This window comes from Rhipicephalus sanguineus, chromosome 9 (assembly GCF_013339695.2).
Source record: "Rhipicephalus sanguineus isolate Rsan-2018 chromosome 9, BIME_Rsan_1.4, whole genome shotgun sequence".
Lineage (NCBI taxonomy): Eukaryota > Metazoa > Arthropoda > Arachnida > Ixodida > Ixodidae > Rhipicephalus > Rhipicephalus sanguineus.
In genome coordinates, this window is record NC_051184.2 from 135,268,905 (window position 1) to 135,340,993 (window position 72,089).

Below are 72,089 nucleotides of genomic sequence, written 5' to 3' on the forward strand. Positions count from 1 at the left end.
CCCTAGACGCGTTGAACCTGTCGCAGCTTCTTTGTTCTTCCTTGTTGTTGTTTCCCAACCATGCCGCCGTCACTGATATTACACTAAACGCGCAGCCGATGTGGTACAGCGATGTCCTACAAGTGTCATTTCCCATTCTTGACCCTCCGCCATCTTGCGCAAACTGACTTTCAATAAGTGCATCGCGTGGTCGATGAATTCGCCCTCGCACTACCGATTCCTCATTAGCTCAGTTGGTTGGGCGGCCGTCCCGGAAAGGTGTTGGTCCGCGGTTTCATCCCCGGACCAGGACAAATTTTCGGTAACTGCGAGGCTTTCTTTCTGAGAAATTTGTATGGATTTCCTTGTGGTTTCGTGCAACAAACAGGTGGTTGTCAATTTCCCTTTCTTGATCATTCCTCCATAAGCACACATATGGCGGTGAAACTTCATTTTGATAAACGGAAGAAGATATGCCGTTTGCATTTTATTCATGAATACGTGACACGCATCACACATGTGCAGGGAAAGAAAGGAATGCGACATGTCGCGGACAAAAATGAAGCGCGTGGTGGTGGCGGCGAAAAAGAAAATGAAAGAAGCCGGGAGCTGGGAATTTCCCTATTTTATTTTTAAAGAAGAAATCACGTTTCCTTCTACCCGGTATAGGCCTTAATTTTTCATTTACAATAACCGCCGGCTTCTTGGCCAATCCTCCGTAGTGGGCAAGAGCCAGTACAAAGGTACAAGCAAGCAAGCAAGCACTGGTCAGGGATGCACAGTGTTCGAGAGGCCACGTTCGCGTGGACTTTCCGGAACAACCGCTGGGCAGCCGCCTGATGGGTCGCGCTCTTGCAGGCACTATTGACCAAGACGTCCGAGCTGGTTACTGAGCGGTTCGGTTCCCGCCTGGTTCCTGTGCTGTCTGGTTCCTGCCTGCCTGCCTGAACATTTGTCCTGCCACCACTTGCCCTGCTGCTCGTCAAGCCGCGCCACTACGTGCCACCGATCTGCTGAGACGATCAACCGTCGGCCTGCTGTGCTGCAGACGTTTGCGAGGACGTGAGCAAGACGTGAAGGAACGTGAGCCGCATTAGGACATTGCACGTCCATTGAACTTTTAATTTAAAGTGTATCTTCTTAAACTCTGTCGGCTCTGCGCGTATTGTCTTGGAAGGTTGTTTAAGCGTGAGTATATATGTTGTTTACCAGCCTCACCGTGCACGGCTCCTTCCTTCACCGCACCGCACATGAATAAAAGGGACGGTCCGCACATCACCCATTACAAGCGTCTCTCAGCGTACTGCGGGCCACTCGCATCGTCGATGAAAATAAAGAAATAATAAAAAACTTCGGTGTGAGTGTCGACATATTTGCATAACGCCAAATGAACGAGGACAGATGAGAATATGCAACACAGGCGCTGAATTGAACTAAAGCGAAAACGCTAGAGATATGTAGACAAGATATCAACATGACAGCAGCACACATCAGTGTAATCGCACAACTTTCTGCATCACAGCCAGATAAGCAATTTCCTTTTTTCTGTGAGGGCAACATTGAGCATGCGTACACAGGGGCCACCCAGCTGTTTCATTTTATTAGCTTCCATGACTTCACGTGTGAGCTACTCACGAAGCTTCGCGACAACGGTGCACTTTTTAAATGCCGAGATGAGCTTGAACGGCTGTGTTAACATGATAATAATGCTTCTTTAAACGATTGTTCAAGCATCTGCCCGCTCGTGAGACATACTTCTTACCGCTATCAATGGGTGCCCGTAAGGAAACCCCACTGCGCATGCTACAAACTGCCTCCTACGTTTTGTTTTGCAATTTCTCCATCGTGTGGTTTCAGCACTCACGCGCTTACAGAGCACAGATAGTTTTTCCGGGGCAGAGAACACAACCTTGACGTCTACTTTGTCCCCTATCTTTTTCAAGCTATGCGAAATCTTATGTAACTAAGAGAGCACCCCAACTCGTGTATTATCACTGGCTGCACAGCTTGCTGATCCTTCGCCTCCCTGTTTAAACAACAGAGAAGCACCAACAAGTCCTGCCGCCAGTGATAACAAGGGAGCTGCGGTGTTCCCTTTACTTACATGTGTGCTTAACAACTGGCAGTGTGTTCCACACTTGCCGCCTGGGCTACGAGTGGCGCTGTCTGTTACTCCCAGGTATTAAGCACAAATAAATACCCTAGAAAAAAAAAACGGACGGGGCAGCGCCCTCCGTCGTAGTCCAAACGGAAGAGCACCGGACGCGTAATTCGAAGGTCGTGGGTTCGGATCCCACCGAAGAAAAGGCTGATTTCTCGTTCACTTTAATTCCTTACAATTTACGCGAGAATCATTGCACTACAGTTAAGAAATCGCAAATAATGTCCCCCATGCTTTCGTTCGCTTAATTGTCTGTCGTCTTCATTATTTGTGTACAACAGCAGGAAAACAAAAGCCCCTTGGACAATTCTCCTTCTTTGGTAAAAAATCTTTAAAGTTCACATCAACCACTTTCTCAAAACGAACTGCGGTTTAAATCCTGCTTCGATGCTTCCATGAAAACCTCTTTTCGGAAACGAACGTTGTTTATTGGCAGGTGAATCGCTGAGCCCGCAAGCTACGCCATATCGCTGTGTACTACGACGTATCGCTAGCCAGCTTGCGGACGCGGATTCAATTCCTGTACATGAGGGCCGAATTTCGATGGAGGTGAAGGCTGCCACGACCCTGTACTTAACTTTAGGTGCTGCTTAAAGAATTTCAAATGGTCCAAATAAATCCAGAGTCCCTTCCCTACCCCACCGTGTTGCCTTATGATCACATCGTTGTACTGGCACGTACAATATCAGAATTTCGTTTTTAATTAGTACACTCTGCTTGTTAAGGCCGGTTTCTTTAGCAACGTACACGAAATAATAACACAGCTTTAGGACAACCGCTGCGGCTTTCTAGTGGTTACGGTGCTTGACTGCTGACCCAAACGTTGCTCGATCCATTCCCGGCGGGGGCGGCCTTGTTTCGATGGAGTTAAAATGCTAGGGGTCCTTGTGCTTAAGTTTAGATGCTTGTTAGAAAACCCCAGGTGGTCGAAAATTTTGGAACCCTAAACTACGGCATCTCTCACAATCATATCATGATTTCGGGACGCGAAACCCCAACAACAATTATTATTTCATTTTAGGGACGAGAACTGGTAAAAAAGCTATTTCCTTCAACAGCGATCATGATGTTAACTGCTTCAACAGAGGCCGTTTTTTGTTTGTTTTGAGCGCCTAATTGATAGGAGAAAAGTAACTCAACACCATGCGTAAGCTGCTAGAAGTGCCTCCGAGTCCACATTATTTCAGCTTGGACATAGCAGAGCGGTTACCGTGAGTTCTCTTATTGACCAGCACACAGCCACCTGCCTCTTTCCCACGAACTGTTTTTGCGGCAAAAGAGAGCCGTGCGAAGGTCCCTTGTACGAATGCGATTACCGACGAGGAGTATAGTGATGTTTGTGTTGTCGAGAATGGCATGCTTGCAATGGCATATTCGCGGGGGGGGGGGGGGGGGCGACGACAAAAATAATTACCGTCTTTTGCAGGAGCTGCAGAAGCGGGCATTCGCACGCGTCGGCGTCATTTATTCAGTGAAGTTTTTCGTGGCATAACTTTGTTGTAACCCTAGATCCTATACTCCCTACGTGTGCACATTGCTGTATTTCGACATGTGTGTGGAGAATACGCTGAACACTATAACAAAAAAGAGCCAGTCAAGACAGGGGAGTCGCTACATTTTTTATGCCAATCAACGGGCCTCGCTAGCAACTGCATTAGAAATGTGTCTATGTAAGTCGCTTCAGTGGTACAGTGGTTAAAGTGATTGGCTGCTGCGGTGATTACACGCGGGCTTGATCCTGCAGCCGCGGTCGCATTTCGATAGAGGCGAAATGCTAGAGGCCCGTGTATTTAGACTTAGGTGCACGTTAAAAAACACCGGATGGTTGTAACTTCCAGAGCCCTCCATTACGACACGTAAAACCCCATATATTATTATTATTATTGTTATTATTATTATTATTATTATTATTATAAAATGTACATCTGTCGCTCTCTCTCTCCATATATATATATATCTATATATATATATACATATATATATATATATATTGTTACGTGAGTGCGAGAGGTACGGGGATCGATACCCCGCACCTCCACCAAATATGTTACGTGAGTGACAGTCGCTTTTACAAGTCGCTATTCACAAGATATATTTTCAAGAACGGCTGCAGCGCTGAGCAATCCGGCTCCGAGCTCGAGCAGCTAACGACCTTCGTCCTCTTCGTCGGGCGCACACGTGCGTCGACAATATGGATTCCGGCAGCCTACATGTAGCAATATATATATATATATATATGGATTGTAGGAATACATATTGCCATAGGGACCACGCCGTACCACTGGGTTGCCTTTCGGCAATATTATCTTGCGCTCAGGTTACAAAACGCCAGACTCACTTCCAAAAACGTGATAGAAAATGTAAGCCAGACGAGTGGCAAGGAACGAAAAACATTTATTCAGCAACGCAGCCGAGTATGTGGAAACACATTATCAAACAAAACGGCTAATCAGAAGCGATATTTAGCGCAATGTAACTCGTGGGACCAGAAGGGAAGACGCAACAGTTGAGCTGTCCTCCCTTCTCCTCCTCGAGTTATATTGCGCTAAATACTGCTTCGTGTCTTACCAAAAAGGCCGAATTTCTCCCCTTGGGCGAATCTGAGTTTAGACAGCGCGGCATGCTCCTCGAGACAGTGATCACGCAGGAGTGGTTTGGGGCCTAATTGGACTTTGTCAGCTGCTATTAGGAATATACTGGACAAGGGTGTCAACGCAGGATAGTTGGTATTTCAATATGAACCTGCTATTATGAACATGCGTTGAAGGCCTATGGTTTTTAAGTACGCAAGGACATAGCGCTGGCAATATTATTCCATGAAGATAACGGTTTAAACTCACAAGAACAGCTCAACCTGGAAGTCGGCCCAGGCTCGAGATCTCCTTGAAGCCGTTCTTGTGGAAGTAGACTCAACGTGAAACCCAGCGATGATAACATACATGTGAATAATGGGAATCACTAGAACAGCTTCGGGGTTTATGCAGAATTCATCGCTTCGTGTTGGAATGGTTAAGAAAATCAGATAAACACACATGTAAATGCTCAGTTTCCTTTCGGTATGGAATCTGTACATTCAGTAGTACAACACAGGAATGGAGCGCCTAATGACACCCCTCTCAGTTTTTTAAATGTGTGGCATGCTTTGAGAAACGGGTTACGACAGGAAATTACGAAGAGGTAGTGCTTGTGATTAGGTGCAGAAACTACTTCTTGTGTGTGTGTGTGTGTGTGTGTGTGTGTGTGTGTGTTTGTGTGTGTGTGTTTGTGTGTGTGTGTGTTTGTGTGTTTGTGTGTGTGTGTTTGTGTGTGTGCGTGCGTGCGTGCGTGTGTGTGTGTCTGTGTGTGTCTGTGTGTGCCGCGGCGTTTTCGTGAAAGCGGTGTGCAATCCAACTTGCGAATAAACAAGCACCCTCCATCCCCTGCACTTCCTTTACTAATGTCACCTCCTCACACACTGTTGCTTCAGCAAACTTTCAGCCCCAAAAATGTAACGTTTGTCTCTTTGCCATTAAAAGACTTTTTTTCTTTTCATTGTGGAACTGATACCTGCCCGCTCAGCTGTATTGTGAAGCGAAGGCGCTTCCTTCTTTGAGGCGACAAACATCACATCAATTCTCCTCGCAGTCTCGTCCTGTCTTGCTGCGAACGATGAAGCAGCATTGAGCCGCAAAGGAAGCAAGCGTGCCTTCTATAGGCAGCCGAAAATGGCCGTGCGTGTGACCGGGCTCGCGGCATCAAACTTCCAGCTTTAAAAAAAATTACCATTCTTTCCATGCAACTGTTTGACGTCGCCCATAATTTACGCCGGCGTCCATCCGGTCTAGAAGAGCTGACTTTGCCGCCAAACTGCTCAAGAGATATGTGCGCTTTATTTTTTATTTTTCTCGTGTGTCTACGTTGCTCCAAAGAACTTAGAAGCTGGCTGACTCCGCAAAAATGGCTGTTTGCCGTTGACGCGAAGAAACTTTGACAAAAACATCAGCGCTAAAGATGAAAAACAAGCTCGTGCTAACCGTACATCACAACGGATCAGGCGGTCGTGACTGACCGGATGCGTGGCTTAGTGCGGCATTGGCTGGGAAACTGCGGCTCTTTCTTCTCTCCCTTTCTCGTACCTGACATCGGAGGCCTGACGGGAACTTCGAAGGAAGCGAGAGGCCTGCGAACGAGGGCCACACTATAGACTGCGAGGCGACGTTCCAAGCGGGGTGAGGCACTGACAGGAAGCGCATTAGCAATTCAAGCAGGCGCGGAAGAGTCCGCGAACTTGGACCTCGTGGGCACGGCGCTGGCGAAGGTGACTTGAGGGCAGGACAAAGTATTTCCGGAAGAGGAAAATTCCCGAAAACGCGGATGATGATGGGACTGCGACCGAGTTATCGTTGACGTTTATGTGTCTAAAACACCCTTCGATTGGGTGTGTTTTATGTTTGTATTTTGGCGTTTTTTGAACCTTTGACGAAATAACATCAGACTTTTGAAACTGAAAACTGAAAAGCCATGATTTTACAAGTAAATGTGCAGCAAAAAAATTGGCTGAGGAAAGTGTATCCGCGGAAAAATGTTACAGCGCTATAGAAAATACAACCGCTACGGAATATCGAGTGGTTTTCAAATGAGAGTAAATAAATATAAAACAGAAATATGGGCGATGTGCTCACCACACGAATTCACATACATGCGTGTAGAGATTATGAGATAAACTTTTTTATTCCACTGACTTGTGGCAGCTTGCATATTGGGAGACGGGAAGGTGTTTTAACGATAGGGCGAGGGAACACCATTGGCATGTAACCAACAATGCAGGGGATAGTTTGGCGCAACATTGTAACAGATGTACAGGAAAAGATGAGGGTGGACAAAATACTTCATGCAGACCTATTCTTGAAAGCACCAAGTTCTTGTTTAAATCGAGGGACCAGACCGAAAGGGAGATTGTTGAACCGTATCACATCATTAAAACTGGCGAAAAATTGATTAGCATGCCGTCTCTTTCATTATCGCTAGAAGATGTTGCTTTCCTGGAGAGTGCGCTGTAAAAAGCGGCTTGTTAGGGGTTTTGCCGTTGTTTGTTTGGTGGTTTCTTCCTGCAAAACTAGGGTGAGCGCCAGATGCTTGGGTGGGTCTTAGTGTTTCACTTGAGTGCCTTTAATTTTGTCGCCCTCACCTTTACTCTGGTTATTTGTTGTATCTCATTGTGCCATACTTTTAGGTGTTCAGATGGTTTTACTTATCCATTTGTTGAGCGTTAAATCCTTTGTTTTCGCCCCGCCACGGTGGTCTAGTGGTTATGGCGCTCAACTGCTGACGCGAAGGTCACGGGATCGAATCCCGGCCGCGGCGGCTGCATTTTCGATGGAGGCGAAAATGTTTGAGGCCCGTGTACTTAGATTTAGGTGCACGTTAAAGAACCCCAGGTGGTCGAAATTTCCGGAGCCCTCCACTACGGCGTCTCTCATAATCATATGGTGGTTTTGGGACGTTAAACCCCAGATATTATTATAATCCTTTGTTTTCATCAAGCGTTGTTACGTCATCGTCGTTTCCCCTTTGTTCAGGTTATTTGCTATGTCCCAACGGCCTTTTTGTTTGCTTGTTTTGCTTTTCACATGCATTTCCACGATTGTTTTTTCACATGCGCAAAGTTCAGCGAGATTGGGGGCCACATTTTTCCGATGTGCGTTTGGCCGCTATCTTGGGCTACGCTCTTATTCAGCAATGATAGTAAATTTGTCGGCACAGCAGAGATTGAAAAGATTGGTCACGTGTACAGGTTCCTGCTTGAAATATCTGTCCCTTGCTTTCCAGAAAATAAACAGTGGGCAGTCTGCGCTCGTGGTGTTCTGAATGTCTCCTTTCTTGTATCTTCGTCTTCTCGCGTAGTTTAAAGTTTATCGCAATGAACCAACTAGCCTGCCAGAACGTATTACCAGAGATTATGAGAGCAGAATTCGGTGAGGCCGTTACGATAAGCTGTGGATTAAATATAAGGACCGCGTTTGCGAGCAATTTGACTCTTCAGCTCGGTATTCTATAAGAGATGAAACACACTGCAATTTAAACCGTATACAGAGGCAATCACACCCGTGACTTAGCTAGCAATAAACACCTAAGGAAACATACATACATACATACATACATACATACATACATACATACATACATACATACATACATACATACATACATACATACATACATACATACATACATACATACATACATACATACATACATACTATGTTCACGCATAGGAAGACTTCTTCGCTGGAGTGGAAGTAACGTACCGTTTTTCTTTAAGATATCGGACACCTCCGTCAGCTGCAGTGGCTGTGAAGAGCTGTGTTTTAAAGTTCTTCCAATTGTGTGCCTATTTGCTATAGTCCTCGTGTTTCTGTGTTATGTATGTAAAATTCTTACATGTGAACTAGCCAACGTCTCTGCTGCTGTGCATATCCTATGCTAGCAATTCAAACGAACAATTATTTTCTGAAGAACAGCTGTTTATTCAGGAGGACTGTAATACATATATTTTTTTTTTAATTCGTACTGCGTCATCTGTGCAAGGGGAGTGCCAAGTACACATGGACCTTCAAAAGAGAGAAGTACAAGTGCATCAACTTCTTTATTTTGCGGGAGACATGTCGTTGGGAAATTTGTGAACGTTGTGCTTCACAATGTTACTAGATTAGCTTGACATCGGTGCACGCTTTTGGGATTCGCTTTACCGCGCTGGCATGATGCTTAACAATAACGGTTAATTAGTACGATAGTAGGTAGTCTCCGAGTATGAAAGCAACTAAATACAAAATATCAGTTTAGAGAACCACTGTATGCCACGCTAAAGCGCGAATTGCAAATAAGTGCTAATTTCAGAAATAGATTATCATTCGGCTGCTCAGAAGGCGCTGCTGCCCCTGCGTGCAGCTGGCGACCGTAGGCGCGCTTTAAATACACTTAATGTAGGCGCGTTACAATATCCTTGTGACTGTGGCATCTGCGTGTGTAACCTTTATATGCTATGGGAGCGGCAGCCGCGACCACGCCGGCGGTGGAAGAAAACGATCGACACGGGCACGCTCGCGCTCAGCGGCCGTTGACAGTCAGTCGGGGCCGAGTCTTTGAATGATATAAGACGTGTTGCTCAGTGTCTCGTCCTCGTCTCTGAGGGGTTCTGCGCGGCGGCTTGCCTAGACCCCTACAATGCAAACACAGGTGGTCTTAGAACAGCTCAGAACACGCTGCTGCCACTGGATGCGTGCAGCTCGCGGCAGAAATTAGTAAAATTGTCCTACAGCATACGCTCATGGAATGCACATAAGTTCGGCCAAATGAAGGTACCTTTGTCACGCTGGTACACTTTAAATATTTTCACGCGTAGTAAGCGTGAAGCGCGCCCCTCGGCCTCCTAAAATTCGTTTTGTGTACCACGTGACTCAAAATACGCGTTGTTTTCCTCCACCCAAGCGTGACGCCGGTCGGGGAAGCGCACATTCGCTGTATTTTACGCGTGATGCGGGATTCTACGCGTGAGAACTGGAAAAGTCACGCTGAGTAAAAGTTTGCGACGCCGATCACGCTTCTCCTCGTCACGCGTATATATATCCTGATACAATCGCCAAGACAGCCGTGCATGCGACGTCGCCGTTACTCGCCTCTGATTTGCTGCTGCGATTTGCGCCTCCTTTCATTTATTTTTGTTTTTCACGCGAAGGCCTTGAAAGTTGGCACTTGCTTCGGTATATACTTTTGGCGGGAAAACCCGCCTAAGTCTTTGTGAATCGACTCTGCCTGCCCTTCGAGCGTGTACTGTGCGGGTGGTTCGCTTTGTGGTGTTGAAAAGTGGTGAAGTCATGAATAACTTGACATCGATTGACCTGCGTGGTGTGCCGCGCGGTAGATGCAAGAACACCGAATGCGACTGCCCGGCGTTCTCGCGCGACACGGCGCCACTCACTGCGAACTCTGCTATTCCGGCCGGATGGTGTGCATACTGCTGGCACTCGCCTACCATTCACGGCTACTTGGAATACCTCGGTAAGCAAATATTTCGAAATGTGTTTGTTCATTATATATTTTACAACTATTTTCCCAACAGTGACCTTTCTTCTATTGACCTCTGAACTTCACATTAGTATCAGGCGAAGTTCTGTGTGTACAGTACTGACGGACTGAAACGCGAAAATTTAGGGCTATGTAATTCACGTACTTTCATTTTCAACATCTCCATTTCGTGTCATAGCGGCGTAATTTTGGCTCGAACACTTACATCAGAGCACGGTGTAAGAATATTCAGGTGTTGACACTGCGCGCGCCTAAGCGGCCAGAAAATGTTCGGTCGTCGGTCCGTTGAGCGGTGCGCCATCTAATGGCTTGAGGCGGAGATGCGCCCGCGAGTAGCCGAATCACGTTTGCGCTGCGTCATCGCCGCCGCGCTCGCCGTGCCCTCTCCTGTTGTTCTCTCGATTTCGCCCCTCGACGCCGCTTGGCGGATGCACATTATCCAGCAAAATATCACAAAAAAATGCACGTTATCAGCAGCATGCGCGTTGCTATGGAGACGACTGCCCCGCTTTTCGTAGCGCCCTCTGCAAGTCATATGATAAGAACCCGAACATAATCTGGACGCGCGCGGATTGCGGTTTCCCATGCGTTGGGGGAAGAGTGTCATCACCTGAGTATATTCTTACACCGTGCATCAGAGCCAACATTAACTTTAGATGCCGAATTCGTAGCGACGTGACGTGGTTACTTTGAGTAATTGCTCATGAAAGTATTTGTGCTAAAGAAAGTGATGTCGCCTTCCACTCCGAGAGTTTCTGTTTCACTCGGGTCGTGCGATCGAGCGGGAAGGATGACAAAAAAGAAGGAAGGAGTGTTGCTCTCTGTGCCGTGGCTGTGAGCCGTCTCTCCTTCGCCGCCGGGTATCCACCGGTCCCCGCGTAGCGCTCGTTAGCTTTGGCTTGTCGGCGCCAAATTTCGCGGGCGCGTCGCTGTTCGCGGCGGTGGCCATTTTCGGGCGAGGAGGCGGAACGCCGGTAAAGGGGCCGCCTGGCGCCTCGAGCGGTGAATAAACAGCATGATAAACAGCGCCTGCTTCCTCCGTCCTCCGCAGAGCGCCTCGAAAATGACCAAAAATATATTGTATGCCGTAAAGTCATGTAGTCGATGCCTACATTACGAGGCGTTAAAATTGTGCCATATCCAACAAAACAAGCGCGTTAAGGCCACAATATCACTGTGTGTTTTTGCTGCACATCAAGGCTGAAGTTCGCTTTTTATGTGAGTGCGCAACGCATAAGTCCATAAGTATTATTTGAAGCCGCTATTGGCAAGAGACCTCTCTGGTTACAGGCGAACTATTTATGCCGCAACCTAGCCTTTTGTAGTAAGATACGATTGCGTCACCTTCAGGAATTTCAGGCTACTGGTTGAAGTCGCACTTGTGTGCAATAATAGGGAGTTTTTGAATGGGGGCCCCAAAGCCTCTTGCGTGGGCTCGCTTTGGGTCAAGCAGAAGTTATAGGACTGCGGCGATTTGGGCACTACCCGTCTTCTAGGTCACTCTGCTCTTGGACGAGAGCCGGCGCTTCGAAGTGAGTGCCGTCATGTTTGTTTCACGGAAAGCTTTTGAGGCAGGCTTTGCAGTTTTCTCTCTTTCTCGCTCTTTCTATCTTTATCCGCTGATTAACATTCTTTTTCTCATTAACATTCTTTTTCTCCTTCTGTCTATTTCTCGATCCCCCTTTCGTTCAATTTAATTCTCTCTTTCTATTATTGTTTCTCTTCGTTTTTCTCTCTTTCTCTCAGTCTGTCAATTTCCGTTTTTTTTTCTATTTCCTTTTTGTGTCTGTTCTTTTTACCTTTCTCTCCATTTTTCTTTATCTGCCTTTCTCTCTTTTCTCTATTTGTTCCTTTTCATTTATATGTCACTTGTTCTGTTTCATTCTATCTCTTTCCCCTTTTGCACTCTCTCATTCTCTGTACTCGTTCTCTCACCCAACCGAGTTATTGCATCCCACGCCGGACATATCGATGCAGCGGGAGAGCGCTCCGAGCGCACGTGTTTGAGGAGAGAAGGAGAGGATGAAGCGAGTGCGCACCGTATGGGGATGATAGTTATTGCGAACGCTCCGCCGGGGTTTGCCGAGCATAAGCATCTCTGCTGTTCAGTTTATAAGATGCGTTGTTCATGCCAAGAGCACTATCGCTAAGTACGGAGGCCAAGATTACTGTTTTAGAAATGCTTTGTTGCTTCCGTGTGATGGCCAGCTGAACATAAATGACACCTTTCGAAACCTATGAGGGGCGAGTCGTGCGGTGCGCGTAAAAGTCGAGTTGAGTTCTACTCCCTCAAACACTATAATTGCGGAAGAGTGCTTAGCTCACCCGGCTGCCAACCGACAAGACAGCGGTTCGATTCCCACCGTGGGCACAAATCTTTTTTTTCCTGCGGCTGTTCCTCTCTATGGATGAACGGTTGCACCACAATGTTCCTTCTTTGGGGCTTACAGTTGCGTCATACGGGATGTAAAACATACGGTTAACCTCTCTGCATTTAGTATCGGGAAGGACTAACGGTTCTGCCAACGCAGTTCGTTTGTCAAGGGAACAACTTTTGATTGAAAAGCTCGCAAGATCTCTTGGAGTGTATGGGGTTCAGAAAGAGGCACTGGTCTTACTTCCGCAATTATATTTTTTGCTGTGAAATTTATATTTGTTTATCTGTACAGACAATAGATGAAGAAGGACATTCTGAAAGCGGAATAGATACACCCCGCGTGAAGGCACATTTAAAAGCATCCTTTATCCTGAGGAGCATGTCACCAGTGGCGATATTACCGGCTTATCTCCTAAACGAAGAACTGGTAAGACAGTCCTGCACCTTCTTATGTCCCTCTCTTCAGATTGCCATATTTAAGAAGATTTTATTGGCGTCCAGTGTAATCTAGAGCACTCACTTTTTTTCATTTGTGCTCAAACAGACTGCCGGTGTGCGCACTACACTTGACTTTACCACTTCGAAACTCCTTTGTACTGTTCCTGCTGACCCCCAATGCCGCTATAATTAAATCAACAAAGAGCCACGAAGTTTTGCTGATTGTGCGCTGTATTCTGCGTTCATGAGGTGTAATTCCACGTTTTCTCTTTCAGCTTGCCTTTGAAAGTGAACTGAAATTTTCAAGCACTATCGAGGAGAATGTCAAGCGCCTCAGCAAAATTCTGCCTGCAGTGGCTACAGTGTCATCCTTAGCGGACCCATCGTACACAGAGGTGGAGGCGTACCTGAGGCCAAGGCTCGCGAAAATGGCCCTACTTTCAGAGGTGAGTAAAATTGTTTTTTAACAGCCAAAGTTTCAGAAGCAATACATAACGTCATCATTCTTCTAACACTACTCAGTTTTCAGCAGTGTATCAGAAGATTTAACGCCGCAATCGCAATGTGAGCTTTGTCGACAAAATCATTCTCATGAATTTGTAGTTCTGTACCAAGTGAAATTGGACAACGGTTCATTCCATCAGATACCAATTTAATTTCTCCTTTTTATTTTTGCCAGGTTTCACCCGCAGACATTATTGGCCCGTGCATTGTGTGGGGCGACGTGAAGGAGCTTGTATGCGGCAAAGAGCCCAGCGAAACCCTGAAGCTACAGCCGAACACGTCGCTAGAAAAAGCACTGGTGCTTTGTTTGTGTGTGCACTACGTCAAGGACCTTGCGTATCCGGCTGCTTTTGGACAGTTGCTTGGCTTCGTTCAAGCAGTTGTTAAACGTGCCGTCATTGACGTAATTCTATGGGCGCAGAAAAGGCCACGGGATTTGTTCACGAAACTACACTTCGTTTGAGTTAAGTACTCATCATAGTTTATGTGCTGCTTAAAGAGACATCAAAAATTCATCTAAAGCCTCTTTTACAGTTCCTTTGTGTTTTTTTTCTTGGATTGCTCTTCCATAAAAACAAGCGTTTTTGTAAGTTATGGTCAATAAAAGTTTTACTCAAACTTAACTTCTTGTAAATATTCCGTTCTACTTAACCCCTTATCCTAAAGTGTCAGAGCACTCCGCGCAAAATTCCTCACTCAAAATTCTGGACTACGGTATACATAAGTAATCACCTCAAAAGAATGCATGTACATCAGAGGCTTAATTGTAGGATTCACCAGATGGACCTGTGGAAGATGCTTTATGAAAGTTTGCCTTGCACTGCCTTCCATGGCGTTGGGGTTAGTGACTATAGCGAAGTTTCAGACAATCCAGAACGCCTTCATTCTGCTAACACTACTAAATTTTGAACGGTGTATAACGAAAATCTAACGCCACAATCGCGATGTGAGACTTGTCGATCCGTGACTGGAGGCCTCCCTAATGCTTAGTTAAGGTGTACGAGAGGATTTTTACAATTGATGCGGGATTCTCCTGCACTATTATATGTGTTTCTGACTGTCAGAAAGTGTTTAAAAATAAATCTGAGAGAAGATAATATTTGTTGTGCTGTACATATTTGTTGATGCTTGGCGGCTGTTTGGCGGGTATATATGCTGGTTGCCCGGCATTAAGTAGGTAATTACAAAAATCAAGTTTCAATTTTCATATTGCGCATGTGAACATTCTATTGATTCTGCGTAACACGAGCTTGCTAGCTGCACCGTAAATACAGACCGCACTGCCGATGTTGAGCTGTGCGTATACATGTGTCATTAGGTTTAAAACATGGAAAGAGTAGCCAGTGAAATAATGAAAGCTTGTCTCTTATTTCTAGCCTGCTCCCTGTACTATAAACCGTATTCCATATTTATGCTTCAGCCAGCAAGCCCATTTACCCTCTCGCAGTGTCGCGTTCTATAGTTTGCACATGTACAAGATGACAAGGGAAAATTATATTTTGTAATGCGCTAATTAATGCCGGGCATCAGTATGTATACTCTCCAAGAGGCCGCCAAGCCCATACAGCACAACAAATATTGTTTTCTTTCGGCTTTCTTTTAGATGATTTCTGACGGTCAGAAAGGCATTTCAAGGAGCGGGAGAACGCCGCATTAAGTAAATAAAACTCCTCTCTTACACCTTCTTTAAGCGTTAAAAAGGTTGCCAGTCACGGTTGGCAAGCGTGGTGCGCTTAGCGTGAAAGCGCACCACGCTTAGAACAAGTGTGCAAAAAATCGCCCCCACTCACGCTTCGCAAGCGTTATGCATCCCGCAAGGCATGCTTAGGCAGCGTGATTTTTTCAGCGTGAAAGCACACCACGCATAGAACAAGCGTGCAAAAACACGCCCCCCACTCACACTTGCTACGCGTGAAAATATTTAGAGTGTATCCACGAATTTCGGGCGAGCGAAGCATTGTCGATATATGGAGAAGCACTCAAGAGGGCACACGTTTATCATTTTTATAACGGCACGACACGCCGAACCGAAGAGTTCAGAGCCGAAGGTGTTCGCTTCGGCCTGCATGATGCCCAATAAATTATATAGTGGCCTTATGTCGGCTTAAACACAGGCCGATGGTTGTTCATTGAAGACGAGTGGAAGCAAAAGTACTCTCATTGAGTTGACAGTGGAATTCAGGTTGTATTATTTTGACCCTGCCGCTGAATCCATCTTCGGGATATCTTTGACGTGCACTGTATTATCCAGAAGGGAAATGGTCCTGTGCATTCTCTGTCAAAAGAATAATAGTGTTAAAACCCTCAGCTATAATCCAAACCTCATGGTTCACGAGGGGCCGCTCTCCGGCCTGTCAATTAAGAACCTGCTTGCAACTCGATCTGTGCACGCACTGATAAAGTCACCACGAGATCCGTGGCGTTAGAACTCAACACCACGCACAAGTTTTATAAGATTTGAGGCCAGTTACGACATTCAAAACTAATCGAAACAAGAACGGCACACGAGGCGGCAATACCGAAAAAGCAGTGTGGCCAAAATTAGGTTACGCTCGAACGTATGCGGTCACGCTGAGTTCAGCAGACGACAGTTGGCCTCTACCGGAAGTGAGTCATCATTTTCAAAACTCGCAAAAAAGCTTCTCCATATGTCAGCCTGTTTATTTAAGTACAGCAACTATATGCACAATGTCAACGGGAACTAGCGCATTTGATCCGAACACCGCTCTTGATTTATGTAGGCTATTGGCCAATAAGGATGCTATATCTCTTGCGACGTGGAGAAGCAGACCCGTGACGTCAGCTGACAGGCGCGAGAGTGAGAACCGGCCTTTGTTTGAAAAGAGGGCGCCTGAGAAAACAGCAACTTCGCGCTCCGCTTGTAGCATTTACGCGGCGCGCACGAGTGCAATATTTGACTGAGCTGTTTATAGCCGTGTCAGCTTTCCGCAGGATGTGTTTTTGTTTTCAAAAATGCCAAAGAAGTGCTTCATGACCCCTTCAAGTGTCGAGCTCTGACACTTGATAGTTCGCACTCGTCCTCTGTGTGTTGTCTTCGGGCGTCCTTTGAGCTTCAGCGACGCGCTGGAAATTTCGAGCTACTTTCTGTTCTTCGCGTTACATTCCAGTTTGTTGCTATCGAATTCATTGCTTCGCCGTTGCGGCGAAACTGTGACGTTTTTGTTTTACGTTATTTCGTTTAAGAAAGTTCAATTCAATTCAGTTTCTTCTGAGTCTTGATTTAGTGTTTACATGTGCAAAATAAAAGATGCTGCCTTTGGATTTGTATCAAAGCAACGGCGCAGCATGACAAAACTGTCTGCGAAAAAGGGCAGCGTTGCTACTCATGGTAAAACATTGCGTTCAAAGAGCGTTTGCAAAACAACCTTGCACTTGGGAAATTTTTCAAAAACTGAGTTTTTTTGGGCCACCGAACTTTCATAATATACGCACTTGCCACTTTACCACTGTGATGAAGGATGTTCGAGAAAACTTTGACAATGAAAAAGCGAGACCCATTCTATACAATTGAAAGCATTACACATTTTATGGTTGTGCTCAGTGTTCGGGAAAATTCACTATCGCAGGAAATATTCAGGCTGAAGGTTACTAACGTGAAGAGAATGCCCCGCCACGGTGGTCATGTCCAGGAATTCGGGACATCGACAACTAGCGCCATCTGTTGCGTTGGCTGCTGAGTGGCAGCGTCACTGAATGGGAAACGACCTTTAAACATTTATTGTAGTGCAACGCCTCAATTTACGCTTAAATCACTTCGTCCATATAGTCTGGGAGTCATCATCTCACAGTGCGAGAAGTTTTGCTTTATTCCCATAAACTTCCAGGGTTCGAGAACCACTTTTATGTGCAATGTGAAACTTCATAGGAGAGAACTTAAAAATTTATATAAAAACAATGCGCCCTCACCTGCTTAAATCACTGAAGTGATTCAATCTCGATGATTCAATCTTCGCACCTGTGAAGTTTGGCTGATGTGGGCGAAGTTTCTGAGGTTCGACGGGAACTTTTGTAAAACTGTGCATTGCAGCAAAACCACCTTATAGGGGTGCATGCGCTCCATAGTGTTTTCGGTGGCCCCAAAACACGTGAAAATGTCAGTGTTTTTATACAAGTTTGTTTTTCTTGAAGCTGCTCAAGATATGGATTGTATGAATACTGCTGCGTTATTCAGTTGATAATTAGCAATGAGAAATCGTAGGTTAATTAGAGCAGATGATCAAAAAGGAGAATAGTTCCTCGTAATTCAAAGCAAGTAAGAATTAACAAGATACTTTTATACGCATACGAATGTTCCTCTGTTGAGTATATAGTAATGAAAGGTACTGATGAATTTAAAAATTTATTTAAAACTTATTGGTGAAAGCGGTCAGTACAGAAGGACATGTATCATATATATATTTATAGGTAGTATTGCACCGTACACCATTGATACTAGATGGCTGTCGCATGTAACTAGCATTAGCTACTGTTATAGCTAATTACTAATAAAAGGTATAAAATATATGGTAATCGTACTATGGAATTATTAATACTTACACTTAGTGTTAATTAGGAAAGGGTTAAATAAGAATAAATTAATCGGGGGATCGCGTTGTAATGCATCACATGGAGTGGAGACGAAGACGATGAATGATATAAGAATCTTAAGTTGCTAGTTAGTCATTAGGGTACTTTAGCCTAATTAGATGTAAGAATCTCAAGTTGCTAATTCGTGATTAGGGGACTTTTAGCTTAATTATTATGGATAATTAACAAAATTGGCAATGACGTACCCGCAAGTATTCACACTGACTGAGGTTTACTCATCAACATTATGCACATTTGCACCCTGACGATATGTCATCACTTGTAACGATGAAATCACAAATTTTAGGCTCATAATAGAAGGCTTTCAGTATAGAAGCATACGTACATGAAATGTATACGGTATTCAATGTATGAAATTAAGATCAGAGATAGACAATAACACGGAATTACCTTTAGTGGTAGTCATCGATGGTTAGTAGTCAGGGATGATATTGGGGGGAAATCTATGGAACCGAATGATTAAAGGTGACAAATGAAATTTTATGCAAGACAAACATATTTTATAGTTTATTAGTGATCGTTGTAGGCAGTTATCAAGTGTGGGTAGATGGTCAATAAATTAATAGGACGATATCATTGTAATGCATCAAATGAAAGTATACAGGGAGAGGCTGAACACATTTAGAGTGTTTTGCTAATTGGCAATTAAGGGCGCTGCAGCACAATTACAATATTTATTTTTACAGCAGAGCTGTTATGTCCACCCGTTGTCCGACTCGCGATGTAGACAATGATTATCATGTCGGCGTGTTGTCGTCGTTGTCATTTTCGGTGTGTTGAGCATAACTGTGCCTAGTTAAGCCAAGTGAATCATAGCCAATCCTAATTAAGCCTAGCTGAGCAGGGCAAAGCCTAATTTGCCAGGCATAATTAACTCAAAAGCTAATTAGCGATTATTAAGCCGAGTTGAGATTCTTGTTGCATAGTCGTGCTGCGCTCAGCAAGATGTGCCGAGCAAATGCTAATTAAGACTAAGTAATACTGAGTTAATTAGCGTTAATTATGCTAAACCATTCATTAGGCTTAGATTGACTTCGAATGCAAGATAGTCGAGGCCGAGCCTCGAATGTGCGTGTTAGGCTAATTAAGCTAATTAAGTTGTAATTAAGGCTAGTCTGACTTGGGATGAAAGCTAATTGGGACCAAATCTCCAATGTGTCACTAAGACCTATTAAGCTATTTGCATGTCGGTAGGCTCGTTGGTTTGGTAGCATTGTAACGAAAAAACAGCACATATATATAGGGAGGGAAGGGGTACACACACGTGCGTTTTGTGTGTGCCCCTTCCGTCCCTGTCTTCTCGCGCTGTTATTCCGTAACAGTGCTATTAAGCTAATTATTCTAATTATCCTGCCTAAAGAGATTCATTTGGTGTTGTGATTTACTTGTGATTGGTACTTGTGATTAATTTGGTGTTGTGATTTACTGGTGTTGTGACCTACTTGGTGTTGTGATTACCAAGCGATGCCCAATGGAACACTATCAACACCTAGTCTATATACTCGTGATTTACAATGTGATCCCGTGAACACTTCGTGCATCGGCGTGTGAATGCATGTGTCGACACTTGGCTGGTAAAGCCAGGACCAGCCAAGTGTCGACCAGCTCCCCTCTAGCCCAGCTTTGCGCGACTTAGTGCAAGCTGCGCGAATTTTTGAAATTAGGTTAACCCAGAATTCACATTAAGAATGACTTATTATATGTTGATCTACATTCGCACGTTGGCATGAAGTGCATTACTAATGAATGGCGACGATGAATTCAACATTTTAAATGTAGGGGTGAAAGCTGTCAGTGTAGGACATAAGATAGATAGCTAGTATATCAATCTATGCAGTTATAGTACGATGGCGGGAAATATTAAAATGTCGTTATTTATTAGCAGCGATAAATATAATTAATTTGTAATCAATTATAATTATTCGTTTAATATAGATGCCATTTATTACTGACATGTGCCACAAGAAACATTTACGAGAGATCACGATTTAAAGGAGTACGCAAAAACTGGACGAAGGCTAAGGAAAAAAATTCGGCAGATCTCACGCGTTTTGAGAATCGGTTTCGTGCGAAGCAGTCATCGAGTACCTTTATGCTGTATTTTATGGCTTTGAGCGAAGCGTTACGAGGTGGATCGACGTGCTTTTGTAAGTGTAGTAACTGTGTGCACATCGTGGGCTTACCAGGCACGTCGACAATACTGGCGTTTAAAGGGTAACTTATGGTGCGATGTAACGTCAGCCCTCACGTTAGAGCACATACGTCAGTATTATACAAAGTTCACTTTATGGTGCAATCATGTGAATATCATACGTAACTTTCGTTAATGTAGGGGTCGAGCAATGCTTCAACTTCAATGTAGCTTGCTGAATCATAGGAATACAAATGTAATGCTTATTAGACTGCTATAAAAGCGGAGCCATCACTGCAACCACAGACGTTAATCTGATATGACGTCTGTATCGCAGGAGTACATATGTAGTGTTTATTGCTTTCTTGTAAAATTAGATAGCCAGCACCACAACCACTACTGACGTTGCACCAACATTACGCCTGCATAGGCTGTTCTTCTAAACCAGTTTATAGACCTGACGCGGCTCTGTTGTAGAACACCTGATTGCCGCGCAGAATGCTTGGGTTCGATTCCTGCTGGGATCCTAATTCCTATTATTTCCAATCGTTGGGTCAACGCTGCCGATGTCAGTTTCTCTTAACGCTCTCGCATTTAAATTACCAATGTCTGTTCTCGCCGTTCCTGGGAAGATATAAACTCTCTATCCCCTGTGGCGCATACCCGTACACCGCGGCCCGTGGTACACGGGTATGTGCCACACGTTCTGGAGGATAGTGTTTGATGACGTACGCGACAGGAATTTCACATTATTCATGCCATCACCCGACAGTCATATTTGTCAAATCCTCTTACCCTCCCATGCCAATTTTGGTCTACACCAAGTTAGGGAGGCGATCAAGAGAGCACCGAGACGTAGGCGGCTAGATAGATAGATAGATAGATAGATAGATAGATAGCAGGCCCGTATCCAGGGAGGGGGGACGCCCCCCCCCCCCCCCGAAGCTTTTTTGATACGTGGTGTTTTACCGGAAATAAATACTGAAAATAGGCGTTTTTCTCAAATAGCCTAGGCTTTCAGTAAGTGCCCCCCCCCCCCCCCCGAAAAGAATTCCTGGCTACGGGCCTGGTATGTAGGTAGGTAGGTAGGTAGGTAGGTAGATTGAAATGCTCAAAGTGTGAAATGTTCGCTAAGAAATGCTTCGCATTTAAAACAACGCAAGCGCTAGTACATTGATGAGTTATGCAAAACACTGGGTGCGAAAGAGCCTGATGCAAGAGAAACAAATTGCAGAAGGCTGTGTTGAAGGACCAGTTGCTACATGTTGCTGCGTTGAAAACTGTGTGAAAACGACCCGAATGCTAAGAAAACATAAGAACAGCGCTTGTGTTGTGTGTTATCCTCCGTCCCGTTTTCGCGCTGTTTTCAACGCAGTAACAGGTATACCAACTAGCCCTTCAAGAGACCCTTTTGCAATTTAAAGGAGTAATTAATTGAATTGATAGTTACAGGCAAATCATAATTAAGTGTAGAGATATAGTAAAAATAAATTGAAGGATATGATTGCAAAGCATCAGATGATAGGCTAAAGAGAGAGGGTGAATGCCCCCCTCCCCCCCATTGTTAGATTCTTGCTAATAAACCTTTTTCAAGTATTCCCAGAACGCCCCGCAGGAGTGTGAAGCACTATAGGAAAAATGTGTTACATCGAGCGAGCCAGCCGTTCGGTAGCCCGCGGCTCGTTGGCCCCGTGGGAGCACGAATCGAAAAGAACACGTTGAATATTTTTACATCCTAAAACAATTAACATATCCGAACGCATCTGCATGTATCTCTACGCATGAAATGTGAAAGGAATAACGCAGTCATTGTAGGTATTGCCGAGCGTATGTATGTATATCGGACGTAGCATTGACACGGCACGTGTGTTACCGCGTGCCGATGCTGTCAAGGCGTTCTGTCGTCATCAATATGAGCCGAACACCGAAACAATGTTTAGTGTACGAATAACTGTAATGCACTAATGTAAATGGGGCGTACTGAACGCCATAGACACATTTCCGTTTGAGCATTGGTGTAGTGAACACTTATGCGCTTGCTCGCTGCGTTTAGCCGATGGTCTATTTAAAAGGTAATTTCAGCGTTGCAGGTCATCTTGCTCACGACTATACATATCTGCGGCATACATTCACCTGCTAGCCATCACGCGAAAACACAACCAGCGTTTCTAAAATGCAACAACTGCAGTAAGTATCAACGAAGTGTCGTAAAAGCTTATCATTTGATGCATATATGGTGCGAGCGACGCGCACCGGGTCTATCTATACTTTATTTCAGTATACTTTATACTTGAATGTATACTTTTTTTTTTAGTAAACGCCAACTATACTCTCTCGAGTACTCTTTGAATATCACAACCTCACCTTCAGCTCGTCGACAGTGTCGACGGACGTTGATTCCAAATGGATCCGCGAATTGCATAGACCGCTCCTGAACTTCATCTAGGAAGACGAATTGTAGTGTTTTATTTGATTTATGCTGTAGGGGCAGGGGACACGGCCCGGCTCGCACGTGACTAACTTCGTCCCATGTTTCTATTAGTCATCTCTAGAACGGACTAAGCCTCAAAGCGGTGAAGAGTAAAACTGTGTACTGGCAAAAACCAGATGTATGCACTTAGGGACAAGGAAGACAAAGGCACTAACACTATGGGTAGGATAGCTTAAACAGCTGAGGAGTTTTACGGAGATCTGTACAGTAGCCGGGGCAACCAGGAAGATAATGTAAGAAGTAGTAGTAGCCCAGAGGAATCGGACATCCCAGCGGTAACGACAGGGGAAATAAAGAAAGCCTTGGAGGGAAAAAGAGGCGAAGCCCCTGGTGAGGATCACGTAACATCAGATCTGTTGAAAGATTGGACAGAATGTGTTATAAAAACTGGCCACCCTGTATACGAAATGTCTCTTAACGGTGAGGCTATCAGAATCTTGGAAGAATACTAAGATCATCTTAATCCATAAAAAAGGGGACATCAAGGACTTGAAAAATTGCAGACCGATCAGCTTACTCTCCGTTGTCTACAAGCTGCTTACAAAGATAGTAGCTAATACAATTAGGACAACATTAGAATTCAGTCAACCAAAGTACCAAGCAGGATTCCGTACAGGCTACTCGACAATAGACCATACTGACACTGTCAATGAGGCGATAGAGAAATGCGCGGAATATAACCAAACCCTATATATAGCCTTCACAGACTACGAGAAGGCATTTGATTCGGTCGAGCATAAGCAGTTACGCCGGCGCTACGGAATCAGGGCGTCGATGAACCATATTTAAAAATACTGGAATAAATCTTAGGTTTAGGTGCACCTTAAAGAACCTCAGGCGGTCAATAATTCCGGAGCCCTCCACGACGGCGTCCCTCATAATCATATCGCGGTTTTGGGACGCTAAACCCCAACAATTATTATTATTATTATTATTGTTACTGTTATTATTATATTATTATTATTATTATTATTATTATTATTATTATTATTATTATTATTATTATTATTATTATTATTATTAACACATGGTACTGGCAGAGTGTTGGTTTATGTAAATTGAATTACCAAAAATGAAAGATTGAAGCCTTTATATTCAACCTGGTTGAATGTTTTCTCCGTAGTGCATTGGTTTAAACCGCACTCGTCTTAGGCGTCAAGTCGTGTTTTGGATTTCTCATCTTGCAATATGACCGAAAAAAAAATACAAAGACCAGGAGAAGCCATTTCTTGATTTGTACCCCGCGAAAATACACACTTCGGTGTAGCTTTTAGCATGCGACAACAGCGCCAGAAGACGGCCTAGCGAGCAAAGCAAGCAAATCTAGAGGATTATCAGAACCTTCTCCCTTTATATATGTTTTTTTTTATCCTGCGACAAGAGCATCTGTAATTCCGAAGTATCCACGTGCGCATTCATGTGGCTACTTGCGGATTAATAAAATAAGCAGATGATAGAACATGCATAACATTAATTTAGACAAAACTCGGTATGTGACACTATCGCGTTAATGATGAAGCGTGTGTACGAGGTTGTTTTTCACGTATTATTTCTGTTGTCCCCTAGCGGCCTATGTAAATAATAATAATTTAAAGGATTTTACGTGCCATAACCACATTGTCATTATGAGGCAAGCCGCAGTGGGGAATTCTGTAATAGGTTTAAACACCTGGGGTTCTTGAACGTGCACCTACATCAAAGCAAGCGGGTGTCCTACATCGAAGCAATACGGCCGCCATGGCAGGCAATCGAACCCGTTACCTCGCGCTTAACAGTGCCACACTTTATCAATCGCTCCCACGGCGGATACACATTATGTCGGTGGCGCTGTAATAAAATTTATTTAGCTGACGCTAAGGAGACCACAGTAGCCTATGCTCTGGAGGGACATTAATTAATTAAACTACTTTACCGTCATTAGTCAATTGCATTGGTCGTCCCACCCTCACCCTGAAGTATTTTCAACCTCGCCCGTTGCTGCACAGCCTTTGGGTATCGGCCCACTCGAGTTTTGGTACCAATGGTGTTCGCGCCGCAAGCCGGATTTTTAAAATCACGGGCCATACAACGCTCTCGCCTTAATGAATGATAGCTACTTAGCACCATCTGACGGTGCGAAGTGTTTATTGACATTATTGTATGATTGAGGCGATGATAATGAGGAATGCGAGGAAACCGAAGAATTTCATCATCTAAGATTTCTGACCAATTCGCGGTCAGTAGATTAGCAGGTGAACATCGTGTCTACAAAGTATGAAAATAATAAAAGGTAGTCCGTGCATCTCAGAGAGGGCCACACTTCCTGCCAGATGTGAGTCGCGCACTACAGCACACTGCTTTTAGCGTCATTGATTACAGCACGTGACGCTCAATGCGGTCACTCTGAAGGCGCCGCGAAGAAAAACAGAAAGAAGGTGGGGCTCTCCATGTAAGCAAAACAGGGCGCATCGCCTACGATACGTAAGGGAAGGCAGGGAAAGAACTCCGCTTGCAGAGTTCTTTCCCTGCATCGCCTTGGCGAAGGTATAAGGCCAGCGTTAATAATAACATCAGGAGTTTAACGTCCCAAAACCCCGATATGATTATGAGAGACGCCGTAGTGAAGGGCTCCGCAAATTTCGACCATCTGGTGTTCTTTAACGTGCACTGATATCGCACAATACACTAGCATTTCGCCTCCATGGAAATGCGACGGCCGCGGCCGGGATCGAACCCGCGACCTTCGGGTCAGCGGCCGAGCACCATAATCACTGCTCCACCGCGGCGGACAAGGCCTGCGTTGACAACAATGTTTACCTTCTGGCGGCACGGTAACAGGGCAGTTCAATGCCTTCATACTCTTGCAATAGTGAACAGCGAACTTATTGACAAAAAAAAAAAAAAAAAAACATTCGTGAAAGTTTGCTCAGCTTGCTCCAAACATCGCCTGGTGAGGTGCTACGTTGTCTTACGGTAAACAAACACACGACACAGAGAATAAAAATAAAACGGATTTTCGAGACCTTTCCACGTCCCTTGCTCAAATAAATGAAATATTTCAGCTCGTAATCAATATATTAAACGGGTCCCGACGAGGGGCCTATTAGCGAACTTTACCATGTAAAAATAGAAACGCGCTATGCTGTCCCGAATAAAGCTGGCCGCAAGAGCCGGGTTTCAAGCCGCGACCTCCTACATTTCTGCAGACTAGCATAGGCAGTCAAACAAGAAGGCGGGTTTCTCGATACTTTATATGAATCTAATCTGTTTCATTATTCTTTCACCAACACTCAGCAGAGAGGGAAACGCGGCCTGTGTAGCATGTCATGCGTAAGTCAATGCACTTTCCGACGTATAGGTATGTTATTTAGAAACAAAACGTGCGCAGTTAAAACTAAAGCGACTTTGTTAAAACCATTCTTTTTAAGATCATCGAACAATATTCTACATGCAAAGGTATTCATTCTTCCTTTACTTCTGCTGCTTATTGAGCTTTCAAGAAAAATGTCTGTGGTAGCGAACACGGCCAGGCGTCTTCACATAATAGAGCAAAATGTTGATTTTATAAATTGAGGCCAACAAAAATTAGGGGCGTCAAGACACTGCACATTCGGAAACCCGCAATCGTCATCACCCCCTTCCAAGCTTGCATTTTCTGGAAGTTAGTTTATTCACATTACAAAAATAGCAGCGCTAAAGGACGCGTTCTTGCTTGCTTTTAAGAAACCCGTCGGAGCCAACTGCAATATCGTCGGACGAAATATATTGAAGAGGCAGGGGATGAGAAGACGGGCAGCACGCTCTTTAGAGAGTACGTAGTTATCAAGCACAGCCAAGTGACTTGTATGTGTGCACCCTTTCAGTGCAACAGAACTGCTGACTCACAGTCGGGCAGCCCAACCGGCCGCTCGTTGCATGCGTTGCGGTTATCTGTCGGCGACTGAGGTTCGCGTTCGCTGGTTGTAGCGGATATCGCCGTCGTGCTTTTTTTTATGTATTGTGGTTTTCTCAATCCGCGCGATTACGGCAAGTGTCATCGCGCGAATTTTGAACGTTGAAGGTCCGTACGCCACGTGGTGTGAAAAACAGTGAACTAGAAGCGATGTCCCGAATTCCTGGGTATGCTAGTGGTTATGGCGCTCGACTGCTGACCCGAAGGTCGCGGGATCGGATCCCGGCCGCGGCGGCTGCATTTCCGATGGAGGCGGAAATGTTTGAGGCCCGTGTACTTAGATTTAGGTGCACGTTAAAGAACACCAGGTGGTCAAAATTTCCGGAGCCCTCCACTACGGCGTCTCTCATAATCATATCGTGGTTTTCGGACGTTAAACCCCAGATATTATTATTATTAACGTGAAGAGAAATAGCAATTTGGGTGTTCGAAGGGAGCCAGTGGCTGAAACTATGATGCTAAGACAGATGTGCGCTTTCCCAGCTAACATGAACAATGTACCGAGCTTTCATGACAGGTAAAATTAAGCTGTGGGAGATCTGTTGTTGAGAAATGACAGCTGCGTACACAAACCATGCGACGCCCAAACAAGCGAAGACTCAAGAACTAAACCGCAGGTTCTACGCCTTTGCCTTTCAGAGCTGCATCAACTATGCGCTGAAGTTGTATTTACTGACTTTTCGGTGCATCTAAAGTGAGCGGCATAGCATTGTATTTTATGCCACAAAACACCTTTTTAGAGAAGGCCGTTATACGTTCAGTATAACAAAAATTTGGGAGCTCGGTAGTATTTCTGCCAGACAACAATAATCGTCATCTACCTCGCGAATTTCCCTGCGCTATCACCCGCTCCCTGCACATCGCTGTCACCACGAACGGCAAGCGCGCTTTCAGCGTGAGACAGCGTTGTTTGATAGGAAAGTAGAGGGAACAGAGTTTTAAAGAAACCAAGCGCGAGCATGCTAGATCATGATTATTGTTGCGTGGCGGAAACACTCCACAAATACTGCATTTCCCTTACAGTGTATACCGCAGCGTGCGGGACGCCGCGCCACAGAGTGCCAACGTCACAGTAATTCAGCAAAAGGAAATGGCTGGAAAGTCCTGCTGTGTTAAGCTGCCGGGTAAAAAGAAAAAGTCACAGTTTCGCCGCAACGGCGAAGCAATGAATGCGATAGCAACAAATTGACATGTAACGCGAAGAACAGAAAGCAGCTCGAAATTGCCGGAGCGTGGCTCGAGCCCAAAGGACGCACGAAAAGAACACACACAGGACGAGCGTGAACTATCATGCGTCACGGCTCGATACTTGAAGCGAAATGCTGAAACATAAAGCAGGACGCACGAAACGAACGAGCAGGTACACACAGGACGAGCGCGAACTAAACGACGCAGTTGTTACTTATTTCTGTTTGAACAGCGCTCTCCTTTCGCAAACGCGGCCGCTGCAGCGAGCGAAGTGACCTTCGAACGCTCTGTGACTTCAGCGCGGACATCGCGGGGAAAGCACACGACATACAACCTCCCGCTCCACCCCCCGCCCGCCCCCTTTTTTCCGTGAGATAAGCGCACGAAGGCGACCACGCCCTGTAGGGCGAAGAGCCTCGGCGTTCGCAGGAGCGGGGCGACGACCTTTACAGCGCGCCCAGTGCACAGCGGCCAGCGCGCACATCGCGCCATCTCGCTGGTGAGTAAGAAAGCACGCTGAAGTAAATGGTGTATATAAATAGCTCGCCGTTAGCACGCTGAAAGACGCTACCTTCCGTTGCTTAGCCGTCTAACGGCGCTTGTTTCGAAGCGAGAGGTGGGCCGTTCGCTTCCGCGCGTCGGAAAGTATTTCTCAATTATCTTTCTTTGTGGCTTTTCTATATATATGTATATACACAGATACATATACGGTGCATAGCGGTGGCGACGGCGACGGCAAGAATCAGCCGAGACTGTCCATATAATTGCTATCACAATAAAAGAATTTTACTTAACCATCTCACCTAAGGACGTTCGTTCCACTGTCGGAGACGTACAGGTACCACTGTCTTTCGCGTCCTTTTATTTGATTGCGATAAAATTTTTAAAAGGCGCAACCATCACCATTTCATGGCGATAGCTGTGTTTTTCACTTGGCCATCAGGATAACTATACAATTTCAGAAAAAGAAATCTCATTTCGTGTATGGTCGTTGCTGCTATCTTACAGATTATGTAACTTGAGCGAACTGCCTGGTACCATTCAGTATGTGTTCCACTAAACAACTTTGACTTGTTGGTTTGTGGTACTGGGCATGTCAGCATCGTTGAGCGATCGCCCGAAATGAACATGTTCACTTATCAAACACCTCAGCACGGTGCACCTTTTTTGTGAGACACTTTGATACCACGTCTCACTGGGTACCCGAATAGAGAAGCAGTGATTTTGCAAGAGAGAATATGGTAACCGCAAAGTTATTAGGCCAATTTCAGAGAACCAAATAAATAGAGATGAATAAAACCGAAATAATATTAGCGTGATAATATTATTATAAAAATTACGTGAATTCGGTTTGGAGCGGTCAACGAAATAAAAGTGAAGAGAAATGAACACGCCTTAGTAAAAACAAGGAAAATTTCGCTAAGCGTTGTGGTATCCACAGATATTGTTGGATCCACAGAAAGCAGCAAAATGACATTCACGCACGTGTTTCTTTTCTTCACTTCACAGCAAATACGCTCCAGCATAAAAAATAAAAATAAAATGTTTCACCGCATGACGGAGTTCTCAATAAAGCTGTTACCACCACCATGGCGCATCAATTGTGCGGCAAAGCTAACTTTCAAGAAGTTATTGTCATGAAGTGACTGTAATGAGGCCCGTTGTATCCTTTCGTCTGTACTCTTACATGTACGGTGGCGTTACCAACGTAAAACGTGTACTACGAAACCAAAGCGGACAACTTATTCCCTGCGCCTCCTGCACGTAATTTAATCGGAATAGAAATTAGCAATGGCTGGGTGTTGACACGGTCCCCTCGCTACAAGCCACCTTGGTCGCCGCTGTGCTAACCTCATTTGTTCAGCGCGGACAAACTGCCTGGGATAATTACACTGCACGACTGCACATGACGCGATGGTGGAGACCTCTAGATGTGGTCGAAAGCTCTTGCCGTGGCGCTAACGCAGAGAGAAGTGGCCGGCAGCAGCCCCAATAGAGGCAACAGCTACTTAAAAAGTGCCGTTCACTAAGCCTTACCTGGTATTAGCTACGAATATCGAAACCTTTGCCTGGAATTCTATGTGCCGTCTTCATCGTCGTGTTGAAGTACCTGGGTGCCTTATTTTGTATAACTGCCGCACCGAATACCTTGGAGTATGTCAACAAAACGCTCTCACGCTGGGGTTGTTGGCCGGAAAAAGGTTTGACCAGTCTCGATATTATAAATTTCATTAGATAAAGTAAGATAGCCAATGAAAAAAGAACACTAATGCACGAAGTTGTTTCTCAGTGTTACTCCAGATAATGCTGTGTTCATGATATACCTCGATCCGAGTAGCAAATAGTAGGTAAGTGTTTGTTTGAATTTAATTCTTATGCTATTGTAGTGGCGAACCTAAATAAGTCATCATTATACGTGTTTTGCCTGGCTGAATAAACATCAATATCCCGAATAAATGAAATTTTGACGCAATATAGCTCTTGCGAGCTATGGCGCATAATTTTCTCTCTAATATTTGTCGAAGTGAAATATAGAAGCTGACGGGGTAACAACAAATGTTGCATACGACATAGTAGTGTGACAAAACGCAATATTTTAGGAGCGCGACGAGCACAGGCCGGTTAGATAACGGGCATGTGCTCGTGGCACTCTTTATATATTACGTTTTACGCCTAAAGTATGGACAAGACATAAAGATATTGTGAGCAACACATGATTGGCTGTCATCTTCATAATCTCATATTCACCTTCTGCACATATCATCGTCAGCTGCACTGCCTGATCGTCGTGACAGCTCGTGCTTGGCAACAATAAAGCGGCTCCTTATAATTGGTGGATATGCTGGGAAACGCAAAAAATTGTGTAATTAATACGGGCGCACAAAAAAAGAACATAGGCTGCCAATATTATTCCACAGTTCCTCAGTGCGGAATACATGATAATAATAGTAACAATGCAATATGATGGAATGGACAACGATGACAGAGAACAGAATAATAACGCTAACTTTCAAAATATGTGTGGTTGACAGTGGACGACTTACTGAAAGTTACCGCTTATATTGGGTTCTCCTCTGTTGTTGTCCTTTGAAGCGCTATACACTGCCGCTAGTCAACCTGACATCTCCAAAGCTCACAGTGGATAATCATGTCAACTTAAGCTATTATACCTGTTTCGTTTATTTTCTCGAGACATTGCAGCAATGGAAATACTTTAAGCTAGCAAATTGTTAGACATGCTGATTTCATTATTTAGGGACGAGGGTCACCCGCACATGCGCCTCGTGGGGAACTTTTCCTTCGCTCAGCATGGGGGACAATCAGACAAACAAAATTTGTGGCATTAGCAATACACGAATTGAGATGTACGAAACGTGAATGCCTTAACGTTTGGAGCACTGCAGCTAGGGGTTTCCCATTGCTTACGAGGCGTTTAAGGCCTTCCCAGCAACGACTGCAGTGAGCGTAGCAGTGAAATCCGACACCCACCACTAGCTCCTTTCTCAATGCCAGTGCGGGGTAATCTTAAGCCGAGTAAGCTGAACGTGCCCTCCATTCCCTCAGCCAATACTGCAGCTATCTTTTCTGCGGGAACGAGCGATTGGTGAGTCAGCACACTGTTGGCAATTTGTGGCACCGATACTGTTCAGTACTCGGCAGGGAAAAGAAGTTACTCTTAATTCTCGTCGTTTCTGTTCGATTTTTACGTAATTTGTTCCCCAATTTCGTGATTCAATCCCTGACACATGAATCTCGGTCGCCTTACACTTGTCAAAAGTAAGAGTTAATACGGACGTACGCTTAAGTGTTCAATGTTTTCTTTTCCGTGGTCAGCGACACGTTTACGCCTCTCCCTTTTTTCACATTTCCGGCCGCACCCTCGTCTGAAGGAGAAACCTGCATTTCGGGGGAAAAGATAAGTAAGCGTATTACCATTGAGAAGGCTCAGCGCCCGGTCAGCGTCAACTTTATTGACATAAGCCGCTGTCATATATTCAAGCTAAGCTTGATATGAGTTACATATTCCGGTGGCGGCGGCAGTGGCATAGCGCGTGAAAAAAAGCAGGCAGTGTACAGAAATGCGGCCCTCGAAGGTACACCGGTCACACGTGCATGAGCCGTTTTCAATAACTGATGCTGTCTCGGTCGTAGGCTTGCCTGCGCTCAGCCCTCTCTGGTAAGGTAATGAGATGTTTTAGATGCGAAGTATCTTAAGGCGGAGCTCAATCCGGTGGTGGTGGTGGTGGTGGTGGTGGTGGTGTGCGGCGTGACCACCCTTACTGCGCATGCGCATAACCTCTCCACACACCTCCTCTCCACTCACCCTCTCCCATTCCCCTCTCCACTTTCCCTCTCCCCGTCCCCTCCCCTCACTCCCCTCTCCCCTCCCCCTCCCCTCCCCATCTCCCCTCCCTCCCCTCTCCACTTTCTCTCTCCCCTTCCTCTCTCCACTTTCCCTCTCCCCTCCCCCTTTCCACCCTTCCACTGAAACGCGGGCTAGACATGCCGAAATTCTCTCCTGCGCAACGCCGTGATGAGCTCGAGCGCATGCGCGTCCCCTCCCTTTCTCCCTCCTCTCCTACGCTGCCCCCCTCTCGCCCGCCTGTCGAGCGCGTTCCCCGCTCGGCCTGTGAGAATTAACGGCCGGGCTAGATGGAAGATACGACGCGCGTAGCGTCCCTCTTCGCGTTCCACGACGCGAGGTCGGTAGCATGCCCAACGAACGCCAACGAAACGCGATCGTGCAAGTGCTCCGGCTTCGCATCGCCTCATGGTCCCCTTTAGCGGGAGATGGTGTAATTTTCTCTTTGCGTTTCACGACGCTTCAAAGGAGTGCATATTATCAAGGTCACTTGTCTTTTCACGTTTCCACATTTCATTGTTGCCTTCATATGAACGTCTGACCGCCCTATTTGCCTGTAGAAGCCGAAGTGTTGCCCTTCTGAGCATGTCGATGAAGGTTCCATTCCCAGCATGGTCGTAGGAAAAAGTTAGGAGGGAGCATTACGCACTGCGGTAGAAGTACGTAAATAAATAGATAAATTGTACCGAAGCCTCGAAACTGTTTAATGGGTTGCGCTCTTCGGAGCCTACTTGCGGGTCGTCCTCTTCGGCTCCTTCCTGAAAGAACGCCGCTCGCGCTTTGAGTCCGTGATTTTGCCTTGGCTGTCGCCACTGCGTATTGTCGTTGCAGCTAACAGCGCGAAACACGTAGACGAGGAAGCAAGAACTGGACACGGCACAGAGCTGACTTTCAACTGAATGTTTATTGAAGAACACATATACATCGAAAGGAGAACAACACATTAGTAACCCAGCCTTGGCAATCTGTCATCAAATGTCTCAGAAAAGCACACTGCGCATCTAAGCAAAGTGAAGGAGACGTCTCCAAAGTAAAAAGGCGTAACCAAAACACGGCACGGGGATACAAAGGTAATTATCCTCAATCTAACATGTTATCTTTGTTATCCAGTAAGGCAATACATGGCTGCCTGACACACTGACACCCCTTCTTATGTATAAAAAACGTCTCCATAATTTCCCTTGACAGTTTGTCGGGGTGCTTGAAGATCACGTTTGTTTTATCAAAAAGGGGGCGGCACCCACAACTGCGACAGTGCATGGAAAAATGTGAATGCGCAAAGCCTTTCAAAGAACTTTGGTGTTCCCTCCGCCTAATATTTAAACACCGCCCGGTCTGTCTTATGTACTGACGACCGCATGTAAAAGGAATTGAATATACCACGTTTTCAATGCACGGAACAAACTTCAGACCATGTTTCATAGAGCACTGCGGATTGCTTCTATTTTCTTTGTTGTCTATGCGCCTACTTACTGCATGGCAAGTTCCTCTCAGCTTGGATTTACTCGAAAACCCGACATTTATTCTGGAGTCAGATGCAGTGCAATTTAGATGCAATTTAGATGCAATAAATCTACGCCCACTAGCCCACTTTTCCATCCTACTTGCGTATTTTCGTTGAGCGCCGTCAAATAAACGCCTTAAGAAATTGGTGGTTAGTCATGATGGCGTAATAGTTGCGCAAAAAAAGACGAAGACAAGAAAGTAAACACCACAAGCGCTTACTCACAACTGAAAGCTTGATTGCTTGAACAGAAAATATATACCTAAACTTGACGCCCGACTAATTCCCGCGCATGCGCATCGTGAGCATGCAAATAGCAAGAACCAGAACAAGCACACACCTCTTCCACCTCCCTCCCCCAAAACAGACTACCCCCTCTCCTTGAGTAGTATCACTTCCTTTTTCGATATCGCCAAACAAGGATGTCTAACGCACATACATGCCGTCGTGTTAATATGGAAAGCCTTAGCAAGTTCTCGTGTCGTGCGATCGTGGTGTTTAAACTAGACCTCCGTCGCGGGGAGAACTTTTTGTTCGACAAGTTGGTGAACATTCATAATAGATTCTTAAGGCGCAAAGGAGGACCTACACAAGATATCCATCGCGGGGATTTGCGTTTCGCACCGGCACTCAGCGCAGTGCATGGCCAAGTACGTTAGGCGTCTCCCCCGCAAGGAAGACTGATGCTCTCTTAGACGTATGTTTAAACATCGGCCTCTCTGGTCGACGTAGACACGACCGCACGACAGAGTGATGCAATAGACGACGTTTGGGTATGTATTCTCTGTTCAAGCGATGAAGCTTTCAGTTGTGAGTAAGCGCTTGTGGTGTTCACTTTCTTGCCTTCGTCTTTTTTGGCGCAACTATTAAGCTAATATGAATCAGTACCAACTAGCTCGCCTTTCCGTTTTGGTGGTGAGTGCTGTGCCTTCACGGTTTCGGTCACAATTCGATACCCCGGGCGCTTCTTATCCCGTATCATGCCATTCATCATGCCTCAACACGGCGCCCAGCAAACACCTCCGCCTGCACCTACCTCGTGTCCCGGTGTCCCTCGTGTCCACGACCCCCCTGTGTTTACTGGCGCGGATGGTACCGACCTGGAGGACTGTCTCGCAATTTAAGAGCATGTGGGTGTCCCCAATAAACGGGACGAGACAGGAAAACTGAACAACTTGGTTTTTAGATGCGAAGTATCTTATGGCAGGGTTCAATCCGGTGGTGGTGGCGTGCGGCGTGACCACCCTTACTGCGCATACCCTCTCCACTCTCCTCTTCACTGTCCCCTCTCCACTTTCCCTCTCCACTGTCTCTCTCCCCTCCCCCTCGCCACTTCCCCTCTCCCCTCCCCTTTTCACTCTTCCTCTGAAATGCGGGCTAGACATGCCGAAATTCTCTCCTGCGCAACGCCGCGATGAGCACCAGCGCATGCGCGTCCCCTCCCCCTCTCTCTCTTCTCCTACGCTGCCCCCCTCTCACTTGCTCTCGCACGTCTCTCGATCGCGTTCCCCGCTCGCCCTGTGAGAATTAACGGCCAGGCTAGAAGACAACACGCGCGTAGCGTTCCTCTTCGCGTTCCGCGACGCGAGGTCGGTAGCATGCCCAACGAACGCCAACGGAACGCGATCGTGCAAGTGCTCCGGCTTCGCATCGCCTCATGGTCCCCTTTAGCGGGAAATGGTGTAATTTTCTACCTTGCGGGTGTGGCAGGCCTGTGGTACAACAACCACGCATCAGATTTTACGACGTGTTCCGGCTTTGCCATTATCAACGTCTGTGGCTGCCCTGCCGTTCGTAAGCCAGAGGCCGAACAACGTTTAGGCGAACAAGCTCAGCAGGCCGGAGAATCCTTCACCAGCTACATCGAAGATGTCCTCGACTTGTGTAATAAAGCCGACGCCACCATATCGGTATCTGACAAGATCAAGCACATTATGAAAGGCGTCGACGATGATGCCTTCACCATGCAGACCGCCCAAAACCCCAGCACAGTGGCAGAGGTCATAACGCCCTTCCAAACCTATAAGGAGTTGCGCAGGCAGCGGTCGATGACCCGTCACTCCCCATCACGCGACGCCGAGCTCGCTGGCATGTCGACCCTATCTGACCACTCCGCATTGCTCGCAGAGGTGAAGTCATTCGTGCGCGAAGAAATCGCGCGCCAGTTTTCTCTGCTGGACTTTGTCACCCGCAGTACGTTCAACAGCCGAAAAGCACATACTGTGGCCCTCCTCCGCGGAGAGAATGAGCAGGACATCACGGAGGTCATGCCTGAGTGCCACCAGCACCATCCGGCTACTCCACCACTGAGTTACGCTCAAGTTGTCACAAGGACGCCCCCAGCCATCCCTGCGGCTGCCCCACACAGTTATGCCGAAGCAAGGACGTAGGCAGAATTTTTTTTCGGGGGTATCACCTCCTTGATATGATGTGGGGCCGGGCAGGCAGATGTGGTCGAGCGGTGGGCCACCCCGCTCGACCAGATCGAGCACCGAGCCCACAGATGTGGTGTGCCACCCCCAGGCTACGCCACTGCGCCGAAGCCGCCGCTAGACCTCAGTCCTTCGAAGCAGGTGTGCCGGCTCCCTAAGCCAACGTCATGCATGGGCCACGACTGCCGCCCACCATACAGTCACATCAGTTGTTGCCCCATCAGTCACGTGCTGCGACATGGGCGAACTGTGCTCGTGTCGGATGTGCCCAAGCGAACCGATGGTGCACATCTGACAACCACATCTTGCGGTTACGCCGCTTGCATGCGGTTACGCAGGACACGTGGCGCGTTATTGCAATCGCGTGCAGCCGCCCACAGCTGCGTCGCCCGCCACCAGCCAGTCGAACCGCCCATATTACGACACCCCTAAGACTCTGTCACCGACGTCACCTCTCTGTATCCACGACGTCGCTCACAGTAGCCGATGCGGCCACGTCCGGTCCCATGCGAACAGGTCGTCGCTATCCATGAGGGCTGCGACGCTATCTAACTGCGAAAGTCCTCAAAGAAGTTCATCGCACGTCATACCCGGGTTTGTGGACAGTGTTCGCGCATCAGCCCGGATCATCACTGGAGGCGCCGTATCCGCTATGGATGCAATACTTACCCGCTTACTCTGAGAAGTGACGACGACACTTTCTGGGATGTCCCTCCGTACCGCCAGCTCCCAGAGTATTAATCTTACAGCAGTATGCACTGCTCGCGTCGTCATTCAGGACGTTCTGTACAACGTCGAGTTCATCATAATTGCTGCATGCTCTCACGATGTCATCCTAGGATGGGATTTTCTCTCCCGCCACGACGCCGTAATTCATTGCGCACCAGCCGAACTCGAACTCTCACCGTTCTCAGATTTGACGGCGGCAGATGTGCATCGGCATTGAGCAAGATCTTTGTCAAAACAATAACCAAGTGCCTCCAAACTGGTCAACAGCTGTGTCAGTCTACTGTGCTGGTCTCTCCGGCATCATTGCACTCCTTTCGCCATCTAACCGCGTTTGCACTAGAGATGGGCTGCTGGTACCTTTCGCGACCGCGAAAGTCGCTCAGATCAGTACCGCTATATTTATTACCAACCCATCCGCGTTAAGGTAATCACAGTTCTTCGACACGCCAAACATGTCCATCGGCGACGCAGTAGGCATGTCGCCTGCTAAAACGGAAAGCGGCTTTGCCGCATTACTGTGGTTGCTTGCCAGACCTATGCACACCTCTGCTACCTAAAAATAGTATATACAGAAACTCTACTTGTACGTAGATTTACTGTATATGAGTTACGGTATGCTACCTTTAAGGTAGCAGAGTTGTGCGTAGGTCTAAAAATAAGTAAATGAAAACGTGCTTTCCTAAATCGCTTCCTACCTTCCATGAATTTTCATTCGTTTTTCCCCCTACCATAACTTATCGTCCATATTGTGCTTCCCTCAAGGCAAAATTATGACACCTGCTGCAGATCTCGCAAACCGACAAGCAAAGAGCAGGAAGCCATAAAAATGTGGGCGCGCCCCGTAAAATACGCGCCGGCGATTTACAACTGCACACGTGCCCTTACAGTTGTTCCCTGCCGAGAAGCATCACCGTCTTAAGAAGCTTCAAACACTAAAGCACGAACGTCACAGGCAAACGTCTCCAGGTATTTGCATACAGTCTTGTTTCCACCAAGAAATGCGTTCATCTTCGGCCAAGACAGCTTCAAAAAAAAAAAAGCCACACGCTCTAGGGAGCCAACTTGTCATGCAGCCTATTGTGATTGGTTATGCAAGACGTTGGCGGTATTTTGGCGTTTCCGTTTCTGCTGCCTGCTCTTTTTCTTGTTCCGAACATACGGCGTCCTTGTTGTTTTCGTTAATGCGTAAGGTACAGTAAATGCTTACGTACATGGCTTCTTCAGCATCACTCAAAGGTTCGCTGTCACAACGTTATCTGCGCCTTATCTAACGATACGAGAAAGAGCGCGACACACGGGACAGCGAAATAGACGGACCAAGCGCTGACACACAACCAACGGTTGGTTGTAAAGGCTCTGTTATACTCCGACGTCCGACGCGAGCGCCCGCGAGGACGTTGCGTTTCGTCACGCCGAGCCGGCGACGCTACGCCAGGCGCAAATCGGTCTCCGCTACAGTCGAGCCGGCTCCAACGCGCCGGTGCGATAGCATCTAGAGGAGCGCATGCGCAGTAAAGCGAAGAACGCCCGCGCCACCTGTCGGTAACCGACGAAACAGCCCGCGAAGCAGGTTCCTGTGCGTGCGAGCCCGGCGCGGCCGGCGCGAAATGCAGCAGGATCTATTCGGCGCCGAGCGACGCCCGAGCGCGCCAGCAGCCGTCGGCCGCGTCGGCGGTCAGCCGACGCCAGACTATAGAGGGTTGTTTTTTGCTGACGTAACGTCGCCATGACGCGCGCGCGCGCTCGTCGACGTTACGCCACTGACCTCCATTAAAAAGGCTGGACGGCGCATCCCCGCACTGCGAGGCGGGCGCTTGTGAAGCCACCGGAAGGTGCCCTGTTTGTCCCGGAAGCCGGCGTCTTCTGTGCGTCTCAGTCTCGCAATTCAAATATTCTCGGGTGGCAGCTGTTGTTATGATCGTTTTTATTTTTTATTTTTTCAAACTCTGCGATTACGCCTTACTTTAGACGCCGACGAACGCTACACGAAATATGACAGACGCCGTGCCAACACCGCCAAATACGGCGGAGTGCTGCAACGTACAAAATGCGTAAAACGTAATGCAACTTTGAGGTACTTACGCGTGAAATGTCTTCCCCTGACGACTTTTCCGGTCGATTCGTACAGTTTACTGCGCTACAAGCAGGTATTTCTTTAAAAAAATAAGAGACAAGCTCTTTTCCGGGACAAAAACGGCGGCTTCCGGTGGCTTCACGCCCGCGTGCTCGATGCCCCATCCAGCTCCTCCTAGTGGAGATCAGTGCGTTACGCTGGAGTATATCAGAGCCTTAAGTCAGCGCTTGGTCCGTCTCTTTCACTGACCCGTGTGTCGCGATGTTTCTCGTATCGTTGAACATGTACCAACCGGCCCAAATACGCAGCGCCTTATCCTTGCACATATTTCATTCAATGGCCCGTACTCATGATGAGGATTCGACATCAATTAAGCAAGTTTCTGCGCCCGTGGATCACAGTAAACAGCGGAATTGGCAAGCAAGTGCCACCACCTGGCCAACTCAGATTGAGTTCTTTCTACATCATGTTGTTCTTTCTTCCTTTATCGCCTCTAATTGTTCTTCTTTCTTCTTTCTCTAACCTTTATTTCTTTAACTTTTTCTACACTGCCCTCTCCACTCTTTTTGTCCTCCTCCACACCCTCACTTCCTTTTCCCACCAATTGCTACACTATACCGTACATGGTTATGCTATTGATAAACCTCTCACCTCCTCCTTTTGCGGCTTTCACTCCTCGTCACTATAACATCAGACCTCCTCATCCACACATTCATTTTCTATCCTTGCTAAACTAGACTATAATATTCAAGGCCATGTCGAGACTCTACTCCTCCCCCGCGCTGCAGCCGCGGCGCAGCCTTTCCTCCCACGTGATGCAGCCACACCGCAGCCAAATACAGCCTGTAACCCATTCTTTCCTCTCCCTCCCACATTTCATGTGTATATGCGCGTGCGCTCGGTCGGCTTCCGTCATTCTCTATTCGCTCCCGTTCAGATGAGTTGTAACGTCAACGTCAGCGCCACTCGTTCGCACGGCGCTAACGGAAAGCAATGCACAAACACGACGTAATGATAACCCAAACACTAAATACGAACCTCACACACTAACGGAAAAGCCGAGTGAACGCAACGGAAACTTGGTGTGCGCCCCCAATGCTCCTTCGCATCCCCTTATAGTTCGCTTGAGTGGGAGATGGTGTAATTTTAAATGCGAAGCATTTCTTAGCGAACCTTTGGCACTTTGAGCGTTTCTATCTACGTATCTATCTATCTATCTATCTAGCTATCTATCTATCTATCTATCTATCTATCTATCTATCTATCTATCTATCTATCTATCTATCTATCTATCTATCTATCTATCTATCTATCTATCTATCTATCTAGCCGCTTACGTCTGATGGCTCTCATGATCGCCTCCTTAACTTGGTGCAGACCAAAACTGGCATGGGAGGGTAACATGATTTGACGAATATGACGGTCGGGTTATGACATGAATCAAGTGAAAATCCAGTCAGACACGTGTGGCACATACCCGCTTACCACGGGCCGCGGAGTACGGTTATGCGCCACAGGTGACTCACAGTTTATATCTGCCCGGGAATGGCGACAACAGACATTAAATGCGAGAGCATTAAGAAAAACCGACGTTGGCAGCGTTGAGCCGAAGAATGGAAAGAACGAAAATTAGGATCCCAGCATGAATTGAACCCAAGCATTCTGCGTGGCAATCAGGCATTCTATCACTGAGCCACGCCAAGTCTATAAACTTCTTTGGAAAAACAGCCTACGCAGGCGTAATATCGGTGCAACGTCCATTGTGGTTGTGGTGCTGGCTGTCTAATTTTATGAGAACGCAATAATCACTACATGATACTCCTAGGATATGTATACTCCTACGACAGAGGCGTCATATCAGTATGACATCTGTGGTTCCAGATGTCATACTGATATGACGTTCCATTTCTATAAACATTCCATTTCTATCCCTATGATTCAGCAAGCTATATTCAAGCATTGTTCGACGCCGGATGAATACACTAACGAAAGTTACGTATGATATTCACATCATCGCACCGTAAAGTGCACTTAGTCCGCCAGAACGACGCAGTGTCCTCTTCATTTCTTACGAGGCGGGGCGATGGCCTCATGCTGGCCGAGGATGATGCCAGATTGATTGACAGCCGCTTTGTAGACTATCCTACGTAGGCTACATACGCCCAGGAGGTCTACGAATACGACAAGTGCCATCCACTGATATTGGTCCACGTAGCACTATCCAGGCCTACCAGCCTCGACGGCCTATACGTCGCCAACGCGAAGGGTGACTTGAGATTCCAACATGTCGCCGGCTCTATCAACAGACAATTTGTCGACGAAATGACCGAGGCATTCACGATTTCTAACAGCTGTACTATACCTCACACTTCAGTACACCTGGACCCCTCGTTATCGCGATCACGACCTGATCCGATAAGAAGTCACGACCAGCTGCTGGTGCTCACTGATCACGGCGATGATGACCTTGTTCAAGACCTGTCGAGAACTTCTTTCACACATGCACATGGGTTCGTGAAACGTGCGTGCGTTCTCCGTCATAAGGGACAAGTATAAGCACTGCATATCAGCTTACGGCTTCTGGTGTTGTTATAATACCCACGTTGACATTGCCAGCTTTATACAACTGTAAACAACTGGTTTTGTATCACATATGCGGCTCTTAAACATACATGTGTGCGTATATAATTTACACAAATATTTATCGTCCTTTTGTAACGTTTTGCTCAGTAAAAAAATTACGCCACAGCCACCTTCCCACCACATGCTTCGCATCACATCGACTCGCATGGTACGTGGGATCTGCCGAATTTTTTATGTTCCAAATACTGCCGTTTGCAACGAGCGATCGAGGAAATAAAATTTAAAGATACGCCCCACTCATGAGATGAGCTGAAGAACGTGGTTCGTCTGAAGCGCGGTAAAATGGCGTGACGTCGGTAGGAACAAACAGCCCAGCAGACGATTGGCTGCGCTGAACACGTTTTGTCGTCATGAGCTTACACTCACCCTTTTCGCAACTTGCCTTCGTCGTATCGCACTGATGCCCATAAATGTCGCTGCTCAGGCAAGCTTGTTAAAGACTTGCGCGACCGTGTAGGCTTCCAAAGCAACGTGGAGCGGCGTCACTGCTCTTATCGCAGCTGGGGCATCCAGGGCCACAACGCTGCCGCCCCCGCTTCAGCGCACGTGCAGAGCTCTCGGATTGCACCTGGGGTGCTACTCTGGACTTCCGCCATTTTCTGTCGAATTTGACGTAGGCGTGACGTGTACACAATGATGACGTAAATACATGAAATGCTTGCGAAACATGACGTGAAGGGGACATAAAATACAAAGAAACGTGCAATCAAGTAACATTTTGTTTATTTAATTGCAAATGCAACAACAAAAAAAATAAAAGAAAAGTGATGCGTGTAGTTTTAAATTCGTGAAGCAGACGATACCGTTTGCAGTTTAGCGCCATTTTTGGAGATGAGCGACGAAGCCATAGTAGCTTTTCTAGCCAATAAGCGAGACAGGCGAGACAGCGTCGACATTGCCGCAATCGTTATTTCTCTGGTTATTTTGTGTAGGTGTTCTGTGGTTATGTCAGCAGATCGCCGAACAGTGGGCCGCTATGTTGGATTTTTTTTACCGATCGTCCCCGTATAGGCGGGGTGGATTGCGACTTACTGCCGGAGGTACGACGGGAGCTGTGACAGATGCTGACAGTGCGCCTTAACGGCCTGGGACCCAGCAGCAGGCCACCGCTAGAGTGACGGCGTCTATGGCGAAATAAGGTGGCGGCAGCGCGAGCCCGAGGCGCGAAATCGCAGCGCAATCAGATAAGCTTGCGTTTCACTTGGGTGGTCTTGACGTTTCGGCTATGCACATGCTTATTGCAGGAGTACAGGCGGAGGGCCGTTTGATTTGGCGACGCACGTTTCGGTGGACAATGCCCGCATAGTTACAGTTATGCGCGCAGACTCTGTGTTGGGCTTCGGCGGCTCTTCGTTCCCAAGGCCCGCGGCGTCCAGAAGAGCTGCCGATAGTATAGAGATAAGGAGCTGCGCTGCATTGCAAGTATTAATAACGCCCCTTCAGTTTCTTCTGTCTTTTTTTTGGTATGGTGGCAGTTCAGTGTCTAGCGTATCTGAAGTAATGTACCAAATAGTCCAGCAGCCAGTTGGGCTATTTATAACGTCTCCGATGCGCGAAGTATGTTCCTGAACTGTCGTGATCATTAAGATGGTTAACCTGCTTCGACGAATAGAGGTCCCGAACGGGATTTTGACGTCAACCCGAGCCTTCCGAAGGTCAAGCAAGATAAGCTCAAAACCCTGCTCCTGCAATACAAGGACTGTTTCTCGTCGTCATCGCGGGTCCGACAAACGCCCCTTGCTAAGCACCGCATTATAACAGAAGAAAATGCTCGACCACTCCGTCAGAGTCCCTACCGGGTTTCGACGCGGGAACGGGAGGCCGTGAAGAAACAGGTCGACGAAATGCTATGCGACGACATCATCCAGCCGTCGAAGAGTCCGTGGGCATCCCCCGTGGTGCTAGTGAAGAAGAAGGATGGGACTCTTCGTTTTTGCGTCGATTATCGTCGCCTGAACAAAGTCACGAAGAAGGACGTGTATCCCCTTCCCCGGATAGACGACACCACAGAAATGACAGTCCTCAGATTTGCTAACGCGCGTAATATGGTTTGAGGCGCACGACATGGACGACTTCAGGTCGTGCACGGCGCCGCTGAGAGTTCGTAATGCCGTCAGGGACAACCTCGTAGTCGAGTGCGCCGAGGCGTCGAAGTACCCTGTACGGTCCGAAGTATCGTCGAAGAAGCTTCTCACTGAGTCCCCGTCGGCGTATTGGCGTCCATACCCATACACGGTCACCGGGTTGGTATTCCATGTGGCGTCGTCGAAGGTTGTAGCGGCGGCTGTCAGTCATCTGCTGGTTCTTGATCCGTAGGCGGGCGAGCTGTCGTGCTTCTTCGGCGCGCTGTAAGTAAGCGGCGGCGTCGAGATTTTCTTCGTCGGTGACGTTGGGTAGCATGGCATCGAGCGTCGTTGCCGGGCTTCTTCCGTAGACCAACTTGTACGGCGTCATCTGCGTCGTTTCTTGGACGGCCGTGTTGTAAGCGAAGGTCACGTACGGAAGGACGGCGTCCCACGTCTTGTGCTCAACGTCGACGTACATGGCCAACATGTCGGCGATGGTCCTATTTAGGCGCTCGGTGAGGCCATTGGTCTGAGGGTGGTAGGCAGTGGTCCGGCGGTGGCTTGTCTGGCTGTGCCTCAAGATCGCCTGAGTTAGTTCCGCAGTAAACGCCGTACCTCTGTCGGTGATCAGGACCTCTGGGGCGCCATGACGCAGAACGATGTCTTCAACGAAGAACTTCGCTACCTCGGCGGCACTGCCTCTAGGTAGGGCCCTTGTTTCGGCGTAACGGGTCAGGTAGTCGGTAGCTACGATGATCCACTTATTACCACTAGTCGACGTTGGGAACGGTCCCAGGAGGTCCATCCCGATCTGCTGGAACGGTCGCCGAGGTGGCTCGATCGGCTGGAGAAAGCCCGCTGGTCTTGTTGGCGGTGTCTTGCGTCGCTGACAGTCTCGGCATGACCTTACGTAGCGAGTGACGTCGGCGGCAAGGCGCGGCCAGTAGTACTTTTCCTGTATTCTTGCCAGCGTTCGGGAAACACCGAGGTGTCCTGCTGTCGGGTCGTCGTGCAGGGCCTGGAGGACTTCTGGCCGCAATCCTGAAGGCACCACGAGAAGGTACTTGGCTCGATTCGGTGAGAAGTTCTTCTTTCGGAGAACGCCGTTACCTAAGAAAAACGACGCCAGTGCTCGCTTGAACACTTTCGGAACGACGGCGTTCTTGCCCTCGAGGTATTCCATAAGGCCTCTGAGTTCCGGGTCGGATCGCTGTTGTTCAGCGAAGTCGTCGGCACTTATGGTTCCCAAGAAGTCGTCATCGTCCTGGTCGTCTTGCGGCGACGGTTCCACGGGGGCACGAGACAGGCAGTCGGCGTCAGAGTGTTTTCTTCCGGACTTGTAAACGACGGTAATGTCGAATTCTTGAAGTCTCAAGCTCCATCGTGCGAGACGACCTGAAGGGTCCTTCAAGTTAGCTAGCCAACACAGGGCGTGGTGGTCGCTCACAACTTTGAAGGGCCTGCCGTAAAGGTAGGGGCGAAACTTTGTTGTAGCCCAAATTTTGGCAAGGCACTCCTTTTCTGTCGTAGAACAGTTTGCTTCCGCCTTTGATAGCGACCAGCTAGCATAGCTGATTACCCTTTCCACTCCGTCAGTCCTCAGCACAAGAACGGCGCCGAGTCCTACATTGCTTGCGTCGGTGTGCACTTCCGTTTGGGCGTATTCGTCAAAATGCGCGAATAACGGAGGCGTCTGCAGGCGTCGTTTTATTTCTTGAAATGGTTCCCGCTGCGGCGTTTCCCACTTGAACTCGACGTCGGTCCGGGTAAGGTTAGCAAGTGGCTCGGCGATGCGGGCAAAGTTTTTGACGAACCGCCTGTAATAGGCGCACAGGCCAAGAAATCGACGCACGGCCTTCTTGTCGGTAGGCGGCGGGAATGTAGCGATGGCGACAGTCTTCTGGGGGTCAGGGCGTACTCCGGACTTGCTTATCACGTGTCCCAAGAAGAAAAGTTCCTCATACGCAAAGCGACACTTTTCTGGCTTCAGGGTGAGTCCGGAGCTCTTTATTGCTTGAAGTACAGCTTCAAGCCGCCGTAGGTGTTCGTCGAAGTTTGAGGCAAACACAACGACGTCGTCCAAGTACACGAGGCAAGTCTGCCACTTCAAGCCAGCCAGCACTGTATCCATGACACGTTGGAAAGTTGCGGGTGCCGAGCAAAGACCAAAGGGCATGACATTGAACTCGAACAGGCTGTCTGGTGTTATGAAGGCAGTCTTTTCTCGGTCTCTGTCGTCTACTTCGATTTGCCAGTAGCCGGTCTTGAGGTCCATCGACGAAAAGTACTTGGCGTTATGGAGTCGATCTAGGGCATCGTCTATCCGTGGGAGAGGGTACACGTCCTTCTTCGTGACCTTGTTCAGGCGACGATAGTCGACGCAAAAACGTAGGGTTCCATCCTTCTTCCTCACCAACACCACAGGTGACGCCCACGGACTCTTGGACGGCTGGATGATGTCGTCGCGTAGCATTTCGTCGACCTGTTTCTTGATGGCCTCGCGTTCTCGCGCCGAAACTCGGTACGGGCTCTGACGGATTGGTCGGGCACTTTCTTCTGTTATGATGCGATGTTTCGCGACTGGGGTCTGTCGAATTCTTGACGACGACGAGAAGCAGTCCTTGAATTGTAGGAGCAGGGCTTTTAGCTGGTCTTGCCTGTGCTTCGGGAGGCTCGGGTTGACGTCGAAATCGGGTTGGTTTCGTCGATCCGTCGAAGCAGGTTCAGTAGCATCGAAGAGGGCGAAAGAACTGCTGGCATCCACGAATTCGTGGATGTAGACGACCGTTGTACCAATGTTGAGGTGCCTATATTCGTGGCTGAAGTTTGTCAGCACTACCTTAGCTTTGCCATCACGCAGCTCGGCTATGCCTCTTGCGACGCAAATCTGACGGTTCAGAAGTAGGTGCTGATCGCCCTCGATGACACCTTCAAGATCTGCGGGTTTTTGAGTTCCGACGGAAATGATGATGCTGGAGAGAGGCGGAATGGTGACGTGTTCTTCTATCACACTCAACACGGGGTTTCCTGGCTTCGTGTGTGGCGGCAGCGCTTTTTCTGAGGTTAGTGTTATTGACTCAGATCTCAGATCGATGACGGCGCCGTGGTGGCTTAGGAAGTCCATCCCAAGTATCACATCCCTGGAGCAATGCTGTAAGATTGCAAAGCTCGCAGGATAAGTCCGGTTATTGATGGTGACTCTTGCGGTGCAGACTCCAGCCGGAGTTATTAGATGGCCCCCAGCGGTCCGGATTTTGGGCCCTTGCCAAGCGGTCCTAACTTTCTTCAATCTTTTGGCGAATGGTCCACTGACGACGGAATAGTCGGCTCCAGTGTCGACGAGAGCGGTGACGTTGTGGCCGTCGAATAGTACGTCGAGGTCGCTAATCCGTCGTCTTGCGTTGCGGTTAAATCGCGGCGTCGGGTCACGGCTAGGTCGGCTTGTCCCGCTGCTTGTACGTCGCGTCGACAGGTCTTCTTCAGGGACCGAGGTTTCGTCGTCAGGGCTTCGTCTGCTTCGCGTCGTGTTCGGCAGGTCTCGTCGCGTAGTCGTCGTCGGCGGCCGCGGAGGATCTTCGGCATTTCGTCGCACAGCAACCGCACCTCCATCGGTTGCTGCCCTTAGTTTCCCGGATACGGGCTAGGCGACCGGCCCCGGTTTGGGCCAGTGTGCTGCCGACGGTGCGGTGGCATGTAGCGGCCGGGCGACGGCGAGCGGGAAGTCGTCGTTCTTGCCACTGTGTTCCGGTCAGGTAGTCGTCGATGTCGCGAGGCCGTTCGCCTGGCTGCGGGCGCGGCGTGTTGACGGCGAATCCGCGTAGCCCCATCTGTCGGTACTGGCAGCGGCGGTACGTGTGGCCGGCCTCCCCGCAGTGGTAGCAGAGCGGGCGGTTGTCAGGGGCGCGCCAAACGTCGGTCTTTCGGGGGGTGTAGCTTTGGCCTGCAGGCGGGCGGGATGGCGTCGGAGGTGGCGGCGGTGTCTGGCGACGGAACTGCGATGGCGCGGGGCGTTGGTGATAGCCCGGAGTGGCGACAGCATGGCGTGCAACGGCAGCATAGCTCATGGCTTCCGGCGCAGGTGGCGGTGGTGCAGCAACGCCCAACGAATGCTGAATTTCCTCGCGAACGACGTCGGCTATTGAATGCACTTGGGATTGCGATGCAGGAAACATCTTTCGGAGCTCTTCGCGCACGACCGCCCTTATCGTCTCACGCAAGTCGTCGGAGCCCAGCGCATGTGCTTCCCCGTAGTTCGTCGTCGGCATACGGCGGTTGTATTGCCTCGTACGCATTTCTAGGGCCTTTTCAATCGTTGTGGCCTCCGAACTGAACTCCGCGACTGTCTTGGGCGGGTTGCGTACAAGTCCGGCAAAGAGCTCTTGCTTCACTCCCCGCATCAGGAAACGAAGCTTTTTTTCTTCTGACATAGCCGGGTCTGCGTGCCGGAACAGTCGGGTCATTTCTTCGGTGTACATCCCGATGCTTTCATTCGGGAGCTGTACACGGGTCTCCAACAGCGTTTCGGCTTTTTCCTTGCGGACGACGCTGCCGAAGGTGTCCAAAAATGCGGCGCGAAAAAGGTCCCAGTTCGTCAGCGTGGCTTCTCTGTTCTCGAACCATGTCCGAGCGGTGTCTTCTAGCGCGAAATACACGTGCCGTAGTTTGTCTTCACTTGTCCAATTGTTGAAAACAGCGACCCGGTCGTACTTTTCCAGCCAGCTCTCTGGATCTTCGAGCGACGACCCGTGGAAGGTTGGCGGCTCCCGGGGCTGATGCAGCCGGATCGATGTTGGAGCTACTGGGTCGGTCATCGTCACAGTCGAGGTCAGGGCGTTAGGTTGCCTGGCGTTGCCGGGAAGAGGTCCGTACTCTGGCTTTAGTCCTAGCTGCCGGCGGCTAGTTCGACGATCCGGGTTTTCTTTGCCGTCGTCCTCCTCGCGGCTTGGGCTTGGGTCAGCGCTTCGCGGGGGCGTCCGGATCATGGAAGCAGCAGCACCTACACCAGATGTCACGTGGTCGTGACGTCGACGAAGACAGCAGTCGGCGTTTGCAGGATGAAACTGTTTATTTGGCCGAACTTGTGGCCGAGAAACTGAGAACTAGAACTACAGCAATACACGCTGTACAATGATAGCGGCGAACAGGGCGTCGTCCGTCGATCAACTGACCAGCGCTGAAGCGCGTCGGCATTTAAACATGTGCCGTCGAATATTCCAGCGTTATCGCTGGCTGTCGTGCAAATTCTAGAATAAGCGCGAGTGTGCGCGTCTTGCGCGCAATCTTAACAAAACGATCTACAATGATCGCGAAGGCTCTGGAACAATGGGGCGCGGTTCGCGCTGAGCGTTGCTGACAGTCTTTGTGGCCGAAAACCGAATACAGCAAAAGTAATAAAGAAACGCACGTGGCAATATTAGAGGCATCCTTTGTTGTTGTTGGCAGCAGAGAATGATGAGACAATGATGCAAACAATGAGACAACTTGTGTGCTTTTTATTATTACAAGGACAAACCATAATATGGTTGCTCAATAAAGCGATTTCTGCAAAGCAGTTGGAAAATCATTAGAAAAGATGGTGAATTGCCTCACATTACATTCTGAAATGTCACTTATTACTCTTGCATGTAAACCTCTACAGTGCACAAGAGAAACCAGGACAGGAGCAACACAGCGCTCTGTCCGCGTCGCCGCTTTCGGTACTGGTTCGTTTTGTGCACTATACCTGCTCACATAGATTACCAACCGGAGCGAGCTTGTGCTCTTGCATGTACGAGTGGCTACTACATGAATAGAGCGTTTGTACAGCACCTGCCAGACTCGTACAGTCATCACATGATGTGAAATGTCTTTCACTGGGTTCGCATTGGGAACAAAGTGAAGAAAACAATGCTCTAGAATGGCATTCAAGGTTGCATGCGCTGCTGCGAAATAACACAGTTTGTTTCCGGAGTTACTATGGTCTCAACAAACTACTCCTGCTATGATTCGCTGTACAATCTGAATACGCGTTTGCTTAAATGCCTCGTACAATTACCATACTCGCAATGAACCAACACAATGAAACTTTTGTAAGAATACAATTCCTGCAAGAACACAAATACAGGAGATAGGTATAGGATCGAACACACTGCAAGTGGCTACTTTGTCATGAGAAAAAAACATGACTGATCCCTCTGTCATAAGAATCGGTATAACACGAAAGTGAAACGTGTCTTCACAGACGTAGTTGAGCGTTTGTAGCGCATTCTTTCGCCCTAAGGGCGAAAGAATGAATGCTACAGCAACAAATTTTAATATCACACGAAGAACGGCAAGCAGCTCGAAACGTGCAACGCGCTGCTCAAGCAGAAAGAACGCACGGAACGAACATACACAGGATGAGAGCGAACTGTCACATTTGTGACTTATTTCTGCGTGAGCACCGTGCTCCTTTCGCAAAAGCGGCCGCTGTAGTGAGCCAAGTGACCTTCGTGCTCTCAACGCGAGACGTACAGACCACCGCGATCACGAGATAAGCGCATGCACAAGCGACCACGTCCTGTACACGCGGGCGCTCGTCGAAACGGTGACGACCTCTCAAGCGTGCTCTTCTACGCTCTTCGAGCCCTTCGCGCCATCTCGCTAGTGATAACGAAAACACACTGTAACACAGATCTCTAAGTACAGCCACCCGCAAATGGTGTATATAAATAGCTCGATGTTAGCATTGCGAAGAACGTGCCATCCGTGGCCGAATCGTTTCGCACTGCGCGCTGCAGAGCGAGTGGTCGTGAGTTCGATTCCCGGTGACGGAACTTTTAGATGCGAAATATCTCTTGCTCGGGGGTATGTAACGCGGCGTGGTCATCCGCGCGCAGCGTTGTAGTCCGCACTCACACTACGCATGCGCGACTGTCCTTCTTTCCTATCTCCGAAGCTGCGCGTTACTCTCTCCACTTCTCTACCAGCACCTGCTTGCGCTTCTCTTGCGTTCTCGCTTCTGCTCTCACGCTACTCTCCTCCTCTAGTCTCCTCTCCTTCAAATGGCAGAGCGCTGCGCGCGTTCACTCCAGCGCTTGCCTCGCTTGGCTCCTCTGAAATGCGGGCTCAACATGCCGAAATTCTCTCCTGCGCAGCGCCGCGATGAGGGCCAGCGCATGCGCGTCCCCTCCACCTCTCTCTCCTCTCCTACGCTGCCTCTTTCTCGCGCGACCGTCGACGTCCCCGCACGCTCTGTGAGAACTAACGGTCAGGCTAGAGGGAAGACACGGTGCGCATAGCGTTCCTCTTCGCGTTCGACGACACGAGGTCGGTAGCATGCCCACCGAACGCCAACGGAACGCGATCGTGCAAGTGCTCCGGCTTCGCATCGCCTCATGGTCCCCTTTAGCGGGAGATGGTGTAATTTTTTTCTTCTGTTTTTTTTTCTTTGCCCACTGTTAGTCTTTATATTTTACAACGTCATATCCGTGACGGAAATACGTCAGTGGAACCGTGGTGGACCCCGGCATAAAACACTTTCGTGTTAAAAACAAGAGCTTCTTCTGTTTCATGTTTCTGTGTGTGACGTGGTGTCAGGTTTGGGCCCAGGACCGCTAGCCAAGGATCAATCAAGCCACGAGTGCACACGCACAAACACACAACTATATTTACAGAAAAACGCAACTGTTAATGAATTATCTCGGAAAATAGTGTGTCACATGCAGTCCTATACTAAAGATGTCTCTAAATGAGAAGTCTCTCGTCGTGTTTAGCTTGGGCTTGTTGGGCGCCGATCGCTCGGGGCAACACACCGCCTGGCTCGTTGACCTCCTCAACGGGAGTTCACCCACGCCATGTCACGGCCTTCTGTCGCAGCAGCAGAAGAAGGGTGGCGGTAGCTTGCAAGCTCTGCAGCAGAGCAGCAGCTCTCAACGGCCGCGTTCGTCCCAGCAGCACACCGGCGTCGTGGCAGCCACCAGGAACGGCAGCAGGACCAGCGGCCCACAGCAAACCGGAACTCTCAGCGACTCGGGACGGCAGCCAGAACAGCTGAACCTCGCCTGGTCCCTGAGTCAGTCACCTTGCCGGAGTACAGGCATCGTTAACCGGTTGTCGAGCTGTCAGGAACGGCAGCCTGAACAGCAGCGGATCGCCTGGTCCCTGGGCCAGTCACCCAGCCGGAGTCCAAGACAGTACAGCGCCTGGAGGACGTCGCCAAGTTCCCAGGACCGGACATCCAGCCGAGAACCGTCTGTCCTTGCATGCTGCGCTGCCTCTAACGCTGTCACGCGCTTCCCTATGCCGTGCGTTCTTCCTTGTCGTCTTCACCGGTGTCACTCTTCTGCCCATGTTATCACACTGTGCACATCTCGCAGGAAAGTAAACCCTATCACATCCAGTGGTGCCCAGCTGTGAACTACTGCACAGCCTGATCCCACCTTTGCGTACCCGCCCGGTACGTACTGTAGCTGTATCGTACTGTAGCTGTATCGTACTTTGCATACTGTAGCTGTATCGTCGCTATTGTTGTTGTAAAGGTCCGCATCTCCTCATCCGAGTTCTTTCAGTGCAAGGTATGTCGTCGGGCTCAGACAGCTGCTGCAGAACACCGAGGTTGTGAAGCACCACACAAACTGCGATTATCTCCGATCTGAAGAGTGGGCCATAGTACAGTGTTCTGTACCTCTGCAAGCACCGAAAGCGGGCCTTGAGGACTCCAATGCGCGGTTATACGACATACCGCAGTGACGAGTGGGTACAGTTGAATTGGGCAGCAGGGGATTCTGCAAGATATGCTCCAGGGATGGGGTTAAGCAGCCAAGGTTTCAGCGGGTATGCACTATCACCTGCGGAGGACAGTGTTCCAATTAGCATAATATGAATATATACTTGAATATGTGCTATTCCTTACTCACTTCTTTCAACTTATCCGAAGACATCATGTCACTGATATGTACTGCGTTCCTTTTTAGGGGCGAAGCTCCTTAAGGCGGCACCCGTTCGTCCCTCGTAGTCGTCGTGGTCGTAGTAGTGAGTAACAAGTCTTACGCTTTGACCTCCAAGGTGGTGCCGGTGAGAGATTTCTCCTGTGCGTTGTTGAACAATAAAAAATCCGCAGCGTGCGCGTTAACTAAAAGCCGAATTCTTCTGTCTCTCATTCCCCATTAGCAGCCATTGGCATGTTCCAGTAGGAAACGTTAGTAGAAGTAGAAGTGTAAGTGTTAGCTAAAAGCCGACTTCTTCTTCTCTCATTGCCATTAGCAGCCATTGTTTACCTCCAAGGTAGTACCTGGTGAGATTTCTCCTGTGCGTGATTAAACAATAAAAATTTTGTTCAAAACGCCGTTGATTGATGAAATAAACCAACGAAAGACGCCAGATGTTTTGTAAAAGCAGAACGAAAGAACGCCAGATGTTTTTCTTAAAGTGTAGTAGTAGTAGTTGCATGTAGCCACCTCGCCCGACCGTCAACGGGCGAGGTGGACCGGCAACGGCGCGAGGACCCTGCCGTACGAGAGTTAAATCACACTAAAAGGCATACTTTGCGGGCGATACACTCTAGTGAGCTTTCAACTTTTCGTCTTAATGTACATGATAAAGAAATTATTTCTACGAAAAACGCAAGGCACACCTTGAGCAATATGTTTGGTTTTGGGACGCTAAATGGAACCATGAGGCGATGCGAAGCCGGAGCACTTGCACGATCGCGTTCCGTTGGCTTTCGTTGGGCATGCTACCGACCTCGCGTCGTGGAACGCGCGTCCTGTCTTCCCTCTAGCCTTGCCTTTAATTCGCACAGGGCGAGCGGGGAATGCGGTCGCTCTTGGCGCTCTTTCGCTCGGGAGCGGACTTCTTCCTTGCATTTCACCGATCACAAGTCATAATGAAGGGACCACGTAAACCAACAGTACAATAAAAGTTTGATGTTTAATATATACACGATGTTTCACACTCTTTATATTATGTACTGGGCGCATTTCACGGAAGCGTTTCACGGTTTACAGATGATTCCCTCCGTAGCTTCGCCCCACTCATCATCATTCACCCCGTGGATATGCTGTGATTTTTTTTGCAGCTAGACATATTGACAGAATTGCTTGTCTGGTTCGGTTACCTAATTACGACTTTTGAAAGGCTCCAACGAAAAAATGGGTTTACATGCAGACGGTTTGGAATCATTTCGATGCATTTGTGGGGGGTAATGACAACAAAGATGTTGAACTGCAACCCTTAACTTCTTTCATGGACTAGGTGTGGGGAGTGACAAAAGGCGCGTCTTCTATTATGCTAAGGGTGTTGCGCTTTCTTTTGGTTGCATGGGACTGATGTGCAAGGGGTGGTTGCAGACGGTCAGTACACTCAAGGCATTGTTTCCCTTAGCTTTTGTGCTTGGGCCGTGAATGTAAAGTGACAGCAGGTTTCTTTTGCAATGTTTTGAGTTGTTCTTTAGTTCTTCTATGAACCATGACTGAGGTGCCTTTGAGATGTCAGTGGACTTATTCTTTTACTATACAGCACTTGGCTGTGCTTGCTTATTTGTGTTTATTTTTTCATACAAGTTGACCATTCTTTGCATAATTGTTTTTATTAATGTACAACATTTATGGCAGTTGCATTTCATGCCTTCTTTTTATTATACAGTCTCACAGTGTAGCATTTCATTTTTCAATCAACGCGTGTTGACTATTTATTTTTTCACCACTTTATAGTAAAGGATCGTAGAATGTCTTCATATACGCTTCTTTCATGCTTGACCTTTCTATTGCACTAGTAGTCTTTCCCACGAACATAGAAAGAGAAGTTGTAATTATACACTGACAGCAAGTTGGATTATTGTGTGCTGCCTCGGACCTCAGTATGGCTTGTTTTGTCAAATGTGTGCATGAGAGAATTTTCATTTAAGGGAACACCAGTGCCTCTAAAGTAGATAGTGTTCGACCAAGGTATGCTGCCAGTATTAACATATGGGGCAGAAATTCGACAACGAGACTCGAGTATTTAAAAACCATGCAGCATGTAATAAATTACCATGAATAATTTGTTTGCTACACTAACAAACCACACAAGCATTCTCACGCCTGCATACCAAGCAGCTATTCACCACCCTGGCCACGGAGTTCACTGCCCAAGTCGTGGATCACGGTGGATGAAGGAGTCGTTCACGGGCCCCGAGTGCAAGGGCAATCATCGGGAGGGCTGGCCACTTCGCTGCAGTGTTGTTTGCAATGGAAGGAAGTCGGCAACCAGCTACATGCAGAACAACTGCAACTGTGTTGTCCAACGCACTTATGTCTCTCGAGTTGCTTTCGAAGCGCAGCTTCGACAGCTTTATCTTTCGTTTCATGTGTGGCAGTTACTGCATTGTTGCATATCACTGTTTATGAAACTTAAAAGCTACCTCACTCTTAAAAGCTACCAAGATCAAATATGAAGCTCGATGAACTTTTTATGCTGTCAAGTCACCCCTGCCAAAACTAAATAGTGACGGAAGCTCCGTTTACCGCGACTACTGCGTTCTTTTCTATCACTGCAGTTATACTGGAGAGTGGCGAAAAGCTGTCTTTCACGTTCCTCCTTTGCATTCTACTAACGGCATGCGCGAGATTGAATAAGATGAAATTTGTCCTCACCACCATGACGCTGAGGGCGTAAAAGTTCTTGCGGCAAAAGTAAGCAGGCTTGTTGCCGTCGTCCTTTTCATACGGCGCACTTAAGCACACGAACGTGTCGTCGACCACCACGACGCAGCCTTCAATTCTTGTATTTATCTGGACAAAGCCTTCCTTTTGGCAGGGAGGGCGATCCACTCATTGCCGAGGCGCTCGACGATCCTCCATGGCAGCATCGATCGTTAGACCCAAACTGGACTAGCTCGTCGCCACGTTCTCGTTGTTTGCGATCGCATCGTAGTATCTGCCGGTGGGGAAGAAGCGAAGGGCGCAAAGCACTTGTAGCTCAACAAAAACAACAACAACGCTCGGGGCTGTTCTCGTGTCCGTACGCCGCCTCTTCAGGTCCTGGCGAAGCTCCCCGCATAGCCATCGCACAATGTCCTTCGTCAGCCGACACCGCAGTTGAAACAATTTACCGGTCATCACAAAAGCACCGCGGTACTCGCGGAATTCTCTTTCTTCCTGCAGCTCCAGCCAGTACACGACAAATGGCAGCGCAATTTTTCTTCGCTTATCTAGCGTTTTCTTGCGGTGAGAACCGAAACTTCGAACAAGCCAAATTAAACAAAAACCTTTTATTATTTTTACAAGCAAGCTTCATGCACAACACTTTATAATATTACTAACCGAAAACATGCTTGTAAACATTCTAAAAAGAGACAGGGCGTGCAAACACGGACACAAGAAAGAAGTCAGGGCACCACAAACGCCGAGTCGGCGTTTGTGGTGTCCTGACTTCTTTCTTGTGTCCGTGTTTGCACGCCCTGTCCCTTTTTAGAATGAATACGTACCAACTAGCTCAGCTCTCTGTTATTCTATGCTTGTAAAGTAACTCACGGAATGACATATACACGTACGTATGTGAGGCTACACATCGAACAAGCAATTCAATTTACAACACTATGGCGGCCAATTTTGGGCACTTCATCGCTCTCACGTTTTAAGCTGCAAATTTGGCAGGATGGAACGTCACGCAACAACTAAAAAGAGTGAAGTCCTGTGACGCGATGGGCGCTATCAGTGCAATGTCCAATCGTGTTGCAGACATGGCGGCTCTTCGTCAAGCGAGCAGTAGTTTCCATAAACCGCAATTTTACCGTAGGCACAGCTTAGGACCATATTTCGGTTTTGTTGTTCAACCCAAACCTTTATTTCTACATGACAGAGCACGGCGAAGCGTTACTTCGGAAAAAATTAACTATTTTTATTGCGATAGCAATTATATGGACAGACTCGGCTGGATTTTGCCGTCGCCGTCGCCGCCGTCATGCACCGTATATGTATAAATATGTATATATATATATATATATAAAGGCCCCAAAGAAAAATAACTCAGAATAATGCTTCCGAAGCGCGGAATCGAACCAGGGACCTCTTGCTCCGCAGCGAGCGGCGCTATCCACTACGCCACGAAACGCAGATCCTCCACGTAGCTAACGGCGAGCGTTATATACACACCTTTTAGCGCTGGACGGACTCGGAGACAGCAGGCGATAATAAACGTTTCTTCATTACCAGCGAGATGGCACTAGGAGCCCGACGGGCGCATTTAAAAGTCGTCGGCGAGCTCGCTCGCTTCTTCTTATATTTGCGCATGGGAGAAGCTTGCGCTTCCGCTGTCTGCTCGCGCGGTTTTCTCGTGGTGAGGGGAAGAGGGATGTTTCACGCTTTCCCCGTGATGTCCGCGCTCATGTTACGGAGCGTACGAAAGTCACTCGATCTCAAGGGACGCCGCTAAACGAACAAACAGAAGATCAGCGCGAACTATCAAGTGTCACAGCTCGACACTTGAAGCACGCTAGTTTCCTTCGCTGCTTCGGCCGCCTTTGCAACAGAAGCGATGTTCAAACTGAGAGTATCCATTGGCGAGCCTCACTTCGTATAGCATTAGTTCTTTGCTATCCCATTCATTGCTTCGCCCTTGCGGCGAAACTGTGACTTTTTTGTCACATTACGTCACTTCGGATTCCTGTGTCGTAACGCCATTGCAGCGCCACAATGCGAACGACCTCGCGTGACCAATCAAATCAGCAACATTGCGGAATTTGACAATTGCCAGAATAGCACCCCAGGGGTGCGTCACAATGTAACTATTGCTGACTAGCCGTGCTCTGGGCGACATGAGGAGCGCATGCGCGCACGTGTCTTGCCTTGCCGCTGGCAAATACGCCGGCAAACCGCCTTAGCGGGCAGCGTCTGCCGCCACTAACGCACAGCTCAGCCTCGCGAGCGTCGCGCCCAACTTGAGCTTGGGTTCCCTATACGTGCGTAGATCAGGAAGACAACTGTACATTCAGTTCGTTATGATCATGTACTTTTTTTTAGTAACACAATACCGCTATTTAGTTTGTTTGTCAAGTGGGGAAGCCAAGCTCAAGTTTCAGCACGACGCTCGCGCGGTTGAACTATGCGTTACTGGGAGCAGACGCTGCCCACGAAGGCGTTTTGTCTCCGGAGTTGCCAGCGGCGGCTGCAAGGAGTCGTGCGCGCATGCGCTCCTTATTCGGCCCAGAGCACTGCTAGTCAGCAATAGTTACATTGTGAAACACCACAGATGCAAAACGAGAGCTCTGCGCGTGCGTAGAAGCGGGGGCGGCAGTGTTGTGGCCGTGGATGCCTCCCGTTGCGATAAGAGCAGTGGCGCCGCTCGACGTTGCTTTGGAAGGCTATAGCGCATGTACTTGAGTATGCACTTTGTTGTGGCTTGGTGTTTCCGTGGTTCTTGTTTCGAGGTTGCGAACTCTTGCTCTCAAGGTGCGACACTTACATGGCGCGTCATTTGAATATGCCCAAGAGAATTTGTGTTGCGATAAGAATTGCACCAATTAAACATTTCTATTTAGCGAATACGAACAATATTCGCAATGCCCATACACTGTCGCGCCACCGAGCGGAATTCAGGAGCGTCCTCTCGAGGATGGTTAGTAGACGACAAAATGGCGGCACTCTGCAGTCGCTCCCTTGTTCGGCTGTGCTAGCCTCAGTGTTAACGCGTTGGCAAGAAAGGAACACTACGACTTTGCATGTTCCCTGCATCAGTGAACAAACCGGGCCCTCCGTGACACGAGAAATCTGATTCGTTCTTGCGAGACGCGACGTTTTCGTGAAAATACGTGGCGACTCGCGCTTCCAATGCTATCCCACAGTGTACACATACTATCAGCTTCGCGAGGCTTTCTGTAGCCACGTAGGTTAGTTAAATGTTATCGTCTGACATATTCAGTTGAAGCTCACCCTGTTTTACTTGCATATATAATTGGTCAGTGTCTCTTGTAGTGCATGAGTCCCATAACACTGTACGCTGGAAGGAGGTCGCGTGGGCTCGCGACCTGCTCATGTATAACTGAGCGATCTCAAGTTGGCGACACATTAAAATAGGGCCTCTATCCTTTGTCAGCAAAGCGCTGTTACGAATCGTGCGAGCGACGTTTCAATTATTCGCGGACGCGTCTGCTCGACGCCTCTCGTGGAGCGAAAGCTTTCCATCCACGTCGTCCTTCGCCAGTGTGTTGGGTTTCTTAGCCACCGCTGCGCCGCTTGTTTTTGTACGTTTGTTGATAGGTGGCAGCACACTGCAAGCGATTTGCTTGTTGACCGGCCTGAGAGTAAAACGTTCTCCGCGCCCAGACGTCTCTAATTGTAAACGTGGTGACGCGGAGTGGTCGAAGTCGTTCGACGGAGGAAATTCTTCAGATTGCTTTCAGCAATGATGTTGAAAGAAACCATCTTGACGACGAGGATTTTTCACTGGACGTAGAAGACTGTGAAAGCACCGAGAGTGACAGCGACGAAGGAGCGAGTTGCACTTCACGTCGCCTCGTGCGTTTATGTTCTTTCACGGTTGTAAGTCACTTTGATTGTATTTAATGTATAATATCCTTGAGCGAGATCAAAATAAAAGCATAGTTCCTCTTGTGCATTGCATGAATCACAATTGTGGATATTATGGAGCGCCGCATGCCGCCAACGCGCTCGAGCTCGACCAGCGAAGCGAAATGGTTAGAGCGATGGAACGTGCAGTCACGGCCACAATCCATGCCTCTCGGCGAACTTCTTCGACGTTGCGAAAAGCATACGTGTGCATTCTTTTCGATATTCATGTTTCTATCGTGCTGATCGAACCTGCAACATGCAGAGTGAAGTACACACGGCTAGAGTCTTAGCATGGCTGTGACACAAGCGCTACTGAATGGCATGTTAAATGCTTGTGTTTCGTTGAAAACGTAACTCCGCGTTTCCGACTGCGCAAGTAATGACGACGGGGTATTACCACAGAACACTTTTATGTTTGCAAGCCATCATCACGCGCAGCAGCGATGGCGCTACTCGCTGGCGGCCTACTATTACGGTCCCTAGAATTCTAGGGACCGTACTACTACTGCGGCAGATCCGTCAGGCAGGCTCGGTACGTACTACCTCGGAGTGTCGTTCAGCTCATACGTCAATTCTAGTTCATACAGGTTTATGTAGCACGCACAGGATTTCGCAGAGCATCGTTATGCACGGTAACGGAGCTGAAATATAACCTTTCACTTCGCAGCAAATAATTAGGTGGCGAGTACTTAGCACTTTCCATGGTTTGGGAAAGTATTTTAGTCTCATATCCATTTCAGCGGAGCTCATGACTTCATCCGGTGAAAGTGGCACGGTCCGTACGTCTGCACGTCCTATCTGTTCCTATGCTAACAAACGGGTTGACCCTCCTCCTGGCGCCATCTTGAAAAGCACAGCGCGCCACCTATAGTTCGTGGGCATTGCGAATAGGCTATGGCAATGAGTACTTCGCTAATTATAACCTTCTTTTGACCATCATTACGAGCGAAATTGCCACAAGAGTGGAGTAGCACGCTCCACGAATGAGCGCTAACATGTCTTCAATCACAGTTAATAAAGAAAAAAGTCACAGTTTCGCCGCAAGGGCGAAGCAATGAATGCGATAGCAAGAAACCAATGCTTTGCAAAGTGAGGCTCGCCAATGGATACACTCAGTTTGAACAGCGTTCCTGTTGCAAAGGCGGCCGAAGCAGAGAAGGAAACTAGCGTGCTTCAAGTGTCGAGCTGTGGCACTTGAGTGTTCGTGGTCATCTTCTGTTTGTTCGTTTAGCGGCGTCCCTTGAGCTCCAGTGACTTTCGTACGCTCCGTAACATGAGCGCGGACATCACGGTGAAAACTCGAAACATCCCTCTTCCCCTCACCACGAGAAAACCGCGCGAGCAGACAGCGGAAAGGCAAGGTTCTCGCTGCGCAAATATAAGAAGAAGCGAACCTCACCGACGACTTTTAAATCCGCCCGTCGCGCTCCTCGCGCCATCTCGCTGGTAATGAAGAAACGCTTATAAGAGCTTACCGTCTCTGAGTCCTGCCAGCGGTAAAGGGTGTTTATATAACGCTCGCCGTTAGCTACCTGAAGGATCTGCGCTTCCTGGCGTAGTGGTTAGCGCCACGCGCTGCGGAATGAGAGGTCGCTGGTTCCATTCCGCGCTTCGGAAGCTTTTTCTGAATTATTTTTCTTTGGGACTTTGATATATATATATATATATATATATATATATATATATATATATATATAATATATATATATATATATATATATATATATATATATATATATATATATGTATATATATATATATATATATATATATATATATATATATATATAATGGGCAAAATGACTTGGGCGCACAAAGCACAAAGCGCTCCGTTGGTTCCATGCCCCTAAAGCGAAGCGCACTCTGTGCAGTGTACACAGTTTGTTTTATTGCGATAGCAATTATATGGGATTTTGCGTAGCCGTCACCGTCGCCGCCGTAATGCACCGTAAACGTATATATATAATATATATATATATATATATATATATATATACGTTTACGGTGCATGACGACGGTGACGGCTACGGCAAAATCCAGCCGAGACTGTCCATATAATTGCTATCGCAATAAAACCAACTGTGTACACTGCACAGAGTGCGCTTCGCTTTAGGGGCATGGAACCAACGGCGCGCTTTGTGCTTTGTGCGCCCAAGTCATTTTGCCCATTCGCGGGTATCCTGCCGTATACGGTCCTTGTTAACAACGCCTTACAAGAAGGTGTTCCCCAGTGAAGGTGTTCCCCAGTGGTTCGCTTACAGGCGAGCACTGTAAACTGCACACCATGTGATGGTATATCTGTGCTGGGCCAATGTTTTTAGAGTACGTTTTGCAACACACCGAAGGAAACCACCGGGGTGTCGTAAACACTCCTCGCGGTCAAATCGCCTTGTACTAGCTCGACAAAGCCGCACAAGCAAACCATCTCTCGGCTTTTGCGGTTTACCCTCCAGAGACGATGAAATTAGCGAACGCCTGGAACGAACCGCGTGTAATTAGGCTAACTGATGCACTTCTATTGGCTTGTGCAAAAATTGGTGCTTTATTTTTGAAATGCGCTGGGATGAAAAAGTTTGTAATAGCTGTACATACGCACTGGACCTCATGGCTCGGTTTGCCATTACGAAGCAAATAATGTAATAGTGCACAACTTAACACGCAAGTGATTGCGACTCTGAGTGCTTCAAAATTGTTCGTGCTAAACTTACGAAGAAAATGTAACTGTGGAGAGCTAAGGGATCCGCAAGTTTTATCCACATGGGTTTCTTTATTCACCGCTAGCATTTTGCCCCCGGGAAATAAGACCGCCACGGCCGGGTTTTGATCCCGGGAATCACAAAACCACTATACTACAGCGGCGCGTGGTCAGAAGCATATGTACAGTGGGCTTTAGTGTTGTGTGATAATCTTATAAACAAACGTGAAAAACAAATAAGGCAGAAGGATTGATGCTTCAAGGGATGAGACGTTGTCACGAAACGTTGCTGCCTTGAAAAATACATGTTTCCCAGGCATGTCTCCAATGCAAACAAATCGTTTTTTAATTTTAATGTATTTTTCGAATTGCTTATAAAAACTAGCTATATAATTATTCTATTTCGTGAGATCATCTGGTAAATATGGTATTATGTCACTGGTGTATGTGCGTTAGAAAGTATGGCAGAACTTCCCATAAGCCTTCTCAGGGAGAGGGGGTATTTCGATTTTTACATTCCCTTTGAACTTTGTTGCTATTAGCTGTTAGATACCTCATTTTTTGAGTGCCCTGATTTACGCGCCCTGCAAGAGGAGAACGATGTTTTCGCGCAGTCACCTGCAGCGCCTGTCGTGTATAGACCACACTAAGTTGTAAGCGGATGCAAGCAAGCGTGCCTGATATACATGGTCCACTATTTTTCTCTAAGAGCTATCTTTGCACTAACGCTCATACATACATTGCATATCTTTTTCTAGCAACAAAATTATCTAAATCGACAATCTCGTACAGTGAGTTTCAGTCGAGATATAAAATATTCAGGAAGCATATCCGCAGCGGCAACCCGTAATAAATTATTTCCCAAGTTTATTAAAACGTAATTAGTTACTTTACCAAGTTATTTACATTAACAACTGGGACACTCATTCCTCCACGAGTGCCCATGCGCTAGGCAGGAGTCTGAGACTAGCGCCTGTGTCGAGATGACTTTTCCCGAACTTGTGAAATAGTAGTTATATTTTTCTCAGATATTTTGTTAGTATCGAACTAATACAAGAGGAATCAGCGTATTTCTTCATATATTGAAAAACTAGCATATTGCAGTGGCCCATATTGTCAGAATGACTTTCATAAATACACGTTAAAATAGCAGTGGCCGCTTTTTATATCTCATACTCAATATGCCTGCGAGTTTTTAAGGAAAGCTCTATTTCTCGTATTTCATTCAAATGAGAGTATTACGGTATACATTTGTTTCTTAATTGAAGACACAAATTGACATTACATCTCGCACGATAACAGCAGAACGAAATTATAGCAGCCATTACCTGGGCGCACGTCAATCCAGTGAGGCTAATATGTCAGCCGTATAACTCTCACTGAAAACTTTAACCTGCGTTGCCTCGCTTCATATTATGATCTTGTAGCGTGTGCCACGTGCTGCTCATCATCGACCCCAAATATATTCTTCCATTGGGCGTTTCCATCATATTCTTCCCATGAGCGCGCTTCCATTCATCGTACCCAGCTAGCAATAGCACTGGCTTTAGTTATCTATGGATGCCTCGCTGCATGGTACGCGGTGCTCCGCTCAGGAAGGCTCTGATCAAAGGAAAGCATTATTGTAATTCCCATCAGCCCTGTTTGAGAAAATACGCCTCGCTCCACGCCTGCTGTCTCCATAATAAGCTGATCGCATTATTTCACGGCATCTCGCCAAATCACGGCAGACAAAAAGTTTCAGCAAAGCGAAGCTCTTTGCTCTGCCGCCTTCGTTGTTTGTGCGTCATGCCGGTCTTAGCCGTATCTGGTGAGGACGCAGGAACATTTGCTGTTGTCTATATGCGGCCCGCTTATATGACTAATGGCCTTTTTTGCCATGGTTCTTCGAGAGCCGAGTGTTGGCATGCCGGCATGGGTATTTTCTGTCAAGCTAACTGAGCAAAGTACAGCCGGCGTCAAATTTTATAGCCCACTAGATCTCAAAATACTTTCAATTTCCGGGCTATTTGTGGCTGTATTCCGTCGAAGTTTTAGCCCCGGATGACGTTTCTAGTCTGTAACTAGAAGAATAAGGTTTAAGTTCAAGTTGAAGGTAAACTGCACAGTATATGAGATATAAACAACTACAGGCCAGTTTCTCTTAGATCCACAGCTTGTAAGCTACTAGAACACATAATATTTAAGGCGATTATGATACACCTGGAAGACAATAAACTGCTTCACGACAACCAACACGGATTCAGGTCTGGCCTATCAACTTCAACTCAATTAGCCGAGATCACTCATGATTTTACAAATTCATCAAACTCTAAGGGCCAGATTGATGCAGTGTTTTTGGATTTTTCTAAAGCGTATGATGTAGTACCACATGATGATTTAATTACGAAACTGTCAGCTATTGGTGTTGATCAGAACATTGTCCGTTGGGTTGCATGCTATTTGTCATCACGGAAACAATATGTGATGGTCAATGACGGCGTTTCTGACTCATTAGACGTATACTCAGGAGTGCCGCAAGGATCCGTGCTTCCACCATTATTGTTTTTAGTGTACATAAATGATATTTATTTCTCAGTTCAATCACCTGTGAAAATCCGACTTTTTGCGGACGATTGTGTTATTTATGCCGACATTGATCAGCATTCTGATCAAGCCAGACTTAACGATGCATTGCAATCCATCTGCGCCTGGTGTGATAAGTGGGGCTTGAAGCTCAACGCATCAAAAACGGCTTCCATCACAGTTACGAACAAACGAAACCCATTAGCATTCCAATATATAATTATTAACGCTTATGTTAAAAAGGCTACACAAGTAAAATATCTGGGTGTCACGCTTACAAGCAATTTAGATTAGGAAACTCATATAGACAACATCTGTAGCAATGCGCTAAAAAATTTAGCGTTTTTAAAACGTAAACTGCGTCACACTTCACCTTCCATAAAACTAACAGCTTACAGAGCGCTTATCAGGCCTAGGTTAGGATATGCAGACCTGATCTGGGCCCCGTATCAAAAATACTTAATTAAAAAAATAGAGAGGGTACAAAACCTGGCTCTGAGGTTCATTTATTCTGGCTACTCTCGTTTTGCAAGGGTTTCTGCCCTTCGCGAGAAGGCAAATCCGAAGACACTCGCTCCTCGTAGGATAGTCTCTCGATTGAAATTCACCTATCAGTTGTACCATGGTCAATTTAAAATCCCACCCAATCGTTACATAACCGACCCGCCCGTGCGCTTAGATCGTATTCATCATAATAAGACAGTTAGACAACCATTCAGTCATCTGAACGTTCATCAGTACTCATTATTCCCTCATGCTTTTTCATTATGGAATAAGTTACCTCAGTAAATCGTTAATGCGGACACAACAGAATCGTTCGCCCATCTCGTCAATGACCTAGCACTTGATTTTTAACATTGCAATATATTATGTTCCTCATAAGTGCTGAGATTTTTTGTATTTCTGTATGAATGCCATTATTGTTATGTATTAATTATATTTTTCCCTGATGTTGAGAATTTTCTGAATTTCGTATCTTGTATTGTATTTTCATTATGTTTTTTATTCTGATTTTGTCACTGACATTTGTTACCAACTCCTGCTTGGGCCCGAACAGGGCCTGCAGTATTTGTAAATAAAATAAATAAAAATGTGTGTGCGCGTTCTTGAACAGGTCGGAACTATAAATTCAAGGCTGCCTGCTGAAGCAGCGGAAATATTCAGCTTTTTCTTATGTCTCGCGGTCCCTAAACTTTTGACGCTCACTGTATCACTTGCTTATGGTGTCTTGCTGAATCAGAAGCACCGTAAAACACAAAGACAAGTGTATCATAGATGCGACAAGTGACGCTTCGTCTACCAGCGTCAGGCCCATGGCCAGGAATTTTTTTCGGGGGGGGGGGGGGGAGGCATTTGCTGGGAACCTTGACTATTTGAGAAAAACGCCTCTTTTCATGATTTATTTTCAATAAAACACCATGTGTCACGAAAATTTTTTTTTGGGGGGGGCGGGGGCTGCTCCCCCCCTCCCCTTGGCTACGGGCCTGACCAGCGTGCTTGTAGGATTTGAAGAAAAAGGGACCTGCGTTAAATATGCTTTCGTGCCTGATACACAATATAAGGTTAATGTCTTGCATAAGCAAAATGATTAACGGAAATATGGAGGCTTGTATGGCTAACAGCAGCCAAAGCGCAGTATAAGAGTAGAGATGTGTTCGGGACAGGGACCTAATGAATGCTTGAGGGCACGCACTCACTCATCTTACCACCAGTGGCCGGTCGTCCTACGGAACGGCAGGTATGCGTGATTGGGCATAGAAATACTGAGAGAAAGGTAGAGGAAAGATGATGAGGACGCTCGCGCCCTAAAGGCAATTGGTGGCGGATGAAAACAGACAAGAAAAAAGCTATTTAGCAGAATGTGCTTCGCTCGGCGGCTAGGCATCTTTATCAGCGTCCCGCCAGTGGTACGTAGCCGCTGCCAACGCCAGCGACGCTTCGCCGGCGGCGGTCACGGTTCGTTAGGCACCGTCTAAAAATTAAAAAAAAAAGAAACCGAGCTTATCGTCTGATTGGATCCATTGGAAGCAAATGGGGAAATAAAGAGAAATTACTGCGCCTGAACGTTTTTAGTGCGGGGGGGATGATGGCTAATGTGGAGCCCACGGTGGGAAGCTTCGGTTGGTGTCGTGTTCGTACTTGAAAAATTAGTATATATAAGTACGTTTACGTAAAAATGCTGTCCGTGCTTTGAAAAGCGCACTACTACTCAGATCTCTCGCTAGTGGGCGACACAGGACGGCGGCAGTTTTGATCTAGGTAGTTTATTGGTACCCTCGGTCAAGCAGATGTTTTCCGCCATGCAGGTTGTATTTAACGACGATTGAGTGCAAGTTCAATCATTTTTCGTCGAAGATGGTTGCGCTATAGGTAACATTGCACGGTTGTGTGGTAAATGCGCCAACGATGAAATCAAACTGAGACCTTCTTGTCGTGATTGCCATGAGGGCGTGATTCGTAGAAATTAAGTAGTTCCGTGTCCTACAAAGGAGAAACCAGGTGTGCCTAGAAACGTTCTGTCTCAGATATGCCCGCGAAATGATTACGATACACCTATGAGTGACTAAGGATGCCAAGTGAGCCAGATAAGTGGCGGCGACCTCGGTTTTCTGGACGCCTATTATAGGATGTATTTTCTTTAAATCACTATTATTTGGGTCATTGTCACATCACAGCAGTGCAGTTTCTAGATCTTATCTTAGAATCAATTACGTTAGCAGTCAGTACCACAAGTGATTGCTACTTATTTTACTATTAAGAGAGATATGCGAGTGCTTCCATCCCTAGATAGGCCAGGATAATAATCAGTACATCCACAACGAAAAAATATATAGCCCAGCATTCATATTAAGGACGAACCATGGAACACCATCATATTATTTATTTATTTGCTTCGTTATTGTTTGCTGTATTACCCAGCAAATCGAGTAACCTAGGCACGCTTTATCTCTAGCTGCATAGCAACCATATATAGCAGAACGTGTATGACGTGAAGGCCTTCTCTCTCTCCTCTCTCTCTCTCTCTCTCTCTATATATATATATATATATATATATATATATATATATATAGCAGAGGGACAAACACCTTGATATGTATATATCAGCTGTCCAAAAAGACATAATCAGGGCGTACGAAAAAAATCGGCCATCTCGCAACAACCTATCAAAGTCAGAACTAAAAGCACTCGATGAACTCCGAAGAAACGCCGACATTACCATCAAGCCTGCTGATAAAGGGGGTTGCATAGTAGTTCTAAACACGTCGGATTACCTAAAAGAAGGGGAGCGACAGTTATCAGACACAAACTTCTACAAAGAACTTCCAGAAGACCCGACTCCCGAATTTGAGAGTGTGATAAAAGCAACGCTAAATAACCTCCGCCGGGAGGGGAAAATTACCGCCAAAATGCTAAAAGCGATGTTACCGGCCCATTCTGTTCCCGGTCGCTTCTATCTACTCCCTAAAATACACAAAGCAGGCAATCCGGGACGTCCGATAGTATCCAGTAACAGTACATCAACAGAAAATATATCAGAATTCATTAATTCCCTGATAAAAGACATCCCACCGACTTTTCCCTCTTACCTAAAGGACACAAACCATTTCATCCGCGAAACTTCTAATCTCGACATCCCAGCTGATAGCTTCCTGGTGACCATGGACGTCTGCTCACTGTACACTAACATACCCCACCGCGACGGAATTGGGGCTATGGTTTCTGAGTACGTGAAATTTGACTCATCGACCGGTGTAAGTGGCGAGGTACTGTCTAAACTTCTCGATCTTGTACTAAACCATAACCATCTTGAGTTTAATGGCAAGCACTTCCTTCAGGTCAGTGGCACTGCAATGGGCACAAAAATGGCCCCGAACTTTGCGAGCACCTTTATGGCATCTCTTGAAATCCCATTTATTGAGGGGCGCGCCTTGAAACCTTTGTATTACAGAAGATTCTTGGACGACATATTCATTATATGGAACCACGATGAGGGGAGCCTTCAACAGTTCATATGGGATTTCAACGAGCTCCACCCATCAATTAAATTCACGCATAGCATTTCTAAAACTAGCATTAACTTCTTGGACGTGACTGTTTCTGTCAAAAATGGACGCCTTTCAACAAACCTTTACAGAAAGCCTACAGACCAACAAATGTACCTACACTTCAACAGTAGCCATCCAAGACATTGCAAGACGGGTATTCCATATTGTCAGGCCTACCGGTATCGAAGAATATGCACCGATATACAGGAATTTGACAAACACGCAAAACGCCTAAAGAATTCCCTATCACAACAAAATTATCCCGAAGACATTATTGACGATGCCATACTACGTGCTCGCAACGTGAACCGGAATGACATAATTAAGGAGCCAAAACAAGTATCCAAAACAACTTCCCAAACAAATCTTGTACTAACTTACTCCTCATCGGTGCCACGAGTTAACAACATACTTTCCCGCCACTTCAACATAATTAGGCAAAGCAAACGACTGACTTCCATCTTCGCGGAGCCACCACGCGTGGTGTACCGCAGGGATAAAAACCTGAAGGACATTCTTGTCAGAGCAAAAACAAACCCCGCCAAAATTGAGCCAGGGTGCCGCCCCTGCGGAAAAGCTCGTTGCAAGGTATGTCCACACATGGTCACAACGCGTGAATCAAAGGCAAGCTTCCCAGATTTCAAATTCAACATCACCCAAAACCTAAATTGTGACTCCAGCAATGTGATATACATGTTACATTGTAACGTCTGCGGGCAAGAATACATCGGCCAAACGGACACGCCATTTCGGCTGCGGTTTAATAATCACCGGTACCACGCCACCTCACTGCCGAAGCTACCCTTATCCAGACATCTACGCTTACCAAACCACAGCTTTGAAAATATCAGCGTAACTCTTTTACAGTCCGGTTTCCAAAACACGCGCGCGCGCGAACAACGTGAGGCATATTTTATCTTTAAATTTAGAACATTAACAGCCGGCATCAATGAGGACCCTGGAAGACTCTCCTGCCTCCGAGAGATAAGCCAAAATGAATTTGGCAACACGGAATCATAATTGGGACCATGCCTGTTTCTTGACTGGCTCGTACGAGTGCAGTGTCGTTTACTTTCTTGCTTTTCTTTTCTGCCCTTTTTTGTTTATTTTTTTTGTTTATTTTTTTTCACTACTTGTACAATGTAAAGTGCTTACGCTCCTCCACCACTTGGAGCCTATTCACAGGGAGCGGGCGAAGATGAAAGGCGGTATGCCGACCCATTAAGGGGACGCTTCCCTCAGGTGCCTCATTCTGCCCTCCGCGACAACAATTTTGGGTGGCCCTGCGCCCGACGCGAACCGAGAAACACCTTCCACGACTTCATGCCATACACAGCGTTTTTGTTTTTTTTTTCATCGCCTCGTTTTCTGACTTCGTCGGTGTTCTTATCTCTCCTTTTTTTTTCGTTTTTTCTGTTTTTCACTTTTCTTTCTTTTTCTCGTCATCTATCTCCCCCACTCTCTCAAATGTCCTTGAAGGCGAGAGAGCGACGCGGCAAGAAGCAAGACCGAACTTCGACATCAGTTTTAACTCATCCCCCGAAGAAGGGAGGACCCCTCCCGAAACTGTTGGGAATTAATATTTATATCACTGTTGACAACGCCTCCGTTGTATTCTACCTATATATATATATATATATATATATATATATATATATATATATATATAGGAAGGTATTTGAGACACGACGTACGGAGCACAGTTCGGTTAATATATATATATATATATATATATATATATATATATATATATATAGGAAGGTATTTGAGACACGACGTACGGAGCACAGTTCGGTTAACTGTGCTCCGTACTGTGCTCCGACGTACGGAGCACAGTACGGAGCACAGTTAACCGAACACCGGCGATCCAACACGATGATGATGATCACGATGCTTTGTATGCACAAGTGAAGATGATCGACACAGTCAGCGCTCACAATATTTTCACGCCCACTTCTTGTTTTATTTTGATGTTTTTTGGGTTTCACCAGCAACGACGGTTATCAACGCTCGAGGCTGTCCGCGAAGCAGTGTCCGAGAAACTTCTCGACTGTAGTAGACCGTTTTGTTAAGATTTCGCGCCGCACGCGAATGTTCCAGCTTTATCGAGAGATAACGCCGCCACCAGCGATATCGCTGGAAAGTTCGATAGCACCTGTATAAAAGCCGACGCACTTTACCGCTTGTCAGTTGATCGACGGACGACGCCCTGTTCGCCGCTATCATTGTACAGCGTGTATTGCTGTAGTTCTAGTTCTCATTTTCCGGCCACAAGTTCGGCCAAGTAAACATTTTCATTCTGCAAACGCCGACTGCTGTCTTCGTCGACGTCACAACCACGTGACATCTGGTGGAGGTGCTGCTCGTTCATGTTCTGGACGCCCCCGTCAAGCCGTGAACCCAGCCCACGTCGCGAAGACACCGACACCATCAGCGGCAGTCGAGCCAGCCGCAGATTGGAAGGACTACCCCCACAATACGGACCCCTACCGGACAAGACCAGGATCACAACGAAGAAGACAACAGCCACAATGACAGACGCTGTGGCGCCTGCAACGGTCGTCATGCGTCAACCGAGGGAGGCGCCGACATTCCGCGGATCACCATGCGAGGATCCAGAAAGCTGGCTGGAGGCATACGACCGGGTCTCCACGTTCAACAACTGGGACTGCGACGAAAAGCTACGCCATGTCTACTTCGCCCTTGAAGATGGCGCAGGGACCTGGTTCGAGAATCGAGAGTCCACGCTAACATCATGGGACCTCTTCCGCACCGGATTTCTCAACACCTTCACGAGCGTCATCCGGAAAGAAAGGGCTGAAACCCTTCTCGAGACCCGTGTACAGCTCCCCTATGAGAACGTCGGACTGTACATCGAAGAAATGACTCGCCTATTCCGCCTTGCCGATCCAGCGGCGAAGAAAAGAAAGTTCGCTTCCTGATGCGGGTAGTGAAGGAAGAACTCTTCGGCGGACTTGTGCGCAACCCGCCGAAGACGGTCTCGGAATTCGTTTCGGAGGCTACCACAATCAAAAAGGCACTAGAAATCCGCACTAGGCAGTACAACCGCCGCATTCCTACGACGACCTACGGGGAGGTTCAGGCGCTGCAGTCTGATGACCTGCGTGACACCATCAGAGTGATTGTGCGGGAGGAGCTGCGCAAACTGTTACCTTCGCCGCAGCATCAAGTAGATTCAATCGCCGACGTTGTCCGCGAGGATGTCCGGCAATCGCTTGGAATTCCCGAAGCACCGCAGGCTCAGCCGGAAGCCATGAGCTATGCTGCTGCAGCCCGACGCCCACTTCTTGTTTTATTTTGATGTTTTTTAGGTTTGACCAGCAAGGACGGTTATCAACGCTCGAGGCTGTCCGCGAAGCAATGTTCGAGAAACTTCTCGACTGTAGTAGATTGTTTTGTGAAGATTTCGCGCCGCACGCGAATGTTCCAGCTTTATCCAGAGATAACGCCGCCACCAGCGATATCGCTGGAAAGTTCGATAGCACCTGTAAAAAGCCGACGCACTTGACCGCTTGTCAGTTGATCGACGGACGACGCCCTGTTCGCCGCTATCATTGTACAGCGTGTATTGCT